Source organism: Gigantopelta aegis, chromosome 7, assembly GCF_016097555.1.
Source record: "Gigantopelta aegis isolate Gae_Host chromosome 7, Gae_host_genome, whole genome shotgun sequence".
NCBI lineage: Eukaryota > Metazoa > Mollusca > Gastropoda > Neomphalida > Peltospiridae > Gigantopelta > Gigantopelta aegis.
In genome coordinates this window covers 19916514-19988602 of record NC_054705.1, presented here as the reverse complement: position 1 = coordinate 19988602, position 72089 = coordinate 19916514, and the positions used below count along the sequence as shown (strand labels likewise).

Genomic DNA, 72089 nt, shown 5'->3' with positions numbered 1-72089 from the left:
TCTACGATTTACTTTGTCAGATGACCGAAGACACTGTCTAAAGAATATTGGTATAATACAGTATTAAAATATTTAAAGTCACACCAATCACATCAAGGTTATACACAGAGCAGAAATGATATTTACCAAAGTCCAAACGGACTAACGTTCCCAGGAAGCTTCCTTTTCCGTTTCTCCTAGATATCTCTAAAAACTAGCTATTTATTATAAATCAGAATTCGCCTGGGGGTACAAGGCGGTACCTCCCCCTATCATCTGATATTTCACCTCTACTAGAGTCGATATATTTCTCTCTGATCGTCAGACTTACTGACGCCTTGGTCGCCAAAATCACGGTCGTCGAAACCGCACTCGCAGAGGTATTACGTAACTACTCGCCACATGGCCTCCACAGCTGGACTAAGTGCATATTGGAATGCCCGATCGCGCGAAGTATTACGTAACAAGTTGCCCATCTGGGCTTAAGTGCAATTAAACTGCACACGGCCCTCTAACACAATTAAAATCGCCACAGTCGAAACAAATTTAAGAGCATGTACCGTCACACCCCCCCACCTCAAAAGGGATATTTCCTCTACTCTAGGAATAGGGAAATATACTACATTAAAACAAAAGGGTGCGTTAACCGACGCATACGGGCATTTATAACACATGTAATAATAAGGTGACTACCAGTAATCACACTGAGTCTCTGAGTCCCTGGTATACAAATAAAATATATGTAAACAAAACAGAATTAAAGAATGTCACCACATTATCATAACGTTCAACTTCGGGACAGGGCATCAGCGATTACATTGGATGTGCCCTTGATATGTTCAGTGGTAATTGGGTATTCTTGCAGAAGAAGACTCCACCTCAAAACTCTCTGGTTGGTGGCTTTCATTCTGTGAATGAAAGTAAGCGGATTATGATCAGTAAAGACCACCACTTGGTGCACTGCCGATTTCACGTAGATCTGAAAATGCTTCAGAGCTTGTACCATGGCCAAAGCTTCCTTCTCTATAGTGGAATAGTTCACCTGGTGTTTGTCAAACCTTTTCGAGAAGAAACTTACAGGATGGTCCAGTCCATTTTCGTCTTCCTGGAACAGCACAGCTCCAGCTCCCACGTCACTTGCATCCACAGCTAGCTTGAACGGCATTCGGTAGTCTGGTGCTGCCATCACGGGAGACGAGGAGAGCATCTGCTTGAGACGTTTAAATGACTTCTCGCATTCATCTGACCACTGGAACTTCGTTTCCTTCTTTAGCAGCGAGGTGATGGGGGCCGCTACCGTCGTACGTTTTCCAGGTTTTCTCCGATAGGCATGCTGTCGAATCGGTGTAGCGTTGGGTTCCGAGCGCACATCTTGGCTTAAGGTATTGGTAACCGTTGGAAGGGTCTGACAAATGGAAACATTGTCTTGTTTCAACGTAGTCAACTTTGCTCGCTGGGGGTTCAAGTCTGCTAGAATCTGGCCGTTGGCCAACTTGACCTCTGCAGTCTTGACGTCATCACAGGAAATTGAGTGTCTCTCAATTTGGACCGGTCTCTCTGGAACTATCGGCAGTCTGTCAAAATAACCTTTTAGCAAATTGATGTGACAATACCTACTTTTCCTAACCCTATCAGGAGTGTTTATCATATACCCTGTCTCATTAACTCGTTTGTGCACAACATAGGGACCGAAATACCTGTTCTGTAATGAACCCTGTTTAATGGGAAGGTACAGCAGCACTTTATCCCCTGGTTTAAATTCCCGACTCCTAGTCTTCCTATCAAACACTGATTTTATTTTGCTCTGAGCATGGCTCAGTTGCTTCCTAGCCTTCCTATCAAACTCTGATTTTATTTTGTTCTGAGCATGGCTCAGTTGCGTCCTAGCTAGTTCGGTCGCCGGCAACCTCCTATCCCTAACTCTTTTATTCATCAATACTCTCTCAGTTAACAATGTAGTGCGAACTGCCAACAATTTTGGATCAGCCCCCTGCTCTAGAATTAACTCTTGTCTATTACAAGGTAAATCCCCTCTATCAAACACAACTGGTTCAATTCCCCTCTGCGGGAGATCAACAGGTTCCACCACATTTAATTCCTCAGTTGACTTATCTACATTTTACTGATAACCTCATCCACTCCAATTTCATGGCTCACACACGTATCAGACAAATCACAAATATCCTCTGCGTCTTGTGCTAACCTACTGGCCATAGCCCTAGTCTTTACACACGCAGGATATTTAATCTCATCAACCTCACACTCTTCTATTGGTAACGTGCTGTCTTTAATTAACAGTTGGTCACATTTCGGCTAACAACACTGACTAGTCAAATCATTTCCCAACAAAACTCCTATGTTTTCAACGGGCAAGTCCTTCACAACCCCCATAATGACTGGTCCCGTCACAAACTTTGAACACAAGAAAACGTTATGTAACCGAACAACCATTTTTTCTCCAGTAACCGAGGTTAAGGCCAAACTACGTCCTATGTCTGAATTTTCAATACCAGCTAAACACTCTTGCGTGATCAAACTCTGACTACACCCGGTATCTCTATAGACTGATATAGCCTTAGGACTCAATTCTTGTTTCACATCACAAACCATACCAGTGGACACATACGGGTTTACTTTCTCTGCCATGGGACTAACCATTAACTCTCTTGCTAACGGAGCTGACCTCACTAAACCGACCACTTGCGCATTATCGCGTTTCCTTTTAAAACAGTCCCCGATAAGATGGTTATCCTTTTTACAGTAACTGCAGTGTGGACGAAAAGTTCGTGCATTGGCTGATAATGCAGGCCTATCCTTACTTTGCCCACCAGGTACATTCCTTGCCTGACTAGCTGACCAACTAGATGACTCTTCCCGATAGTTACTTTCCCGGGAAAAACCTGGCTGAAATTTCTTCTTATCACCCTGTTGTAAAGAGCTACCCTGTACTGCCTGAGCTTTGTGTATTAACACGTAATCATCTGCCACTATGCCTGCCTCCTCTATCATTTTGACATCACGATCCTCTAAATGAATACGTAAGCTAACTGGTAATCCATTTTTAATGTCCTGTAAGATCAACAACTCCCGTAACTCGGTATATGACTCTACCTGATGAGAAATCACCCATTTATCAAACATCCCTGCCTTCTTAGCCACAAACTCACTATAAGACTGACCCTGCGTTTTTCTCAACTCGCTATACCTTAAACGATAATCCTCAGGTCGTAATTCATAAGCCCTCAACACTGCAGCCTTAACTAGGTCGTACTGACTTGCTCGCTCATCACTCATTGAATTATAAGCTATACTAGCCTTCCCCTTAAACTTAGACACGGCTAACAATGTCCACTTAGACTGCGGCCAATTTAGCTGCTTAGCGGCCCGTTCAAAAAGTTGGAAAAACATATCTACCTCCTGGTCATCAAATACAGGCACTGATCTATAAGCCTCAGACGTGTTAAACCCATTTCCGGCTTCTCGTCTGACTTCTTCAGTATTCAACTTTAACTCATGTTCCACTTTTAATTTTTCTAACTGGAATTCTCTATTCCTTTCTTCTTTCTCTCTATCCCTATATTCTCTTTCTCTCTCTCTCTCTCTCTCTCTCTCTCTCTCTCTCTCTCTATCCCTCTCTTCTCTCTCTCTCTCCCTTTCTCTATCTCTCTCTCTATCTCTCTCTCTCTCTTCTCTATCTAATGCACGTTCTTCTCTTTCTCTCTCTTTCTCTTCTCTATCTCTATCTCTATCTCTCTCTTCTCTCTCTCTCTATCTAATGCACGTTCTTCTCTTTCTCTCTCTTTCTCTTCTCTTTCGTACTCAAGCTTTTTAAAAGCTAATTGTTGTTCCACACTTAACTCATTTATCTCTATCTCTGGAACAATCTCACTGTCTTCCATAACAGGCCTATCACCAAAAACTTCCTGGATAATAATTGTCTTTATATCACCTAAGGTTTTAGCTGATGTTAAATCAATTTCTCGCTCACCCGCGATTTCAACTAACTCGGCCTTACGTGCTCGCTTAATCTCCACTACACTGAGCGTAGGCCTATCCAGCAAATTCGTATCCATGTTTAGATATGACGCACTTATTATTAATTAATTTTCTAGTGAACAACGTTGCTACTTCTGGTAATTTGTAAAAATAATTTATAAAGCCCCCATTTACAAACAATACTTTTTTAAATATGCATGTCCCGTTTCATATCCGGGACGAGCGCCCCAATTTTCTACTCCTGTCACGGGGATTCTCTAATTCCCGTAACTGAATAGAACACGATTATGAAAATATCTCTCCTAACTGTATATCTATTAGATCTCTCTGTAACAGGCTGTTAAACCCTAGTATGGCTCGTCTCTAGGTATGATCAGAGATACGATCTTATATAAAGTATATATTATTATAGCACGTTTAGCTCACTAGAAACACAACAAAACACAATACACTTTGGAATCTGTATTATCCTACGCTGACAAATGTACAACCGTAGTAGTTAATTAATAACAGCAATAATAACAACCCAGAACTGATCACTTAATTAGTTAATCTCTAGGTGTCTAGTTACACAATATGCGAATCACTTCACCGTTACACCACACCCACACGTGTGATAATTGAGAAACGCTTCCAGGAGAAGTTAATTAATAAAGGAATTACAACACCATTCCTAACTGGTTAATTCTTAATTAACCCTTACTACTCGTTCAGTAACGTGTAATAATTTAGGAACGCTTCCAGGGGAACTTAATTAATAAAGGAATTACAGCTCTATTCCTAACGGGTTAATTTTTAATTAACCCTAACTACTCATTCAGTAACCATGTGACACAGAATTAATACTGGTACCTATCACAATAAAGACAATAACCTACAGTTTACCTAGGTCGTCTAGGATGACTGGCTAAGCTTTATATTACCAAATACTCGTATAATGTTAGAACAAAAAGTCTACGATTTACTTTGTCAGATGACCGAAGAATATTGGTATAATACAGTATTAAAATATTTAAAGTCACACCAATCACATCAAGGTTATACACTAACGTTCCCAGGAAGCTTCCTTTTCCGTTTCTCCTAGATATCTCTAAAAACTAGCTATTTATTATAAATCAGAATTCGCCTGGGGGTACAAGGCGGTACCTCCCCCTATCATCTGATATTTCACCTCTACTAGAGTCGATATATTTCTCTCTGATCGTCAGACTTACTGACGCCTTGGTCGCCAAAATCACGGTCGTCGAAACCGCACTCGCAGAGGTATTACGTAACTACTCGCCACATGGCCTCCACAGCTGGACTAAGTGCATATTGGAATGCCCGATCGCGCGAAGTATTACGTAACAAGTTGCCCATCTCGGCTTAAGTGCAATTAAACTGCACACGGCCCTCTAACACAATTAAAATCGCCACAGGCGAAACAAATTTAAGAGCATGTACCGTCACAAGTGCTAAAAATCGCACTCCTCAAAATGCTTACGAGGGGAGTGGAAATAACAATCCTCAAAATGCAGAGGAGGGAAAAATCGCACCCCTCAAAATAGTCAGAATTAGAGGCAAGAGACCGAGAGGAATTGCACCCATGAACATTATTGAGTTTGAGAAGTAATGATTTCTAAATTAAATATCTTAAGAGATAATGTTTTGTGTTTTCAAAATAAATATCCTAATGATAGTTATTCTCAAAGATGAAGGAATGGGCCATTGCAGTCTTTCACATGATGGTTGTTCTCAAAGATGAAAGAATGGGCCATTGCAGTCTTTCACATGATGGTTGTTCTCAAAGATGAAGGAATGGGCCATTGCAGTCTTTCACATGATGGTTGTTCTCAAAGATGAAGGAATGGGCCACTGCAGTCTTTCACAAGAAAAAGAAACACCATGAACACAACATTTATCGATCTTTTATATATTATATGCATATTATGTTGCATTAAAATTCTGAATCATGATAATCTGTTGACTATTTATGAAGAAAGAATTGAAATTGATTTGTTTGTGTTTATTCTGTTTTATTTAAAACAAGTACAATAATTTTAATCTTCATCGCAGAATGATATGATTTCTGCATGGACACTAACCTGTGAACTGAATGTGAATTGGCATTGTAACAACTATGGTATTGTTATTAAGAATTCTAACTGTAAAATATCTAATAAAACACTCACAAAAATAATGTCAGTAGGCCTATTTGTAAATCATTTAAACTAAAAAGAAATTAAAAGTGTAACAACCACATGGCACAGGGTTATCACATTTATCATGATATCATAATATACGTCATGCACCTTCAAATTCTCTACTTAAAAATGATAATAACAATAATGTCATAACAGAGATAATATCAACATCTATTGTTTTCTACCCAAATATATCTTACTACAATTTTTATAAATATATATTTTTATAAACAGGATTAACTTTAATTATCGGTGTACTGTAGTTAACACGTCATTTATTATACTACTAACTCGAATCATAGCAACCCATAAAAAAAAACAAAAAACAACAACAACAAACAAACAAATAAACCCCAACATAAACCACCCTAATGTAAATTTAATTTTAAAATATACATGCTTTACACTCGGCAAATTCAAATTACTGACTTGAAATTAAATCGGTGTATGTTTGTTTCAGGGTCCCGTCAACCGATCACATGTACTAGAAATCTGACTCTACCAAGGGCAATGTCCTTTGCTTTAAATCACGTGGCAGGCAGTATCGTGAAACAGAAAGTAGAAATGTCTACGAATACATCGCTGTTATTAACGAAAACAAAACCTGCTTTACTAAATTACGTTTTTGTTTGTGTACGCGTTTACTGTGATATCAACATGTATAAACATTATACATTATACAGTAAACATTATATATATTAGACAACGCGCCTATTATTTTTCCTGTACGTAATCAAAACGACAACAGTATAAATACATTTCGCGATCATTACGTGCATTGTACGAAATTAAACAAACAAAACCGATGAGATCTTAATAAGAAGTGAACTCCTAGCTGATTGGCTCAGTGTAAAGATAACCAACCAATCGTGTTTCAATATGTAAAAAGTATTCTAGGAAGTTCATTGTTAACAGAATGGAAAGATTTGTGGCGTTGTGGATTGGATTCAATAAACAATTAAAATGGCAGAGTTAAAAAACAAACAACACAAGCGTGATTTGTTCAGGCGCGTTATTTCGTGCCCGTCAGATTGAGTTGACGGGGGTTCACGGGCCTGATAGCGCTCGCGCCCGTCAAAAACGAAGGTCTGGGGAAGGGCAAAAACTTTTCCACCTTAGAGGTGTATATCCCTACTTCCAAATTACACTTAATTAACTAATTCAAGAAACAAACCTAGTGTATTATCCGCAAGATGTTTAGAAAATCTATTGAATGTACTTACGATTGCTAAATACATCCATAATTTTCTCTTTCTTTGTTTTTAAATTTATTTATGTCGTAAAAGGTATATTATAGAGTATGTACTTTTATGAGAATTTGGTGTCCGAGACAGTTTTACAATATGTTTCCAAAGAAGTCCCATTATTTCAAATCGTATCAGAGTAGTTTTGTTTACTGCTACAATTGGTAAAAGTCGTGCTGATTATAAATTAATTTTATAATCTTTATTAGAAGTAAAATAGTTTACTGTTTTGTTTTTCTGCTGGGTGCGTTTACTCTTTGACCAACCATCAATACTGGAAGTTTTTCAATTAACAGAAGAACATAATCCATCCCATGCGTGCTTTTCGTCCTGGATAATGTCAAGGACTACTTTATATTTAGCATCGTTGAAGTTTTTATGTTTACTGTAGCTTTAGCCTTTCAGAGTATCATTTTTATTTTAATCCTATTGTAAATTATAGTTTGTAACTCAACGTTCTATCATGATACTGATTTATGATTGGATTAGTTTTAGATTACCGAATATTTTTATCAGCAATGTTTGTGATTGTATCTGTTAGCTTATCATTAAAACTATATATGCTATTAGAAACAATATCATTTACATCAACTTTAAGACAGTCATTATAGAAGCTATTCCAATTTCCCTTTTTAAATACCATCATGGACAGGGAATATGACCTTTTATCATGACCATTTCTCTAAACACTTGCTACATTAAAATAGATTATAACTGAAGAATGATCACCGCCCAGTTTGTTATCAACTTGCCAATAAACAAACAGCCGTTTTATCAGAAACAAAGACAAGACCAGTAGATATGAGAGAGGCATTGTGGAGAACCAAACAAAGATAAGACCAGTAGATATCGGAGAGGTATTGTGGAGAACCATACAAAGATAAGACCAGTAGATATCGGAGAGGTATTGTGGAGAACCATACAAAGATAAGACCAGTAGATATCGGAGAGGTATTGTGTAGAACCAAACAAAGATAAGACCAGTAGATATCGGAGAGGTATTGTGTAGAACCATACAAAGACAAGACCAGTAGATATCGGAGAGGTATTGTGGAGTACCATACAAAGACAAGACCAGTAGATATCGGAGAGGTATTGTGGAGTACCATACAAAGACAAGACCAGTAGATATCGGAGAGGTATTGTGGAGAACCATACAAAGACAAGACCAGTAGATATCGGAGAGGTATTGTGGAGAACCAAACAAAGACAAGACCAGTAGATATCGGAGAGGTATTGTGGAGAACCAAACAAAGACAAGACCAGTAGATATCGGAGAGGTATTGTTGTTAACCAAACAAAGACAAGACCAGTATATATCGGAGAGGTATTGTGGAGAACCAAACAAAGACAAGACCAGTAGATATCGGAGAGGTATTGTGGAGAACCATACAAAGACAAGACCAGTAGATATCGGAGAGGTATTGTGGAGAACCAAACAAAGACAAGACCAGTAGATATCGGAGAGGTATTGTGGAGAACCAAACAAAGACAAGACCAGTAGATATCGGAGAGGTATTGTTGTTAACCAAACAAAGACAAGACCAGTAGATATCGGAGAGGTATTGTGGAGAACCAAACAAAGACAAGACCAGTAGATATCGGAGAGGTATTGTGGAGAACCATACAAAGACAAGACCAGTAGATATCGGAGAGGTATTGTAGAGAACCAAACAAAGACTAGACCAGTAGATATCAGGGAGGTATTGTAGAGAACCATACAAAGACAAGACCAGTAGATATCAGGGAGGTATTGTAGAGAACCATGGTTTTCATAAGTTAATTCTAATGTATCTACGACCTCTTCTAATATCAGTCTCTATTTAAACGTTTCTCTCGAGCGTCATACGTATTCCAACAATTAATGTTTTCATCTATAATAACATGCTTTGGCTAGTAATGTCTCTCTGAAGGGGGCCAGCATATATATATATATATATATATATATATATATATATATATATATATATATATATATATATATATATATATACAGTCAAGCCTGTCTTAAGCGGTCACACAAGGGAGTAGATAAAAGTGGCCGCTAAAGACAGGTGGCCGTTGAGTACAGGTTGCCACATATATAGTATTTAAAAAAGATTTTGTTGCTTCTTGTTTTACCGCCTGTACTGCTAATCAACGGATGTGTGCTTCACAGTTGACTATAAATCAACTTATGACATGTCGTCTCCTTCAGAATAATGCAAATGGAATGTATTAAATTAAACTACAGGCTGGTAGGTACTGGGTTCGGATCCCAGTCGAGGCATGGGATTTTTAATCCAGATACCGACTCCAAACCCTGAGTGAGTGCTCCGCAAGGCTTAATGGGTAGGTGTAAACCACTTGCACCGACCAGTGATCCATAACTGGTTCAACAAAGGCCATGGTTTGTGCTATCCTGCCTGTGGGAAGCGCAAATAAAAGATCCCTTGCTGCCTGTCGAAAAAAGAGTAGCCTATGTGGCGACAGCGGGTTTCCTCTTCAAAACAGTGTCAAAATGACCATATGTTTGACGTCCAATAGCCGATGATAAGATAAAAAATCAATGTGCTCTAGTGGCGTCGTTAAATAAAACAAACTTTACTTTGTATTAAATTAACTGTTCTCAAATGTTAATTCACAAAGGTCAAGCGTAGCCTGCCCAGAGTCATACTTTCCCAATTGATGCACAGTAGAGATGTCGGAACTGAATGGGTAATAGTATTCCTGAAGGTGTGAAGATCGGTTATTTGCTGCATCTTATCGCTGTCGTTAAAATATCCCTTTTATATAATAGTACAACTTTACTGTGGCCGCTTAATACAGGGATTTTAGGTATCCGATCAGGTATCCGATTTAGGTGGCCGCTGGCCGTGTCAGACAGGTTACCACTTATGCATTATAAATCGTTTGTGTGTGTGTGTCTGAGAAGTAACAGAGTCGTGTTTTAGTCTCTTTTTAGAGGGCATTTCACCATTTCAAAGTCACAGACTCATGTTTCACTCAGTTGTAACTTTATCCAAATGCGTCATAGGTCTGTAGATTAACTAAACTTAGTTTTAAGTTTTAACTAGGATCTGTCCCTTTAAAGATGAAGAAACTGTCAAGGTGGTTAGCTGATATTTCAATAATGTCCTTGTGTGGATATCACCAAGGCGGGTCAGTGTATTTGTTATATATCTTATAGTGCATATACTATTATTGAAATATCCTTATACTATTTGTGAAATAGGGGCGTCATTTAGCTCAGTCGGTTGAGCGCTCGCATGAGGTGGTTGCGTCGCAGGATCGAATTACTTCGGTGGATCCACTCAACTGACTGGGGTTTTTTTCTCGTTCAAAACAATGCACCACAACTGGTCAAAGGCCGTTGCAAATATAGTTTCCTCGTGGAACGAGCTTTCAGGAAGTGAGGTGGCGGGACGTAGCCCAGTGGTAAAGTGACCACTTGATGCGCGGCCGGTTTGGGATCGATTCCCGACAGTGGGCCCATTAGGCTATTTTTCGCTCCAGCCAGTGCACCACGACTGGTACATCAAAGGCCGTCTGTGGGATGGTGCATATAAAAGATCTCTTGCTGCTTATCGAAACGAGTAGCCCATGAAGTGGCGACAGCGGGTTTCCTCCCTCATTATCTGTGTGGTCCTTAACCATATGTCCGACGCCATATAACCGTAAATAAAATGTGTTGAGTGCGTGATTAAATAAAACATTTCCTTCCTTCTATCTCCACCGGCCTCGGTGGCGTCGTGGTTAGGCCATCGGTCAACAGGCTGGTAGGTACTGGGTTCGGATCCCAGTCGAGGCATGGGATTTTTAATCCAGATACCGACTCCAAACCCTGAGTGAGTGTTCCGCAAGGCTCAATGGGTAGGTGTAAACCACTTGCACCGACCAGTGATCCATAACTGGTTCAAGAAAGGCCATGGTTTGTGCTAGCCTGCCTATGGGAAGCGCAAATAAAAGATCCCTTGCTGCTAATCAGAAAGAGTAGCCCATGAAGTGGCGATAGCGGGTTTCCTCTCAAAATCTGTGTAGTCAATAACCATATGTCTGACGCCATATAACCGTAAATAAAATGTGTTGAGTGCGTCGTTAAATAAAACATTTCTTTTTTGTTCTATCGCGTTCGAGAAAGTGCACGAAATACATTGCCTCAGTCTTCCCCGACAATTTGCACAGTTAATTTATGACAATCCTAATTTATTGCATGCACCATCAAAAACTAATACAATAAATAAATAAGTCTGATGTACGTCTGACATTGGTGTTGGTTTTGGCTTCATTGTATAACGTCTATTGTGTGTTTGTTTTTTTTGTATTCACAGTGGATATACACATGGATGTTTTTTCACAGTGTTTTATTCTAGACACCCACACTAATAGCCATTAAAATATTTCTCGTGGGGAAGGACTGTAACTGTTTGCTGACTGTTTGGTTTAAAGTGAGGCTTTCATGTCGCCAGACAAAATGCGTGTGTCATGATTTTCATTCATTTGTATTTCTTTAGCACATTGTCGACGTTTTCTTTGTTGCCGTCATTCAGCCATTCATTCATTCGTTTAATAATAGAGTACAAAGAATGAACGATCAATAGCTTTCTATTCAGTCTGTAAACCTTTATTGATAGCCATTTTACAACTGTTGGACCTCATCCAAAGACATTTTATTACGCCTCTCAGTGTTTATAAAACCAGATGAACTGCAAAAGACATACCGACGCGTGCCCGTCTGAAGCAGCGAATAAATCTATTATGGTATGCACACTGACCGTCAAAGTTTGTTTGTGTTTAGCGACATCACTAGAGGACATTAATTTATGAATCATCGGTTATTGGATGAAAAACATAATTTTGACAGTTTTAGAGAGGAAACCCGCTAAATATTTCCATGAGTAGCAAGGGATATTTTATATGCACAATCTCATACCCCTTATGGGCCAGTATTTTATAATTAAATACAAACTTTTGTGTGTGTGTGTGTGTGTGTGTGTGTGTGTGTGTGTGTGTTTGGTGTGTGTGTGTGTGTGTGTGTGTGTAGGCCTCCCTACTACTGGTAATAAATTTGTTACGCGGTTTTTTGACAGGCACGAAGGAAATACATATTTTGGAGGGGCGTACAATCCCGTACGCCCTGTCAAAAACCGCGTAACAAATTTATTACCTTTTAGATCTTTGTTTGATAATTAAACTAAAATTACACTGACAGTCAAACTTTTAAATAAAGTACACACACATTTTGAGTTTGAGTTTAATAACATAACTTAACATAACATGAAATTCCTCAAAACATTTGGATTTTTGTTGTTGTTATTAACAAATAACTATGCAAGGTATTTATAGCTTTTTTGTTAGGTTTTCGGGTATCCCTTCCCGTTCTCCCGTCCCCGGTCAACTCTAAAAATCACCATTTAGTGATTGAGATCTAAGAGTAACGGGTTTGAACTCTTCTAAATAATAATTTTTGGATTATAAGACTCCAAAAGAGGAAGTGATCGCTGTCTGAAAACTGGAAAATTTTCTACCAAGATGCCATGGGGAAAACCCCCCACATTCTTGGGTTATAATACTATGCAAACTAATGCTTAAAATTGTTTTAAAATCATTGTTTAAAAATGGCTAATTTTGCGATTCAGATGACAAGAAAAGGCATTTAAAGCCATGATAGCCATCCAGTTTTTAAGATTTCCCCGACGGAGCATGCCCCCGGACCCCTTACACATCTTGCGCCCTGTTTAACAACGACCCTGATCATTAGCCACCCCATTTAAACAAAATCCCAGAAGCTCCAACGGGCCACACAGCTCATAGTATAATGTAACCTTTATGAATCAGTTAGCGCTACCGAAAACCGCAGCTAGTCATTTAGTGTACACTTCCGTTCGTACTCTGTGATATATACACAACGTATGTAGATTTCGGTGTGAAACATGTCACCAGTGTTTAGCAGTTGCCATGGATACTCTGTTGAGGGCATAATCAATGATGAAGGAAGGAAGGAAGAAAATGGTTTATTTAACGACGCACTCAAGTCATTTTATTGACGCTAATATGACGTCCGGCATATGATTAAGGACCACACAGATATTAAGGGAGAAAATCCACTGTCGCCACTTCATGGGCTACTCTTTTTCGATTAGCAGCCAGGGATCTTTTATATGCACCATCCCATAGAGAGGAGAGCACATACCACGGCCTTTGATGTACCAGCCGACGGCGCACCAAGCGAGCTCTTTACCACTGGGCTACGTCTCGCACTGTATGTATAGATTTTTGTGTGAAACATTATACAAAAATTAACACACGCTTGTTTTCTACGTGTCACCAGTGTTTAGCAGTTGCCATGGATACTAGGTTGAAGCCATCATCAATGATGAATGCCGTCAATACATTAATTTTTACAGTCTTTCTTTCTCTTTCGGTTTTTTTAATTTATTATTAAATTCTTTCTCGGCTAACAGACGTAGCTCAAAATCAATAGTACTTTCCCAACCTGATTCTCGTATATTGATCGACCACCTCAGTAACCAACGATGCGAAATGCTTCCTTTGTCTTTTCCGCCGCATTCTTTCATTTCTTACTTCTTGCTCCAGCCAGTGCACCACGACTGATATATCAAAGGCCGTGGTATGTGCTGTCCTGTCTATGCGTATAACAACAATGTAGAGGATTTCCTCTAACACTTCGAAATTAAAAAAAAATTAAAAATGTCTGACACACAATAACCGATGATTGATAAATCAATGTGCTCTAGAGGTGTCGTTAAACAAAATACACTTTACTTTTCCTTTTTGCTCCTTTTGCCTCGTAGCTCGTTAAATATTCTCTAATTACACTCAGATCACTAGACAGCGATACATTTCATTTCAACTTATCCAATTAAGGTTCAAGCACGCTGTCCAGGACAGTAGGTTAGTTGTTAGTTGGTTAGTGGATAGTGAGAGAGAAGAGGATGTAGTGGCCTTACACCTACCAATTGAGCCTTTAAGAACTCGCTCCAGGCTGCGAACCCTGTACCTACCAGCCTCTAGTCCGATTGGCTTAACCACTGCGCCACCGAGGTCGGTTAGCGATACATGGAGGTGATTTACAAACCTGCAATAATGCACGGGCGTAGGAAGGTGTCAAAAGTGGGGGTGGGGTGGGGTGGGGGGGGGGCACATATACACACAACCATGCCATTGCCCCCCCCCCCCCCCTCCACACACACACACTCCCTCCCCGCTTCCTACACCCGTGAAATGGTAACATAAACTGACAGTTATAGCACAGGCGTGCATACAAATAGACAAAAAGACAGACGTGCTTCAGTGGTCTATCAACATTGAGTATTTTCATTAATGAGATCAACGTTATGCCACTGTTCCACAGCAACAGTGATCACAGACATTTCGGACGTTAAAATCGATCTGAACAAGCTTCGCTTTGCGAACCTGATCGCAAATCTATAGCGACAACAAAGGCGTATTTTGAATATAATTATTTGACATAAACACCTTACACATTTTATTTTACAGTCTGCCAGTATGAGTATGGCACGCCATTTTGATGACGGTTTCTGGAAAGGTAGGTTCCTAATCTTTTTCGTTATTCGGTTTCCTTACGTTTTTGTTTTTCGTTTGGTTTTTGTTTGTCTTTTTATTCGTGCTTAATATATAATTAAAGTTCAAGCACGTTGTCTGGGCACACACAAGCTGTTTGGGTTGTCTGTCTAAGACGAGGGTTAATCAGGCGCCTCGCTCACGCAAATATAATTTTGCGTACCTTGTTGTTCTTTCGAGCACAAAACTAAGGGTATCATTTACGTGGACATAATGTGTTAAGCAAAAAAAAAATATATATAAAAAAAGGGTCTCCTGAATTTATGTTTGCGTAACCGATAAAACGGTTACGCGATTTGTCCATCCTCATAGGCTTGTTAATTTATGTTTGCGTAACCGATAAAACGGTTACGCGATTTGTCCATCCTCATAGGCTTGTTAATTTATGTTTGCGTAACCGATAAAACGGTTACGCGATTTGTCCATCCTCATAGGCTTGTTAATATATTTTAAGTGGATGGTGTAGTAAACCTTTCAATACTTTATCTTCATTTATTTTCGTACGGATAGCCAATTGTAGTTGAAGCACGCTGTCCAGGGTCCACCTGGGTGTATACCACCAAATCAAATCCCATAGACGGCAATAGTATCATATGTGGCTAAAACTCCTACCTGCAGCGTATCAATCGACATAAACAACACGGATACAAATACTACCACCCCTCACCCTTAAAGTGACTCAGAAAAAAATGGTGGGTCAAGCTGCTCATTTCTGTGATAACGGGTAGCGTCTATGACTACCCTAGTTCCGACAAAATTAGAGTACTTTTATTTTACAACCAACACACACACACACCAATAACAGCACTGTTGGTATTAAAGGGACACACCTTAGTTACGGCTAGTTGTTAACCATTACGGCGTTGTTTTTCGCTATTAAAGCCATTTTTTTCACAAATAAAATTGCACTTTACTTACCGTTTAATATTTAGAATATACATTTCCATTCACCTGAAGTGTTTTTTGGTAATCCTGGTAATCCTGGTGTTTGTAATACCACAAAATGCATTTTTTGTATTTCTGAAAAACGGACGCACGTTTGAGAAAAAACCGTTGAGCAGACAAGGTCTAATCTATTTTTAGACGGGATATTTCCATTTCAATGTCACAGACGTTGGTATACCACGTGACCGTTATCATTTTGGTTCGGTTTGTTTTCTCGTGCACGGTTCGCGCAATCAACATCCGATTTGTTGTTGTTCATTTGTGAGATTTTTCTTCCCAGTTCCTGAACATTTTCAGTAACAATAAAGTTCAGACAAGTAGGTATCTCAATACAAAACGTTACAAACCCTTAAAACCAATAATTTTGCTAAGTCCTACGATATCTGGAGAGGGGATACAACCAGGAGAGAACAGTTGGAAAATGTCCAGGAGAGGTGAAAAGAACGCACCCCAAGTCTGTGAAATTTGTCGTGACGTAGGCATTGTTGTGCTTCGAGCGAGATCTACCGGTGACATCAGAATACAAACTTTCAAAATTACTTCAAGCAATTGGGACATGGTGATTCCCATGGTATTTATCGATATAAAACCTGCTTTTTCACTCCATTTGATAAAAATGTGATCTAAGTGTGTTACAGGTTTGTAGATTAACCAAATTATAATTTATTTTCGCTGGATGGAACTAGGGTGTGCGGCTTTAACTGCTCTGTCAAAAGTCGGTAGGACGAGATGTTGCCCAGTGGTAAAGCGCTCGCTTGATTCGCGGTCAGTTTGGGATCGATGACCGGCATCGGTGGCGTCGTGGTTAGGCCATCGGTCAACAGGCTGGTAGGTACTGGGTTCGGATCCCAGTCGAGGCATGGGATTTTTAATCCAGATACCGACTCCAAACCCTGAGTGAGTGCTCCGCAAGACTCAGTGGGTAGGTGTAAACCACTTGCACTGACCAGTGATTCATAACTGGTTCAACAAAGGCCATGGTTTGTGCTATCCTGCCTGTGGGAAGCGCAAATAAAAGATCCCTTGCTGCTAATCGGAAAGAGTAGCCCATGAAGTGGCGACAGCGGGTTTCCTCTCAAAATCTGTGTGGTCCCTAACCATATGTCTGACGCCATATAACCGTAAATAAAATGTGTTGAGTGCGTCGTTAAATAAAACATTTCTTTCTTTCTGTTTGGGATCGATCCCCGTCAGTGGGCTCATTGGGTTATTTATCGCTTCAGGTAGTGCTCCACGACTGGTACATCAAAGGCCGTGGTATGTGATATCCTGTCTATGGGATAGTGCATATAAAATATCCCTTGTTGCTAGTCAAAAAGAGTAGTCCATGAAGTGGCGACAGCGGGTTTCCTCCCTCAGTATCTTTGTGGTCCTTAACCATATGTCCGACGCCATATAACCGTAAATAAAAAATGTGTTGAGTGTGTCGTTTTTGACAACCGCCATGGATGTGGCCATATAAATTGGCTACATTCAGGCAGGCCTACACGGCGGCCGTGTATACAGCCTACGTTAATGAGCATTGACTATCTTAACACATACGTGGCTACATACAGGTAGGCCTACACGGCGGCCGTGTATACAGCCTTGGTTCATGAGCAGTGACTATCTTAACACATACGTGGCTACAAAAAGGCAGGCATACACGGCGGTCGTGTATACAGCCTTCGTTAATGAGCACTGCCTATCTTAACACATAAGTGGTTACATACAGGCAGGCCTACACGGCGGCCGTGTATACAGCCTTCGTTAATGAGCACTGCCTATCTTAACACATAACTGGCTACATACAGGCAGGCCTACACGGCGGCCGTGTATACAGTCTTGGTTAATGAGCAGTGACTATCTTAACACATAAGTGGCTACATACAGGCAGGCCTACACGGCGGTCGTGTATACAGCCTTGGTTAATGAGCAGTGACTATCTTAACACATACGTGGCTACAAAAAGGCAGGCATACACGGCGGTCGTGTATACAGCCTTCGTTAATGAGCACTGCCTATCTTAACACATAAGTGGTTACATACAGGCAGGCCTACACGGCGGCCGTGTATACAGCCTTCGTTAATGAGCACTGCCTATCTTAACACATAAGTGGCTACATACAGGCAGCCCTACACGGCGGCCGTGTATACAGTCTTGGTTAATGAGCAGTGACTATCTTAACACATAAGTGGCTACATACAGGCAGGCCTACACGGCGGTCGTGTATACAGTCTTGGTTAATGAGCAGTGACTATCTTAACACATACGTGGCTACATACAGGCAGGCCTACACGGCGGTCGTGTATACAGTCTTGGTTAATGAGCAGTGACTATCTTAACACATACGTGGCTACATACAGGCAGGCCTACACGGCGGTCGTGTATACAGCCTTCGTTAATGAGCAGTGACTATCTTAACACATACGTGGCTACATACAGGCAGGCCTACACGGCGGTCGTGTATACAGCCTTCGTTAATGAGCAGTGACTATCTTAACACATAAGTGGCTACATACAGGCAGGCCTACACGGCGGTCGTGTATACAGTCTTGGTTGATGAGCAGTGACTATCTTAACACAGAAGTGGCTACATACAGGCAGGCCTACACGGCGGTCGTGTATACAGTCTTGGTTAATGAGCACTGACTATCTTAACACATACGTGGCTACATACAGGCAGGCCTACACGGCGGTCGTGTATACAGCCTTCGTTAATGAGCAGTGACTATCTTAACACATAAGTGGCTACATACAGGCAGGCCTACACGGCGGTCGTGTATACAGTCTTGGTTAATGAGCAGTGACTATCTTAACACATAAGTGGCTACATACAGGCAGGCCTACACGGCGGCCGTGTATACAGCCTTGGTTCATGAGCAGTGACTATCTTGACACATACGTGGCTACAAAAAGGCAGGCATACACGGCGGTCGTGTATACAGCCTTCGTTAATGAGCACTTACTATCTTAACACATAAGTGGCTACATACAGGCAGGCCTACATGGCGGTCGTGTATACAGCCTTGGTTAATGAGCACTGACTATCTTAACACAGAAGTGGCTACATACAGGCAGGCCTACACGGCGGTCGTGTATACAGCCTTGGTTAATGAGCACTGACTATCTACATGGTAGTCGTTTGTTGCTGTTGTTTTTTTGTTTGATTTTTGTAGTTTTTTTGTGTTTTTTTGTTGGGGGTTGGGGAGGATTTTTAATCCAGATACCGACTCCAAACCCTGAGTGAGTGCTCCGCAAGGCTCAGTGGGTAGGTGTAAACCACTTGTACCGACCAGAGATCCATAACTGGTTCAACAAAGGCCATGGTTTGTGCTATCCTGCCTGTGGGAAGCGCAAATAAAAGATCCCTTGCTGCTAATCGGAAATAGTAGCCCATGTAGTGGCGACAGCGGGTTTCCTCTCAAAATCTGTGTGGTCCTTAACCATATGTCTGACGCCATATAACCGTAAATAAAATGTGTTGAGTGCGTCGTTAAATAAAACGTTTCTTTCTGTCTTTTTCCCGTGTGTGCTCAACTGAAAAGACACCGATTAAATACAATAACCAGTCCATTATATTTATGTTTATTCGGAATATTCCAAATACTGGGTGGTATAGGGGTGGATATAGTTTGCTTTCATATTGAGTCTGTTCAAAAAAGCAATAATGTACAAGTTATGATTAAACTACTGTATTGTTCAAAGAGTGACCCTGGTTACACGGTGTTCCACATCTAAGAGGTGACTATGGATATACCACATGAATGCAAATACCTAACCTATACAATCTGTTTGACAAGCGATCGACTTTTTGTCAGGAAGAAAAGCTTAGAAATAAGGCAGCTTGAGATGGTCGAAATATAATTACAGGATATATATATATATATATATATATATATATACATACATACATACATACATACATACATACATACATACAAAGCTTAGAAATAAGGCAGCTTGAGATGGTCGAAATATAATTACAGGATATATATATATATATATATATATATATATATATATATATATATATATATATATATATACATACATACATACATACATACATAAATGCATACATGCATACATACAGACACACATACATACATACATACATACAGACATATATATATATATATATATATATATATATATATATATATATATATATATATATAGTAGTCGTTTTCGGTTGACGGTGTAATTAAATCTACATCTGATGAGTGAGAGCAATTCAACTCTCTCACGAAACAAACCTGTCATGTAGAGATAAACATACACTTTTTAACGATATATATACACACACACACACACACACACACACACACACACACACATATACATATATATATATATATATATATATATATATATATATATATATATATATATATATATATAAATAGTCGAACTTGTATATAAACTGGAATGCATAAAGTATCAACAGTCGTCACAAAAAAATTAAATAGAGAAATGTTATACAAAACAGAAATTTAATACGTTTTTATGAAAGACACTATAACACACTGTATTCTGTTACCTATTAAATTGGTGCACGACACGCACAGGGCTACAGGTAAGAAATCATACTACATTGACAAAAGGGTCAGTTTGTCAATATGTCATGATTGAATAAACACCCTGGCATACTGTCGTAACAGACCTCGGTGGCGCAGTAGTTAAGCCATCGGACTACATGCTGGTAGGTACAGGGTTGGCAACCCGATACCGGCTCCAACCCAGAACGAGTTCTTAAGGGCACGATAGGTAGGTGTAAGGCCACTACACCCTCTTCTCTCTCTCACTAACCACTAACCCACTGTCCTGGACAGACAACCCAGATAGCTGAGATGTGTGCCCAGGACAGCGTGATTGAACCTTAATTTGATATAAGCACGGAAATAAGTTGAAATTAAATGAATACTGTCGTAATTGCCTGCATGACTAGCAGAAATCACACACCTTGCAATACAGTACATGTCAGTGTCGATAGGTCGAATATACATATATAAGTTCAATGCAAGCCTGACTTCAACCAATAAGTACCGGCCTCGGTGTCGTCGTGGTAGGCCATCGGTCTACAGGCTGGTAGGTACTGGGTTCGGATCCCAGTTGAGGCATGGGATTTTTAATCCAGATACCGACTCCAAACCCTGAGTGAGTGCTCCGCAAGGCTCAATGGGTAGGTGTAAACCACTTGCACCGACCAGTGATCCATAACTGTTCAACAAAGGCCATGGTTTGTGCTATCCTGTCTGTGAGAAGCGCAAATAAAAGATCCCTTGCTGCTAATCGGAAGAGTAGCCCATGTAGTGGCGACAGCGGGTTTCCTCTCAAAATCTGTATGGTCCTTAACCATATGTCTGACGCCATATAACCGTAAATAAAATGTGTTGAGTACGTCGTTAAATAAAACATTTCTTTCTTTCTTTCAACCAATAAGTCGTCTTGCAAATTAAATTACCGACCATATCATACAGATATAAGATGCAAATACGATTGTTTTGACTTAAGTAACACAATAACTTTATATTATGACTGGGATAGGTCAGTAGTAGTATATTATTAGGGGCCGGATTGTCATTAATATGCACGATAACTCATTAATATGCAAATGTGTGCACGACGTCACAGGTCAGCCACGTAGAGGAAAGGTCGACGCAGTTTATGCACTAATGCAAGTGCTGATGAGCTCATTCATTAAAGGGACATTCCTGAGTTTGCTGCAATTTTTAAGATGTTATCGACTAACAGAGACTTTTTAACGATTGTAATTGCATATCAAATATATTTTGCTGCATGATATATTAGTGGCTGTATATTAAACGTGTTTCTGATCGTTCTAATATTTGTACTAGGTTAAATTTTATTTTATTTTCTAAAATACATTTTTTTTCGTACGTACGAAATTATCTGAATAAAAATCAAGTTCGGGCTTGTTACAAATATTAAGACGACCAGAAACACATGTAATGTACAGACACTGATATTCTAAACAAGAAAATGTATTTAATATTAAGTTTAATAGTAGAAATGTTTTATTAGTCAGAAACATCTTACAATGTAGCAAACTCAGGAATGTCCCTTTAAGCTAGAACAATGGATAGTAATCAATACCATATACGGCAAACGGCGCGAGTCACGTGGTCGTTGTACGAATGATACGAGCCAGGTGTTCGGGAAAATCAATGCGAACACATCCGAGTGAATGCGAGTGCGAGTGCGAATAATTTTTACATGCTCATATACCACTAGAGTTTCTAGCGTGTCCGTCCCGGGGCCTGTCTCTGGATAGCCAGGGGCTTGTCCCGTGACAGAAAAAAAATTAAGCGGACAATTTAGAAATTTACATCCAAAAATTAAATAGTGGGCGTTTAAAATTTTTGATGCGCATCTCTAATTAATATAATTAATAAAGAAAAAAACCCTAAAAAGCCCGAGGGTTATGATTTTAATTTTTCCCACTTTTAATCAGCCAACTACATTCCTTCATATACGGTCGAGTCTATTATAAATAGAAACAAGGGGTGATGACGGACGAGTCTACCACGGATGAAAGCAATATATTTCTTAATGGCGATTCTGCATCAAAACCCGCCTTTACCAAAAATCAGCGCAAATTTCTTTTGTACCAATTCCAATGGAACGGCGAACACCCGGGTAGACCCCTGTTCAAATATTGCATAGCCAGACAACCGCTTTAAAAGTAATAATCAATTAATTAATAATCAGTCTCTGTTCGAAAAGCATAGCCACGACGTGTTTGTTCAAGTGAATCAATTACAGTGAAGCTTCCATCACTGTGAGATAAAATCTATATTAAAAAATAAAACAGAGCCCCAAACATATTAAAGGGACATTCCTGAGTTTTCTGCAATTTTTAAGATGTTATCGACTAACAGAGACTTTTTAACGATTGTAATTACATATCAATTATATTTTTCTGCATAAAATATTAGTGGCTGTATACTAAACGTGTTTCTGATCGTAAAATTTCATTTTATTTTCTAAAAATAATTTGGGCTTCTTACAAATATTGAGATGACCAGAAACCCATTGAATATACAGAAACTGATATTCTAAACACAAAAATATATGTAATATGTAAGTTTAATCGTAGAAATATTTTATTAGTCGGAAACATCTTACAATGCAGCAAACTCAGGAATGTCCCTTTAAATTAACGCTATAAATGACTAGTTTAAAACCACATCATTCGTGTTTCTTTTAAATAAAACGGTATAGCAAACACGATTTATTAATTTTAATGCATCTATCTATAATGAATTGTCATTAACGAATACAGAACCTGTGATGTCGTGCATACGTTTGCATATTAATGAGTTATCGTGCACATTAATGAGAACCGGATTTCTGACCCTAATAATATACTACTGTCAGTACATGTATATATCTTGTGACCGTTATTTCAAGTTCAACTGTCCATTTTGGACAAAACAAATAGTGGTCATTGTACTTTGTGTCCGTTATAGCTGGTTCAGCCATTCAGTTTCATCAAAACATACTGCCCGCATTGAATAGGTGGCTGTTATATACAGAATATATAGATAGATAGATAGATAGACAGATAGATATCAGAGATGGGGCGATTACTTGACAAAAATAATCGATTACGATTACGATTACTTTAGAATATCACGATTACGATTACGATTACGATTACAAGATAATTGAAAGTAATCGATTACGATTGCGAATACATTGTCTATGATTACATTTCCACAGATCTACACAAATAATGAAATGATGTTACCACCATGAAGTTATGCATTTTATTTTACAACCATACCGATTTCATTCATAGATAATTTTGGATTATTTATTAACTTATGTATACTGCAGGGAGGGAATCAGTTTCCAAAACCAAATTCATTTAGGTATAATTACTTATAACATATACATTTTGTTATATTATTGAAATCAGCCATAATTAGTAATTGCAAACTGTCTGATCACTATTACTTGTTTTTTTTTTTATTGTTTGTAGAACGTATACCATTTAATATCATCCACAAATTAATATATATATATATATATATATATATATATATATATATATATATATAAATGAAGAAATAAAGAACAAAAGAAAAGAACAAACAAGTAAATAAATAATTAAATTGATATCTGCATACATATACATGTGCACAAGCTGCTCACTGCATTTAATTGTTGACAATCTAAAAATGACTATTATTAATGAATCGAGTTGCGGTCATGCTTGCTTTGTGCCATATTATAAGGATTCAATTGTATCGGTGAAAATTACACGTATCTTGGTCTGGGTGTGTTTATTTTGGTATCATTACCACTATCCCAAAGGAATAGTGAATTTCAAAAAACACTATACCGTCCAAAAAATGTACTATCCCTTCAACTATTAATGTACCACTAGTTTTCCTGTACAACATTGCGTAACGAACACTTGTTTATATATCAGTCTATGCATTACAGAGTACTAGCTGGAATTACAAACGAACTCACTCCAAACATTAGTCTCGATCAAAAAGACGTTTATTTTATACCGGTAAGTGCATGAGAAAGGTCTTAGTAGCGCTAGGATTTGTTCTTCAGAAAAACGATTTTCGGTATTCTCGGTATTCCGTTCTTTATTTTATGACGGAATATTGGAAGAATTGTTTTACTATTCCGTTTCGAAATTTACTATTTGCGGAATAACTAAATATTGTAAAATTCGACCCCTGCAAAACGAGATATTGTCAAGCGTTTCTTAGTTGAATTCAGACCCGTGATAACGCTGTATATGCATTCAGAGAAACGCAAGTGGTTTATTATAAAAAACAAATACATACATGTAAATATATATCTATATATATATCTATATATATATATATATATATATATATATATATATATATAATTCATTTTTTACGGCAATGAATTAAGACACAAAAGTGGGGCATGGTGCAGCGCCCTTTTATATACTGCTAGCTAGAACACTGTATTCATTCATGTGGTTTTATGGTAAACGTAAACACGATAGATACCATTATGTGAATGTGTGTCTTCATCCCCTGGGTAACATTCATTTGATAATCCAGACGTTATGATCCCCTATTTCTCAAGACAAATAATAGTTCTACTATGAGAGTAGTAGACAATGGGAGATCAGTTCTACTGACTGACCAGTACTGCTTCTAACTATAGGCACTGTTACTGGAGTTGATGCTAAACACATCTAACTTTAGTAAATAATTATGAGTAATCATGAAAGTAATCGCTGATTACGATTACATTAGCAATGTAATCGATTACGATTGCGATTACATGACATTCTTAAACAATGTAATCGATTATGATTACCCCATCTCTGATATATATATATATATATATATATATATATATATATATATATATACTTAATTGATCTTAAACTGTTGCGAAACATAATTATGATGAATTTCACCTTAACCAATTTATGAACAAAATATGCTTATAACCTATGAAGGCTGCCGTTCGATATTTTAGCAGTTGTAATGTGAATTAATTTAATTTAATTAAAGAGACTGGCGTTCCTAGTAAAGCTACTTTCCAGCGGGGATCGGCTGGCAATCATCTAATATTTTTCTGCTTGTGAGATATTTTGAAGTTTCGAAAGTTCTTGGCTATACCGGTATATCACATTTAAAAATTGAATGGCCGAACATGTTATTAAACTACATGTATGATGTTCATAATTATGGCATATATCCATACGGCAACAAACATGTCATGACTAGACATAGAAGTAGGCAGCACAAAGCCTAGCATGAGTAGCATAGATCTATGTATCTATTGTACTCCATCAACAAAAATGTAACGGCCATATTAAGGATCCTTTGAAGACAATGCCGGATATCCATGTTGGAACATATATGTTTTTCTGGTTTCGCAAGTATCGTTCTCTGATATTTGGACAATAAACCACAACAAGAAAAAATATATGAAGAAAATGTTTTGTTCACAGATAATCTTGCATTGTATTTGTAAAACTCAAACCGAGGGAGGCTGCTTGGACAATCTTGAATCACTTGTTTTCAAAACGAAAGGTCAACATGGAATTGATGTCATCGGAAATAGTCACTGAGTTACTTTCAGAGACACATGCTTGTACACCAGGCAATCAATTGGCCCTCGTTGGAGAGATAATGTTGGATCTGGCCTAGATAACGTTTAAGAATAAATTAAAACGCTCTTCACCTTTCCAGAAGCGCAATTACTATTTTAAATAAACACATTATTGAATGGCACAATTAAACCTAAAACAACAGTCAATGTTTTCTTTTAAAACCTTTGTCAGCACTTGCTCCCTCATGGTTGCTAATATACAACAGTATTAGGAGAAATATTCCTAAACAATCCAGAATAGGAAAGAGAAAGAAATGTTTTATTTAACGGCGCACTCAACACATTTTATTTACGGTTATATGGCGTCAGATATATAGTTACGGACCACACAGAATTTTGAGAGGAAACCCGCTGTCGCCACATAGGCTACTCTTTTACGACAGGCAGCAAGGGATCTTTTATTTGCGCTTCCCACAGGCAGGATAGCACAAACCATGGCCTTTGTTGAACCAGTTATGGATCACTGGTCGGTGCAAGTGGTTTACACCTACCCATTGAGCCTTGCGGAACACTCACTAAGGGTTTGGAGTCGGTATCTGGATTAAAAATCCCATGCCTCGACTGAGATCCGAACCCAGTACCTACCAGCCTGTAGACCGATGGCTAACCACGACGCCACCGAGGCCAGAATAGGAAAGAGAGACAGATACAGAGAGACATAGAGATGGGGGAAGGTGGTAGTGAGACATCCATTTAGAGAATGTAGCCTTGTCCTACCCAAAACAATCCCCCAGAAGGTATCTTTTATTTACACTTTCCCCATCATACATATTATTACAAAATATTGTACGTACAGTTACTCTATGTGGATGCACGTACAACACGTGTCACAGCGAGGCGCTATCGAGGGACGTCATTAATGTAATGCACTCTGGTCTGTAGTGTGAACTGTGTAGTGAGACCTATATAAAATATAATAAAGTATCTACTCCACAGTGACCGTATCAGAATTTCCTCGTTTCATATATATGAGTCATTGCTTATGAAGGTTACGTTCGCTGTATCAAAATTTCATCGTTTGAAATATATGAGTCATTGCTTAAGACGGTTACGTTAGCTGTATTAGAATTTCATCGTTTCAAATATATTAGTCACTGCTTAAGAATGTTACGTTTTCTGTATCAGAATTTTCTCGTTTCATATAATATATGAATTATTGCTTAAGAAGGTTACGTTAAGTGTTTCATATTTTTCTCATTTTATATGTATGGATTATTATTTAAGGTTATGTTTCCTGTATCAGAATTTTCTCGTTTCATATGTATGAGTTATTGCCTATAAAGATTACGTTTGTTGTTTCAGAATTTTCCTACCATTGAATGCGCATCATTCCATCAGGCGATATCGTCAACTCTATCCAATAGTCGGATACATCTCGATGGAACTTTAACTGCGGAGGTTTCGAGAAATATGCTGTGGGATTTCGGATGGAGTTAACAAATAGTCTGTGAATCATTGGCCGTTAGATGTCATGTATTTTACAGAGAAAAACACATAGGAATCTGAATACTCAGAGGGAACAGATATTTCTAATTAATTGTTGGGATTAGTATATAATTAAATCTGTAAATACCATGAGATTTTGGCTTTTCACCAAACGGAAATGTGTTATATTGGTCATCATAGCTCAGATGATACTGTTATCAGTTTTTTACTTACGCACTCACCATGTGTCATTGTGTTTCGATTATCTCAAAAACAGGATCTTGTGCTTTGACCATATTCATTCTAGTACCATTGTAAAACGAGCTGCAGACAATGCTACATACACAAGTGAACGTGTTCCGCCAAGTCGACAGTCCGGCGTTTTGACATCGCCGCTGTATCCAGACAGAGAGTATGACATATCGTGCAGACAGGGAGCAGATAAACTGCGGACGGTTCCGTTGACGCTGAATGAAGCCAAAAGAGTGCTAAAGTGGTATGAAAGCATCGATGATTATTTTTCACCCAACCGAGCAGACCCTATCAACATGCCGGAAGACGACGGAAAGAACCTGTTTGAGAACTATGACTATACGAAGCCTTCATCCCACGTGTTAGAAGACTCAACAGTGGAGTATTTTCATTTTATAGGGAGGAATATATCCTGTTACAAATATGGCACTGTTAATTCGAAGAACAAGACAAGCGGAAATGAGTGTGTGTGTGCTCCGGGTTTTACCGGAAAGTATTGCTCTGTGCCTAAATCCGTGGAAAATTCTATAAAGAAATTAAAAGGAAAATATGTATTCCAACCTCGTCGAGTTCCTCGTAGAATCGTTTTTGCCATGACCTTCAACACAGAACACATCGTGCTTTTTCTTAAAATGATCCAGAACGCTCCGGCGGTGGACCTATTTATTTTCCTGGAAGGAAACGTAACGAACTATGGCGATCCTAAACCGCTTTACCTACTTCCTGCTTTAAAGAGAGGATTCCTACGTCGGTGGCATGGTAAAATTATGCACATGTTTAACAGCGAATTTGTACCTCAGGCGCGAATCAGGGGAAAAGGTTTCGCCCAAGAAGATTACATTCGCACACTATTTGGTCCCGCTATGAAGAAACGCATCACAAACACACGTGACGACGATCTTTTCATGTATTTCGACGCCGACGAAAGTCCCGGCTTGGACGAACTACTTTTTCTCAAACTTCACGACGGGTTTCCGGCTCCAGTGGGTTTTCAAATGCAGTTGTTTCGATACGGGCTATTCTGGTGGGATTCCAAGGTTCCCTGGCCCGCCATCGGAGTCTGCCCAATGAAAATGTTTTACGATGTGTATTCCGGTCATGTGAAGAATCTTCGCGGCCATATAAACAATCGCCGTAACAGTCTTTTCAAGAATTTTGGAAAGAACCCTCTGCAAAATGTATGGCTCATTGGATCGGGAAATAACTTCGCTGGGTGGCATCTGTCTTATTTCGGTACCCCAGGACAAGTGTACACGAAGATTATATCTACCATCAACGCCGACTGGCCGCGATGGGCAGATAACCCTGTTAACAAAAATATTACCTATATTGCGGCATTATTCAGACGAGGTAAATTCTTCGATCTGAGGCACAATTTTGTGGCACAGTGCCCTCTTGAGAACCCGCAGTTCAAAGACTTGAAATACATATTTCAATATCCTAAATATTTTAATTATTTGTTAGAAAATCCAACTATCTTCGTCCCGTCATGACATTAAATTTGGTTAGATCAGCAGAGGCACGGCGGAAGCAAGTAGACATTTGTTGTTGGGTTTTTTTTTTGGGAGGGGGGGGGGGTTGGGGGTGGGGGGGTGGAGGTTGGGGGGTGGAGGTTGGGGGTGGGGGGCTGATTGAGATCGAGGGAGTTTCTAGGGGTTTGGGGTTTGCTCCCCGTAAAGTTTCCAAAACTAGATGTCCTGAAGTGCAATTTTCTGCTTTCTACCAGTAATATTCGACTCTGCCTTAAGATTTACTACCAGTAATATTTTATAATCAGAATTATTGGATGGGCTAGATCCACACACACACACACACACACACACACACACACACACACGCACACACACCCTGCTCCGCCATGCCTGCAGAAATTTAAATTGACTGGTTTATTTTTGTGAAAAGAATATTGTAATCCAAAATGTGTTAAACAAAGAAGAAAAGAAGAAAAGATTGAGTAAAATTGTTCCGGATGGAAAACATTGATTGTCAATTGTAAAAAAGAGAGCCTTTTGTTTTTTGCTAAAAGTGAGAGACCCTAGTTTTCAAACACTACGGCGTTTACATCACCACGACAAAAACATTTCATATTTTAAGAGAGGCACGTACGTGTGAGAAGTGACTGTTATCGAGCCAGGGTCTAGTCTATATTTAGACGGCATTTTCCTGTTTATGCATCATCGATTTTATTTTCACTCTGTTATAACTATCTAGATGTGTAACTGGTTTCTAGAGTTGAGTCCATTTTTAGGAGATGAAACCAGGGTCTGCGCCTTTTGCATTGTGTACATGTTGTTATGCATATGTATATCTAAAATGGTATTACAAATTTTAGGTTGTGTTTTGACACACCGTCCTAAAACAGTTGGAAAAGAAAAGAATCTCTGTATCTTACTTATATGGATTGGTTTGGATGAAAGACGTCTTCAGTTGTGTCAGTCTAAAGCTATAGATTTTTACTTCATGGCCGACTCTTGTTGTAAAAGGCAGATGGAAAAAACGTAAAGTAAATTTTGTTTTATTTAACGACGCCTCTAGAGCACATTGATATTTATCTTATCATCGGCTATTGTACGTCAAACATATGGTCATTCTGACATATTTCTTTAGCGAAACCCCACTGCCTCCACACAGCCTACTCTTTCCGATAAACAGCAATGGGTCTTTTATATGCATTTACCACAGACAGGACATCACATACCGCGGCCTTTGATGAACCAGTTGTGGACCACTGGTTGGAACGAAAAATAGCCCAAACTGCAAATGGGTCTACTGAGAAGGATCGATCCGATGACCGACCGCTTCACAGGCGGACACGCTACTGTTTGAGCTACATCCCGCTCCCAGATGGAAAAGAAAATAACTTTAACAAATAGAACATGCTTTCTGTGTACAAATAAAGAAACTGGTAATGAATTTCATTATATAATGTTGTCCTTTTTTGACAGATGAAAGAAAAAGACTTCTGCCAAAGTGTTGCCAGTCTAGACCAAACGTTTACAAATTTAGAATGTTATTTGACAGTAGAAAAAAAGCTGGTGTTCTCAGAAAGCTAGCAGTTTTCTGTAAACAAATTATGCATATTCATGGCTGAAATCTATGTTTTTACAATTTCCAGGAAGGTCCATTAATCACCGTGGAACATTATTTATATTACATATATATATATATATATATATATATATATATATATACATATATATATGTATATATGTATATATATATATGTATATACATATGTATATATATATGTAAAAGATCGATCCCTTGCTACTAATAAAAAATGTAGCGGGTTTCTTCTGTCAAAATTACCAAATGACAATTTTGTCTTAAGACTGCTATATTTGGAATCAGCTGCTATATTTGGAATCAGCAACACTAGTTAAATGAGATTTTACATACTATTCATATCAAGTACGATACAATTGTATTACTATGTGAAATAACCATTTTGGGCCACACATGGGTTAAATACGGCCACAAATTGGCCACATTGATGAGATTGTTATTCTTTGGCGAGCTCTAGACAACAAAACATTACTATAAAATATTCAGAGGCTTATTAGATATCATAAGTAATGGCGGATCAATCTTGTAACAAATAAATAATTTTGGCCATTGTTGTTAACAAAAAAAAAAAGAGGGCCAAAATAGCTATTTTGTCTTAAATGGAGTGAATAAGACTGCTATTTTTGGAATCGGCACCACTTTTTACATACAGTAGGCTTGTCAAACCTTCCTTACCAAATATTCTGATTAAAGCCATTTACCTATTGGGGTAGAACCTGCGTTGTACTTTTCTTGTGGTGACGTTTAGCAAAGTGTTTGCCCACGCGACACGTTGGTACTGGTTAACAAACATGTACGTTTAATGTGATGAATGGGTTCGAGAGAAACTAAAGCTCTGTGGCATCAGATTTAGGAACAAATGTGTACTTTAGACACAGCAGCTTTCGACCGTTTAGTTGTCACCGATTGCCAAAGTATTATATAGAGTTTTCTCTAGCCTTCCCCTATATATCAATATCAATAATTGTACGGCTGGAGGTGACTCGAGCTATCGTGGATTATACAGTTAGCACATGGAAATCTAGTGTGTTCTGTAAATATGGTAATTCATGAAATAAAGATTTTGATAATCAAACGTGGATTATACAATTGGCATACATTTAAAATATCAAACAGGACAATACTTGAGGATCATTTTATTTTTTATTTACAAAAATAAATCAGTTAGGACATTACATCTTACATAATACAATGACTCTAAATAAGTATGTGTAAAATATTAAAATATTATCCAAAAAAACACACACAAAAACTACTCAACTTAAAATAACTCAAAGCTACAAAAAACCACTCGATGTTCCACTCAATAATATAGGCTTCATCTGGAATAATGAAAGAAATGTAGAGAATAAAATATTTGTTTTATTTAGGAGATAACCATATGGAGTTTTTAGATTTGCGGGTGTTATTGTCTATTTGATCCCGCAAATGTAATTTTTGACTGATTTGTTTTTCAACGGAATTAACTGTATATCTGGTATTTCTTTAAAAAAAATACATGGCTGCAATTTAACTGTAGACCCATAAACTGTCAACTTGGTCTGTTCCAATTGCTGATGGCGTCACTTTCTAATGCCGTCATTGGCTTTCTGGTATTATTTTCATTTGATCCCGGAAAAAAGAATGTAATTAACCAATCACAATACAGAACACACTCGCCATCAGTTTGCAACAGTGTGTAACATGCTGATGTATATATACAAAAGTTTAAAAAATACAACATCTGGCCAAATGGCTTATGAGACACTCCAAATTTTTTAAATTCGAAAATATTAAAAAGCATATTGTGCTAACTTCTAAATAAAATATAATTTATTAAGTGTTTATTATAAAATGCAGTGCAATACAGGTAATAAATTCCAATAGGGTTAATCAGTGAAAGCAATCATAAAAGTGCTACACGTTATGAATGTTTGTCTTCTTGAAAGGGGCAGGCTGGCAATATTTATTCATATTAGCACGAAAGCTATATCAGGATGCAAACGAATCACTACGCATTTGTCGGCCTCTACATGGATTAACACTAATTTAGAGGGTAGAATGATGTAAATACATGGCAAAAAGGTCTAAGGTTAGCACATTTTCCCCGAATATCTGTATATATTTTGCCCGAATTTGAGGTTTTGCTCCAGCACTAAAGGGGCAGTTGACCACCATCACCACCACCACCCTCCCGCCTCCCCCTATCGCGTATGCTTATTAGCATGGTTAAGACAGTAGTGGACGACGGTTTACCTAAGTTGGCAGGACACAAAAGCAGACGAACAACGAGTTAAAGGCATACTGTCACAGATTTAAGGACCTTATTTCTCTAAAAATTGATAATAAATAAAAATTACATTAATTGTTGGAAACCAAATCTAGCTATCGCATCATCTTAACTGAACCATGATGGGGTGAAATCCATGTCATCCCTCTCGGCAATTTTAGTTTTTGAATTATGGACCATTACCATAATTCAATTATTTTTACAAAATATCATTAATAAATGGAGTATGGTGGTTATGAAGATGGCTAAATAAAGTACATTTAGGGACAAATCAAATTATATTTGTTCAGGTAATACTTTGTTAGTCCAGTAAATAGGCCAGTGGTCTGTGACAATATGCCTTTAAAGAAAGACAACTCTGCAGTAGCCCATCACAGTTCAAGCCGAGATAAAAAGTAAGATAAAAGCAACTTGTTAAGAATCACCGCAGGGGTCGAACTAAAATAATGAACAAATTTGAAATATACAAAACGTCTAGGTTGATTACTTATGTTCTAAATACATAAAAAATAACGAAATTTAAATCTATAAGAGTTAATTACGAAAGGCCTTAAAAGTGTATATTGACATAAAACCGTTAGAAATATGAGAGAGGAAAACATGATAAGATATTTCTATCCATTTTATATTGACTTGAACCCAAACAACGAACTAAGTCCACAGTTTAAAGAAACCACATCTAATGTTATTTTAATAACATTGTAAACAAACGTTTAACGACACCACTAGAGCACATTGATTAATTAATCATCGGCTATTGGATGTCAAACATATGGTAATTTTGACAAAGTAATAGAGAGGAAACCCACTACATTTTTCCATTACTAGCAAGGGATCTTTTGTATGCACCATCCCACAGATAGGATAGCACATGCCACTGCCTTTGATATACCATTTGAGGTGCACTGGCTGGAACAAAAAATAGCCCAAATGAGTCCGCCGACGAGGATTGATCCCAGACCAACCACGCATCACGCGAGATCTTTACCACTGGGCTACGCCCCTAATAGTAACATTGGAAAGTACATTTGCTACTAAAACAGACAACCACAACAGAATTACAATCCATTTTAAACTGAAATGAGCCCAAATAACGAATTTTGTCGTTCGTTTTAAGACAGTACATCGAATAGCAAGACAAACAAGACAGTGTGCATAGTTTTGAAAATGACACATCGAATGGTATATTAAATAACTATTAGACTCTATCATTAACAAACAAAAACCCCCAACAAAAATCCCTCACAAAACAACGACGATAGTACAAATAAAATAGTTGATGCATACGCAAAAGACTGAAAGTATTATAGTACATCCAGGAACAGATCTCAACATAATCTGAGCATGTTAGAAATCTTTTTTTTATCCTGGTTTAACCGAACACAGAAGTGCTGGCAAAATTCGAGCTAAATGTCAAGGGACAGCACTCTTGAACCTTTGCAGAAGTTATGGAACCTTAGTAACTTCGTACTTGCTCCGTGTGCCAGCGCCTTCTTGGTTGGAAGCCGATCAGTTTATGCGGGAGACGGTGTATCTATCAGACCATTCGTGACCACTTCCATGGCTGAATTCGTGGTACCGTTGACGATGTGACGCCATCGGCTTTGGCGATGTGCACGTCGGCAAGACAATACAGTTTATTAGCTGATTAAAACAAGTGTAAAACATAGTACATATATGTAAGCAAAACACTACAAAAGTATCAAAGTATATCTCTCATCATAATCTGACAGCTCAGATACCAGATATCAGATATTTGATTCTGATTTAGCCGGATCTACAAGCGCGGGATCAGTTTTAGCTGAGTAGTAAGGGAGAGGATTCTTGGTCGGTTGTGGAAGTGATGGATCCTTAGTAACTTTGTCCTTGCTCTGTGGCAGCACCTTCTTGGTTGGAAAGAGGTCAGTGTAAGCTGGAGGGCCCGCGTCCGTCCTTGCATCTGAGATGACTGCCATGGTGAGAGTACGGTTGGCGCTGCGACGCGAACGGTTCCGGCGATATCGGCAACACAATGCAGTTATCAGTATGACGACGAGGAGAACCAGGACGATGGCACCAATAACTGAACTTATTGTCACAACGTGTCTGACCAGCAGGTCATCTGTGGAAAGAAGTTTGTTTTGTTTAACGACACCACTAGAGCACATTGATTAATTAACCATCGGCTACTGGATGTCAAATAATTGATAATTATGACTCAGTCATCAGAGAAAAAACCCTCTTCATTTTTCTTCTAGCATCAAGGGATCTTTTATATGCACTTCCCTACAGACAGGAAAGCACATACCACGGCCTTTGACCAGTTGTGGTATACCGGCTGAATCGGGAGAAAAAAATCCCAATCAGTTGAATCGATCCACTAAGGTGATTCAATCCTGCGACGCCAGCATCTCAGGCGAGCGCTCAACCGATCAAGCTAAATCCCGCCCGTGTATTGAATAAATATGTGTTTAGTTTTGAAGAAAAAATAAAAGAAATGTTTTATTTAACAACGCACTCAACACATTTTATTTACGGTTATATGGCGTCAGACATATGGTTAAGGACCACACAGATTTTGAGAGGAAACCCGCTGTCGCCACTACATGGGCTACTCTTTCCGATTAGCAGCAAGGGATCTTTTATTTGCGCTTCCCACAGGCAGGATAGCACAAACCATGACCCTTGTTGAACCAGTTATGGATCACTGTTCGGTGCAAGTGGTTTTCACCTACCCATTGAGCCTTGCGGAGTACTCACTCAGGGTTTGGTGTCGGTATCTGGATTAAAAGTCCCATGCCTCGACTGGGATCCGAACCCAGTACCTACCAGCCTGTAGACCGATGGCCTAACCACTACGCCACCGAGGCCGGTGTGTTTAGTTTTGAAGAAAAAATAAAAACAGGGCCGTAACTAAGGGTACCAATTCCAATAATAATAATAATAATAATAATAATAATACATTTTACTAAAAACATAAGTATAAATATTACAAATTATATTATAAGAAATGCTGTTGTTATTTACTTACTTAATCAATTATTTATATTTATTTATTTATTTATTTATTTATTTATTTATTTATTTATTTCTAAACATTTTCCACAAATGGCGTTTGGTTTATATTTGTAACATTGAAGACGTTTTCAAAACATCACGAACTGGCCAATCCTGGTAACAGTCAATAATAAAAAAACCAGAAATATAAAGCTTGTTTTATTTAACGACGCCACTAGAGCACATTGATTTTTTATCTTATCATCGGCTATTGGACGTGAAACATATGGTCATTCAGGAAACCCGCTGTCGCCACATAAGCTACTCTTTTACGACAGGCAGCAAGAGATCTTTTATTTGCACTTCCCACATGCAGGATAGCACACACCATGGCCTTTGTTGAACCAGTTATGGATTACTGGTCGGTGGAAGTGGTTTTCACCTACCCATTGAGCCTTGCGGAGCGCTCACTCAGGGTTTGGAGTCGGTATCTGGATTAAAAATCCCATGCCTCGACTGGGATCCGAAACCAGTATCTACCAGCCTATTAACCGATGGCCTAACCATGACGCCACTGAGGCCGGTAACAGAAATATAGTCAGAACCACATTCCAGTTGTTTTGCCATGTTATTTATTGTACGAGTGTATAGTGCGCAAGAATATCATACCACGAGACCACGTAGCAGTCGAGTTGTATAAATCTTGTTCACTATAAACGAGACTTACTGTCGTGATACTTCTCTTGGTAATACTTCTCTTGGTAATAGATGATGCTGATTTGTGAGGTGGAGAGGACATCGCCGTCGTGGTTGTAGAAGACCGTCATGGTGTCCTCTGTACTCGTGTAGTACTCCGTGCTTCCGTTACAATGCCTCGGAATTATCTGTAAACCTACATATAAAATATATCAGAACATAATTGTAAATAAAGAAGAAAATCAATAACATAAAATAACCCTGACACTATCATAACATATTTCTGGGGCAATAAACTATTTATTAAATAATAATAATAATAATTAAAAAAATTAAAATAAATAAACCAACCAAACAAAAACAAAAACAAAAACAAAGCAAAACAAAATAAAACAAAGTAAATAAGCACACAAATACGTAAAGTCAAATAAAGTAAAATGGTGCAGAATAAAACAGAACAGAACAGAAAGGAAAAGAAAGAAGCCAAAAACAAATAAGCGAATGACAGGTAAAGTCAAATAAAATAAAATAAAATAAAATAAAGTATATAAAATAAATTAATATAAAATGTAAAAAAAAAAACCCAGAATAGAAGAGAAAGATAAAAATAAAATAAAAAACAAAACAAAACAAAACAAAACAAAAACTAACTAAGCAAACTTAACTAAATTAAAGTAGAATCGAACAGAACAATAGAAGAAAAAAAAATCGGAACAAAATAAACAAGATGAACAAATAATTAAGCGAATAAATGCGTAAGGTCACATGAAATAAAGTAAAGATATACAATAGGACGGAACAGAATAGACGAGAAAAATAAGATGATTTTGTTTCGTTTTGTTTAACGACACCACTAGAGCACATTGATTTATTAAGTATTGACTGTTGGATGTCAAACATATGGTCTTTTGACAGTCATAGAGAAAACCCGCAACATTATTCCATTAGTAGCAAGGGATCTTGTATATGCATAATCCAACAGACAGGATAACACATACAACGGCCTTTGATATACCAGTTGTGGTGCATTGGTTGGAACGAGAAAAGAAAGATAAGATGAAAACAATGAACAAACTAAACAAAACCAAGCAAGCAAAACAGAAACAAAACAAGAACTGAAAAAACTAAACTAAAAATAAATATAAAATTTGCAAATCGAAACAAAACTGAAAAAAAAAAATATATATAAAGTAAAGAAAATGATATAAACCAACATATAATGAAATGGGGAAAAAATAAAAAATAATAATAATAATAAAACAAAATAAAATAAAATATAAATGAAAAATAAGACAAGAGAATAAATCAACAAGCAAGAACACACACACACACACACACACACACACACACACACACACACACACACACATATATATATATAATTGATAAAATAAACAGAAATAAATTATAAATATATTTATCCGTTGGTGAGAACATCATGTGCTATTTATGATTACACATACTTCTTAACACGTGCACGTGTGTTAATAATTTCAAGACATACGACTAGCTGCTTCTAGGTGATGACCAGGTCACCAATGCCATACGTCCAATAAAAACCAGCGCGACGGAAATCGATTAGACTGTGATGTATAGTTAACCTGACAACTATGTGTCTGTGACGCGTAAGTCAGCTACAAGTTCAACGGCTGTAAATAACTTTTAGTTGAAAAAGATGTTAAAATTTGCTTCATTCCTGGTTTTTGAGGATATGTACGAAATAGAATAATACATTCGTGTCCATTAGATACCATTTATCTCACAACTCGTCATTCCTTCTCAGGACAGCGAAGGATGCGGTTGTGTTCATCGAACGTCGAGGTTTCTCTCTCTCTCCCCCCCCCCCCCCCCCCCCCCCCCCCCTTGGGGCTGTGTTGCGCGGGCTTGGTCCTTTGGCCAAGTATCGCGTTGAACACAATGGGAGTTCAGCTATTGTTACCAATAGACCGAAGAGAACAAGCAGTAGGAGGAGATGGCGTCCCAAGGCGGCTCATGGGGGAACAAACCCCGGTGGCTCAACCGCCAGGGGCGGTCCCTCCTGCTTCAAAGAAGAAGTCGAGACCGGCAGGGGCGGTTCAGGAGGGGGGGGGGTAAAACCGGCAGCCCAACTGTCGGCGTCGGTCCCTTCTGCTTCACCGCTCCCCAATACTCGGAAACAGCAGACGCCAGGAGCGGCAAGGGGGGGGGGGGCTAAGCTGTCAGCTCAACTGGCAATGCCGGCCCCTCCCCCTGCAGCACCAGCGCCGATGGAGACAGGACATGCCAAAATATCGTCAGCTCCAGCCAGCCCACCGGCGTCTCCACGAGTTGTTGCGACTGCTGGTGCAGAGCGGGACGCCAAGAAGAGGAAAGTGTCGGTTCAGGACCCGTCTGACATCCAACCCACTACTTGGCAGATCGTCTGCGACAAGCTTCCTGGACGGTACCGCGAATGTGTCAAGGGGGAGTTCACTGCTACCTTCCAATTGCCAGGAACCTTCATCCCCAAGAGTTGGAGACCAACAATCTGGTCAGGGGCGGTACCAGTTCCAGTACGTCGAGAACAGTTGCACCTTCTACTTGACGTCTGAGCGGAACGGGGTGTATCGGCAAGGACTGGTGAAATCAGACATGGATAATCCAATCGTCCATCGGATTATCAGGCTGATACTTCCGAAAGATTACCCAGCCTTACTTCGGGGAGAGTGCTACATTGACCTGCCTCATTTCTTCCCGAGGTTCCGGGCCGATCACCCCAACATCTCGCCATGAGTTCCGCCAAACCTCTCCTAGGACAGGAACCTCCTTTTTGGGCCTTAGTTGGACTTTTAACTCTTTTGGCCGTGGTTCTGGTAAGCAGTCCGATACACTTTATTTTGGCAGCCCGTCTAAATTGCTCAAATCACCCTAACAACTTTTTGGTCGAGCTCTCTAATATTAGTTTTGGGATTTTAAATTTTATCGAGACTTGAGTCGACCTAACTACTAAATTCGTATTCCAAATTCCGCTCAGCTTAAACTCACACACCCCCCCCCCCCCCCCCCCCCCCCCAGCCCCGGACCATATAGATCGGACCTCCGTTCAAAATTTTATGTCGAAATTACTTTAAAAAAATAATAATTATTAAACAGTCCGATCCTCTCTTCTTTGTCTTATTTATTTTTGGTCTGTCCTAAAATGCTCCAAATTATATAAATATTCGACCGAACAGTCAATTTTTTATTTTTTTTATTTTTGGCTTGTATCTTTTTATTTAATTCTATTAACTTTTTTTAGTAATTGGTATGTTAAAAATTCTGCCCGTTTTTAATTCTGCCCCCCCCCCCCCCCCCCCCCCGCCATCCCTCCCCATCCCAAGTCAGGTCACTGATCTGATCGGAGGTCGGACTCTGGATGGGCGTGTTCGAAACCATAGTGGTATATGGGCACGTTAAACTAGTTATCTGTCTATCTATCACAACTCGTTGTTTAAAAACGTATCAAACTCGCTTTCGCTCGTCAGATACATTTTAAAACAACTCGTTGTGAGATAAATGGTATTTAACGGCCACTCAAGTATTATTCTGTATATATAGAGAGAGATAGACAGATGGACATACAAATATACAGACACGTAAATAAGGCAGGCAGACAGCCAAGCAGACAGACAGACAGACACAGATGAATTAATAACTAACGAAATAAATAAAAATAAAAGTAAATAAATAAATAAATAAATATCCTACAGCAGTTAAAACAAGACCACTCTCAGACATTTGTTTTTACTGTATTACATTTTATAAAATACATACATACATACACACATACATGCATGCATACACATACACACATACATACATAAATACATACACACATACATACATACATAAATACATACATACATACATACATACATACACATACACACATACATGCATACATACACACATACATACACACATACATAATACATACATACATACATACATACATACATACACATACATACACACATACATACACACATACATACACACACACATCCATCCATCCATCCATCCATCCATCCATACATGCATGCACACACACATACACACATCTATCGATCCCTCCATACATGCATACATATATGCATGCATGCACACACACACACGCATGCACACAAAAGTCGCATACCATCGGCAATAACTAGTTGATCATTGCAGACCATGGTATTCCCAGAAACGGATCGGATCTCAAGATGAATGGGACGATTTGGGTTCGATGCTCGGATGAACCATTGACAATACGACCTGAAATGGAAGATTCAGAAGATACTAGTATTTGTGATTATAGGTCCGGACCCAGGAGGAAGCGGGTGGAAGAAGGAACACATCATACACCCGTGACAGTTGACAACGAAATCGACCCCCCCCCCCCCCCACACGAAAACACTTTTGTTTTGTTTAACGACACCACTATAGCACATTGATTTATTAATCATCGGCTATTGGATGTCAAACATTTGGAAATTTTGACATATAGTCTTAGAGAGAAAACCTGCTACTTTTTTTTTCAATTAGTAGCAAGAGATCTTTTATATGCTCTATCCCACATACAGGATAGCACATACCATGGCTTTTGATATACCATTATTGTTAAAAGTTCAAACAACTATACAATTTTGGAAAATATGTCTGTAAAACTAAGCATATATGTATGATCCCTGCATTTTTGTGATTGCCTCGTTGGCCGAGCAGTTGAGGTAGCGGGCTGTCAAATGTCATGCGATCAAGTTCAGTGGTTTCGAATTCTGCCAACTGACACTTTGTGGGGGTTTTGTTTTCTCTCCCACGCCATATAACCGTAAATACAATGTGTTGAGTGCGTCGTGCTCCTATATTTGTATTTAAATTTTGTGTGTGTACAGACAAGCTGCATAGGACAATGTCAATTAATAACTTTACACACATTTTTTTCAAAACGTGGGGTAGGATGTAATCCAGTGGTGAAGCGTTCACGTAATGCGCGGTCGGTCTATGGTAGGTCTCCGTCTGTGGGCCCATTGAGCTATTTCTCGTTACAGCCAATGCAGCGCGACTTGTATATCAAAGGCCGTGGTATGTGTTATCCTGTCTTGGGTGTGGTGCATATAAAAGATCCCTGGATACTACGAAAAACGTGTAGCGGGTTTCCTCTCTATGACTATGTCAAAATAACCAAATGTTTGACATTCAGTAGCCGATGATTAATAAATCATTGTGCTCTGGTGTTGTCGTTAAACACAACACACTTAGCTTGTTTCAAAAAGCGCAAAATCAGCTGGAACGGGAAAACGTACTTGGCAGTATATGGGTATATATAATTGGCACGGTCTGATGCAACCAACGTTGATATTCCGCACATGGTGACAGTGTCTGATGTCGTTGTAGTCGTGGCTGTAGTCGTAGACCAGGCTGAGGTTGAGGTTCTAGTCCTTGATGCAGCCGTGGTTGTAGTTGTAGGCCAGAATGAGGTTGAGGTTGTCGTCTTTGATGCAGCCGTTGTTGTAGTTGTAGGCCAGAATGAGGTTGAGGTTGTAGCTGAGGCCGTTTTCGTGGTTGTAGGCCTGGCTGTAGTCGTGGTAGTAGGCCTCTTTGTAGTCGTGGCTGTAGCTGCAGTTGTAGTAATTAGCGGATCGTCTGGCAAACAGAAACAACATGTAAATTAATAATTTTATATAGAAATAATAATAATAATGTTTGGAAATAAATAGCAAAAGCGTACCCTGCAATTTTTACCCATCGCTAGATTTTCCCATTTTTGTTCTATATTTGATAGTAATTTTGCATACATTTTTATCACCTTGGCAAAATTTGTATATTTTGCATCATTTTAGATGAAGTGACGGACTTCCACAGCCGTGGTGCCGTAATTATGACGGGTTCATAACTGTTTTGAAGGTGATTCATGTGTGCATGTCATCACAGCTATATTTTTTCTAATGAGGTCTGCCCTGTGATAGGTTTTGTTTAGTAAACTAGTCTGGGAGTGGCAGTCCTCTTTTCAGGGTGCAGAAAGGATGTGTTGTCCGCTAAAGGATCTCCTCGCGAGTGGCTGTTCTCCTGTAGACGAGGAACTAGATAGAGATTCATGGAATCAACCACTATTTTGTCGAATGCCCATTGAACTCTGCACTGTGCAGAGATACGGTCTTGATCGTGGATAACGGTTTTCTCATTTAGATTTATTATAATTATATTTTGCTATATATAATTTAAAAGTAAGTTGTTTTGTATTAATTAAGATAAATTAAATGTTATCTTTATTAGTTACAATAATTCCAATTATTACGTATCAAGATCAAGTTACGTTGATTTTAATTAGGTTATTGCTAGTAGTTTTATGCTTGTTATTTTGTGTCAACATATTTTCTGATAAAGAATTAAATAGCGAAAACTTGATATTGAAAAAAGAATTCTGATTATAAAAGGAGACGTTTGACTATTAATTCATATAGAGATATACAGATATATAGACAGACAGACGGACAGATATATATAGATACTAAAGACTGTCTAAACGTTCGTAGAACTAGGAATATACCAACTGTTTCTACTTTACTTTGCAATATAATCATCATTGACCGTAAAGGGACTGCATTCTAAGATGTTTCCGACTAACAAAATCTTTTTAACGTCTAAAAATACACCTTAAATATATTTTTTGGTTTAAAATATCAGTGTCTGTATATTCAGTATGTTTCTGGTCGTCTTAATATTTGTAAGAAGCTCAAACTGGATTTTGTCTTCAAATAATTTTGTACGAAAAAAAAACATATTTTAGGAAATAAAATGAAATTTAACCTAGTACAAATACCAGAACGATAAACAAAACACGTTTAATATAGAGCCACTAATATGTTATGCAGGAAAATATATTTGATATGTAATTACAGTCGTTAAAAAGGCTCTGCTAGTCGATAACATCTTTAAAATTGCAGCAAACTCAGGACTGTCCGTTTAATGCATTTGGCATATTTATCCTTCAAAATACTGTTGCCAGTAAAATAGAACTCTTCTTTTGCAGCTTTCAACATTTGATCATCTTCAAAAAACGGATACCACAAAAGAAGGCTTTCAAAGTCCGGAACAGATAATAATCACTCGGGACCAGATCTAAGGGTCCTTAAGCTGCTCGAAGCCACACTTGCTGATACCAGCTTTGACTTGTGCAATGGAGCATTGTCACGGAACAACCGAACACCAGCTGCTCGAAGCCACACTTGCTGATACCAGCTTTGACTTGTGCAATGGAGCATTGTCACAGAACAACAGAACACCAGCTGCTCGAAGCCACACTTGCTGATACCAGCTTTGACGTGTGCAATGGAGCATTGCCACGGAACAACAGAACACCAGCTGCTCGAAGCCACACTTGCTGATACCAGCTTTGACTTGTGCAATGGAGCATTGTCACGGAACAACCGAACACCAGCTGCTCGAAGCCACACTTGCTAATATCAGCTTTGACTTGTGCAATGGAGCATTGTCACGGAGCAACAGAACACCAGCTGCTCGAAGCCACACTTGCTAATATCAGCTTTGACTTGTGCAATGGAGCATTGTCACGGAGCAACAGAACACCAGCTGTTAACAAATTCTACTCATCCATTTATTTATTCGGTAATTTTTTTTGCATTTTCATGTTTCTTCCTCTTCGTTTTTTTTCTTCTTCTCTTCTTTGTATTTCTTTGTTTGTTTGTTTATTTCTTTTCTCCTCAGATCAATACTGACTCAGGCACACGAGTAACAAAATATTATCTGTGAAAATATGTTTATGTATGTATATATATATATTAGTGTATGCATATGGAAATATATGTACATGAGTATGTTACAGACACTGTGTAAGACAATGATTCAAGGCTGCCCATATATATATATATATATGTATGTATGTATGTATGTATGTATGTATGTATATATGTATGTATATATATATATATATATATATATATATATATATATATATATATATATATATATATATATATATATATATAGTAGTCGTTTTCGATTTGAAAGACGCAATTCAACTCTCTCACGAAACAAGCCTGTCATGTAGAGATAAACATACACTTTTAACGATATATATATATATATATATATACATATATATATATATATATATATATATATATATATATATATATATATATATATATATATATAACAACCCAAACATCTGTCGTGTTTGTTTCCTTGGCTGCTTGTCTCAGTTGTGTTAATCAAATTAGCACAAAAGGCTCCAGTGATAGTGGTTTTTGAAGGCTTGTTGCCAACTATTACAACTGTTTTGGCATGTCACAAAACATTTGCCAAAATATTGCCATATTGTTTTCCAGACCTTGGATCATCTTTAACGATTTCTCGACGTCCGCGTTTGAATCTAGCAGACCATTTCACAATTGATGAATAATTGGTAGATCCACCATCATATACACCAGCCATACGCTTATGGATTTCAGCAAACATTTCACCTTCCTTGGGGAGATAATTGAAGATCGTTTTGTATTCCAGTCTGGTCAAGTTGATAATTTTAGTAGGGTAGGTAATCGTTAAAGGGACATTCCTGAGTTTGCTGCATTGTAAGATGTTTCCGACTAATACAATATTAATAATACTTGCATATTAAATATATTTTCTTATTTAGAATATCAATGTCTGTATTTTCAATGTGTTTCTGGTCGTCTTAATATTTGTAAAAAGCTCAAACTGGATTTTTTCTTCAAATAAAAAATATATTTTAGGAAATTTAACGTAATACAAATATTAGAACGATCAGAAACACGTTTAATATACAGCCACTAATATTTCATGCAGAAAAAAATATATTTGATACGTAACTACAATCGTTAAAACGTCTCTGTTAGTCGATAACATCTTAAAAATTACAGCAAACTCAGGAATATCCCTTTAAGCAATATTTTATAAATTTACAAGCAAGAAGAGTCGTGCTGTTGATAGGACATTAGTATTGCAAAACAGCCTTTCAGAAGAAGAAAAAAGGACAAACACATATAGAGATTATTATACGAGCTTCTGTGTCGTGCTGATTTTACGAAACGAATGTCGTGATTTTTGTATTGATCGAGCAAGAGCGAGGGTAATACATAATATGAGGTTCGTAAAAATAAGTACGATACACACGCAAGCTTAATAATTTCTTTATTATCCATATTATTATTGTACATTCTTTTATGAATAACAAGGGCCGTCTCAAAATGTTTCAACCATAACTAGAAAGAAACGACAAAATGACGTCAAATATATAAACGGAGAGAGAGAGAGAGAGAGAGAGAGAGAGAGAGAGAGAGAGAGAGAGAGAGGGAGGGAGGGAGAGAGAGAGAGAGAGAGAGAGAGAGAGAGAGAGAGAGAGAGAGAGAGAGAGAGAGAGAGAGAGAGAGAGAGACATACATACAAACAGACAAATAGGCATAAACAGGGCTATAAAACAATTGAATAGTGTCATCCAGAACGTTGCTATTTTGTTCTCTAGATCTGACCGACCAAAACCATATTCCCCAAAATTGTATCTCTCACACGGAAGAGGCGAAAGGACGTTGGGTAGTCGACGTGGCTTCCATAATCCACTATCAGGTGCTAGTTCTTAGGAGGACTGCCACAAAGCTAAAAACATCCATGTCCGCGATCACTGAGGAGTTGGGGAATTAACGTATTGCGCATTACGCAACACGCATGCACGCATATGGAAGCGCTTCAGTTGATTTCTATATAAACTGTTGTTTACGCACTACGAACACTACGCAATTTGTCCAATCCCTACAGCTCCACCTGTAGGAGGACTGCCACTCCGAAGACTAGCGTAGAAAACCCAAACTTACACAGGATAGAGCTCAATGGAATATATACAGCAGTGGTGGCATGCACTGATAAATTGCGTTTAGAGGCATTCAAAGATAAACATTTGGCATTCCACTGCACACCTTAAACAGAGGGGCGGGACGTAGCCTAGTGGTAAAGCGTTCGCTTGATGCGCGGTCGGTCTGGGATCGATCCCCGTCGGTAGACCCATTGGGCTATTTCTCGCTCCAGCCAGTGCACCACGACTGGTACATCAAAGGCCGTGGTATGTGTTATTCAGTATGTGGGATGGTGCATATAAAAGATCCCTTGCTGCTAATCGAAAAGAATAGCCCTTGAAGTGGCGACAGTTGGTTTCCTCTCTAAATATCTATGTGGTCCAACGCCATATAACCGTAAATAAAATATGTTGAGTGCGTCGTTAAATAAAACATTCCCTTACTTCCTTCCCTTAAACAGCTCTTTTCATCAACCACCCACCCACATACACCAGATATTGTTCATACGAGTCTGCAAACATGTAGTGCTATCATTCTGTTGACCGAATCAGACATGACCTACTTCTGTCTTGGTAAAATTTGATCTTGATCGACTTCATGGTAGCTGATGTCTGAATGTTGGACTCCAAAACGACGGTCATGGCACCGCTGTAGCCGGTAAAGTAGAGACGCTTCAATTCAGACTGACGTTCGCAGAAGGTACGTAAAACGGTGTCTCCTTCAAACAAAACAGAAAGGAATATTTGGTTTAAGGGGATTTATCAAAGGTAGCAGTATACAGTTAGCTCCCTTGTGTAGCATGTCGCAACAACAGACCGGCATCGGTGGCTCAGTTGTTAAGCCATCAGACTACAGGCTGATAGGAACAGGGTTCACTGCTCTGTACCGGCTCCAACCAAGAGCGAGTTTTTAAGAGCTCAGTTGGTAGGTGTAAGGCCACTGCACCCTCTTCTCTCTCATTAACCAGTAACCAACTAACAACTAACAACTAACACTCTTCTCTCTCATTAACAAGTAACCAACTAACAACTAACAACTAACCCTCTTCTCTCTCATTAACCAGTAACCAGAAACCAACTAACAACTAACCCTCTTATCTCTCATTAACCAGTAACCAACTAACAACTAACACTCTTCTCTCTCATTAACCAGTAACCAACTAACAACTAACAACTAACCCTCTTCTCTCTCATTAACCAGTAACCAACTAACAACTAACAACTAACCCTCTTCTCTCTCATTAACAAGTAACCAACTAACAACTAACAACTAACTCTCTTCTCTCTCATTAACCAGTAACCAACTAACAACTAACAACTAACCCTCTTCTCTCTCATTAACCAGTAACCAGAAATCAACTAACAACTAACAACTAACCCTCTTCTCTCTCATTAACCAGTAACCAACTAACAACTAACAACTAACCCTCTTCTCTCTCATTAACCAGTAACCAACTAACAACTAACAACTAACCCTCTTCTCTCTCATTAACCAGTAACCAACTAACAACTAACAACTAACCCTCTTCACTCTAATTAACCAGTAACCAACTAACAACTAACCCTCTTCTCTCTCATTAACCAGTAACCAGAAACCAACTAACAACTAACAATTAACCCTCTTCTCTCTCATTAACCAGTGACCAACTAACAACTAACAACTAACAACTAACCCTCTTCTCTCTCATTAACCAGAAACCAACTAACAACTAACCCTCTTCTCTCTCATTAACCAGTAACCAACTAACAACTAACAACTAACCCTCTTCTATCTCATTAACCAGTAACCAACTAACAACTAACAAATAACAACTAACCCTCTTCTCTCTCATTAACCAGAAACCAACTAACAACTAACAACTAACCCTCTTCTCTCTCATTAACCAGAAACCAACTAACAACTAACAACTAACCCACTTATCTCTCATTAACCAAGAGCGAGTTTTTAAGAGCTCAGTTGGTAGGTGTAAGGCCACTGCACCCTCTTCTCTCTCATTAACCAGTAACCAACTAACAACTAACAACTAACACTCTTCTCTCTCATTAACAAGTAACCAACTAACAACTAACAACTAACCCTCTTCTCTCTCATTAACCAGTAACCAGAAACCAACTAACAACTAACCCTCTTATCTCTCATTAACCAGTAACCAACTAACAACTAACACTCTTCTCTCTCATTAACCAGTAACCAACTAACAACTAACAACTAACCCTCTTCTCTCTCATTAACCAGTAACCAACTAACAACTAACAACTAACCCTCTTCTCTCTCATTAACAAGTAACCAACTAACAACTAACAACTAACTCTCTTCTCTCTCATTAGCCAGTAACCAACTAACAACTAACAACTAACCTTCTTCTCTCTCATTAACCAGTAGCCAACTAACAACTAACAAGTAACCCTCTTCTCTCTCATTAACCAGTAACCAACTAACAACTAACAACTAACCCTCTTCTCTCTCATTAACCAGAAACCAACTAACAACTAACCCTCTTCTCTCTCATTAACCATTAACCAGTAACCAACTAACAACTAACAACTAACCCTCTTCTCTCTCATTAACCTGTAACCAACTAACAACTAACAAATAACAACTAACCCTCTACTCTCTCATTAACCAGAAACCAACTAACAACTAACAACTAACCCTCTTCTCTCTCATTAACCAGAAACCAACTAACAACTAACAACTAACCCACTTCTCTCTCATTAACCAGTAACCAACTAACAACTAACAACTAACCCTCTTCTCTCTCATTAACCAGTAACCAGAAATCAACTAACAACTAACAACTAACCCTCTTCTCTCTCATTAACCAGTAACCAACTAACAACTAACAACTAACCCTCTTCTCTCTCATTAACCAGTAACCAACTAACAACTAACAACTAACCCTCTTCTCTCTCATTAACCAGTAACCAACTAACAACTAACAACTAACCCTCTTCACTCTAATTAACCAGTAACCAACTAACAACTAACCCTCTTCTCTCTCATTAACCAGTAACCAGAAACCAACTAACAACTAACAATTAACCCTCTTCTCTCTCATTAACCAGTGACCAACTAACAACTAACAACTAACAACTAACCCTCTTCTCTCTCATTAACCAGAAACCAACTAACAACTAACCCTCTTCTCTCTCATTAACCAGTAACCAACTAACAACTAACAACTAACCCTCTTCTATCTCATTAACCAGTAACCAACTAACAACTAACAAATAACAACTAACCCTCTTCTCTCTCATTAACCAGAAACCAACTAACAACTAACAACTAACCCTCTTCTCTCTCATTAACCAGAAACCAACTAACAACTAACAACTAACCCACTTATCTCTCATTAACCAGTAACCAACTAACAACTAACAACTAACAACTAACCCTCTTCTCTCTCATTAACCAGTAACCAACTAACAACTAACAACTAACCCTCTTCTCTCTCATTAACCAGTAACCAGACACCAACTAACAACTAACAACTAACAACTAACCCTCTTCTCTCTCATTAACCAGTAACCAACTAACAACTAACAACTAACCCACTTCTCTCTCATTAGCCAGTCACCAACTAACAACTAACAACTAACCCTCTTCTCTCTCATTAACCAGTAACCAACTAACAACTAACAACTAACCCTCTTCTCTCTCATTAACCAGTAACCAACTAACAACTAACCCTCTTCTCTCTCATTAACCAGAAACCAACTAACAACTAACAACTAACCCACTTCTCTCTCATTAACCAGTAACCAGCTAACAACTAACAACTAACCCTCTTCTCTCTCATTAACCAGTAACCAACTAACAACTAACAACTAACCCTCTTCTGTCTCATTAACCAGTAACCAACTAACAACTAACAACTAACCCGCTTCTCTCTCATTAACCAGTAACCAACTAACAACTAACTACACCCTCTTCTCTCTCATTAACCAGTAACCAACTAACAACTAACAACTAACCTTCTTCTCTCTCATTAACCAGTAACCAACTAACAACTAACTACACCCTGTTCTCTCTCATTAACCAGTAACCAACTAACAACTAACTACACCCTCTTCTCTCTCATTAACCAGTAACCAACTAACAACTAACAACTAACCCTCTTCTCTGTCATTAACCAGTAACCAACTAACAACTAACAACTAACCCTCTTCTCTCTCATTAACCAGTAACCAACTAACAACTAACCCACTGTCTAGGGCTCCGTTCCACGAAGCGATCTTAGCCCTAAGATTACCTTAAGCGCATAGCTACCCTATGCACTTATGTTGATCTTAGGGCTAAGATCGCTTCGTGGAACGGGGCCCTGGACAGACAGACCAGATAGCTGAGGTGTGTGTCCAGGACATCGTGTTTGAACCTTAATTGAATATAAGCACGAAAATATGTTGAAATTAAATGAAAGAGTTCGCTTGTTGGTTTTGCACAGACCCATGTTTGAAGGCTAATTATTTGGAATATGAAGTCAATTCGTAAGCTTAGTGATAGCCAAGGAGTTATTTAAAAAAATTACAATTGGTTTTTCACCAGGACTGTAAACAGTTCAGCTGAAATGAGGCTTGGTACAAATAGTTATTTTTAGATTTATTAGTTTGTTTTTCAGTTATGTTATTTTACTTAGCCACGTGGTAAAACGCTCGCCAGATGCGCGGTCGGTCTAGGAACGATCCCCACCAGTTATTTCTTGTTCCAGAGTGTGTACCACGACTGGAATATCAAAAGCCGTGGTATGTGTTATCCTGTCTGTGAGATGGTGCATATAAAAGATCCATAGCTATTAATGGAAATATGTAGCCGGTTTCCTCTCAGACTATATGTCCAAATTTCCAAATGTTTGACACTCAATAGCCGATGATTAATAAATCAATGTGCTCTAGTGGTGTGATTTAACATAACAATTTTTAACTTTTAAGTGGATAGGGTAAAAGAATAATTTTTAGATTTGGAGGGAGGATAGTGCCTATGCCCGTGCTTCTTTCCGACTCCATTTGTTCCGACAGGATAGAGAGTACAGTGCATCTTCAGCTGCATGCCCTCCCTCGGGAAATAAAAATGTCTCAAACTCGTGTCATAAATTGCGTATGACTCTCCCGCTCATGTAATAATCTACATATAATGTGTGTATGTATGTATGTATGTATGTGTGTATGTATCATACATACACACATACATACACACATACAGACATAGATATACAGATAGATATACATGTACATATAGTAACTATATGTACATGTATATCTATCTGTATATCTATGTCTGTCTCAATATATATATATATATATATATATATATGTGTGTGTTTGTGTGTGTGTGTGTGTCTCTCGCTCTGTGTGTATGTGTGTGTGTGTGAGAGAGAGAGAGAGAGAGAGAGAGAGAGAGAGAGAGAGAGAGAGAGAGAGAGAGAGAGAGAGAGAGAGAGACAGACAGACAGACAGACACATGCACGCACACGCACGTACGCACACACGCGTATACACATGCATAAAACAATTCCAGGTCCAGCAAGTAAACTCTTTTCTAATGAGTGCGTCTACAACATTAATTTTGTTCTTACCGTCTTTGACAGTTGTTATCAAGCTACAGGTCGCTTCTCGGCTGTGTTTAATGAAGGGTGGTCGAATTTCCAGGTGAATCGGGAGTCGAGGGTTGGTGGCTTTGAAGACCCATTGACAAGAAACTCTAAACATAAAACATATATATATATTTTTTAAAGCAGGCATATTACAAACAATGATAACCCTAGTAATATGAAATTATTATTTGAAAAGTATGGGCACTGTAAGGCCAAACAAAATAAATGTCTGGTCTCTGGTCAGCGTGCGCGTCGATTTTGAACCTCGAGCGTCAATTTTTTTTTTTAATTTCCCGTGGTATGACGTCGATTTTTGTTGGAAATTAAAGGGACATTCCTGAGTTTGCTACATTGTAAGATATTTCCGACTAATAAAATACGTCTACGATTAAACTTACATATTAGATATATTTTTCTTGTTTAGAATATCAGTCTCTGTATATTCAATGTATTTCTGGTCCTCTTAATATTTGTAAGAAGCCCAAACTGGATTTTGTCTTCAAATAATTTCGTAGAATTTGTTGTTTTCTTTTGTTTTATATTTATGTTTTTGTTTTGGTTTTTGTTGTGTTTTTTTTAATTGAGTAGATATACTGGTAAGAAAAATTAGTACAGTTAGCAGACAGACGTTTTACTGAATTTATGTACCTCGTTTTCCTTTGTGACAAAAGCTATATAAAGAACCCAAACTGATTTAACTCTCTGGGTTTTTTTTTATGAAAGGTCACCTTCGTGTAGTTCAGGAAAATAAGTTTTCTCGGGGAAGTATTTCGTCACGCCTGGGTGACTTTTGTCACGTAACAGGTAGCGGGTGATTGTGCGTTAATCGCTACTCTTTGCCGTCACAGAGGAGACGTGTTCAAGTTCTTTATTTGCCTTAAGTTAAAAAATACTTATCAGCATATATACATATATATATATATATATATATATATATATATATATATATATATATATATATATATATATTCAGTGCTCTAGCTAGCAATAAATAGAGGGGCGCAGCGCCCTGCCCGCGTTTTGCGCCGCCCTGTCATATTTGTGTCCGAACCGCCCCTGATTATCGCCGCCCTGCCCTAATTCATTGTCAAATAAAAATACAAAATCTTGTTTCCTGTCAAAGCGTGTACAGTGTTGTTACGAGTCTGAATTCCCAACTGAAAAACGTTTGACAATACATTGTTTGGCCAGTTGTGAAAGCGATAGCAGTAACGTGGTATGTTTTTTCTTCTTCTATTGTTAGTCGATATAACTGCAGACGAGCGGACAGGCAGTCTTACAAAGCTTGGATGTGAAGTAATCCTCACACCGTCACGTACATAACCACACACCACCTAGCAAACACCTAGTTGAAAGTAGGCCATCATGATAAACTTCGACAGAACGTCAAATGCGAAATTTTAAAAGTAATTTTTGCCGTTGCAAATACCCAGACCAAGATACATATAGTTTTAACTGGTGTCAGTAGTCCTTATCAATGACACATTGATTGCATCTTTATAATATGGCACAGAGTAAACTAGCAACACTGGTTATTTGGTCTATGTAGGCATAACTGTGTTTTGTTAAAAGCATGCCTGCTATTTAATGAAATCTATCTAGACCTTGACATGCAATAATAGCCGTTTTTAAATGCAGTGAGCAACTTGTTACAAATATATCCTTATGTCAATGTTTTAAATTTGTTTGTTCTTTTATTTCTTTATTTCTTTTTATTTATTTCTAATCATTCTCTTTTTTTTTTTTTTCTTGATTTCTTTTAATTATTTCATTTATTTATTTTAAATTACATTTGGGCATGATATTAAATGGTATAAATACTATATATAATAGAAAAAAGAATAGGATTTTTTAGGTGATCCAACCTTTTGTAAAACATTTTAATAGTTAAAATTTTATTTTATTTAACGACACCACTAGAGCATTTTAATTTATTAATAATCGGCTATTGGATGTCAAACATTTGGTAATTTTGAAATTTAGTCTTAGAGAAAAAACCGCTACTTTTTTCCTTTAGTAGCAAGGGATCGTTTATATACACCATCCCACAGACAGGATAGCACATACCACGGCACATACCAGTCGTGTTACACTGGCTGGAACGAGATTTTGTTTTAATAGTGTCTATATTTAGTATATTTGTACAATAATATTGCATTCGGCGATGAATATACTGTTTCATCAAACATCCAAATTTAAGAACAATAAATTTGGGTTTAGAAATTGATTGCCCCCCTCCCTCCAAAAACGTTTTGTAAATTAAAACCAGCATAGATATTTCTACATATACATGTATGATATTTATGAATGTAAAATATTCGATCATATCCAGCACTTGCCTCAAAAATAAGATTTTTTGCGTTAAAAATGCCCTACAATTAAATTAGCGCCCTATCAAAATCCTATCTAGTACACTGCATGTATATATATATATATATATATATATATATATATATATATATATATATATAGTGGTGGGATGTACATATATGTGTGCACTTTAAACATTATCGTGGTATAGTAATAAAACGTGAGAACTTACATGAACCAGTCATATATACAAGATGAAAACAACGTCTGCACTGTTTTCTTTCTAATTTAGATATATGCAACTGTATACCCGCATGCGTTCTATGTGTCTAATGCAATAGTACGCATAAACTGCACAGGCATCGAGGGATGACATCACTTTTGTTTTCAGTTGTGGATGCATTATTTCCGATGGATAGGTGGATAAATGCATGAATGGAAGGATAAATAAATGAATGGGTGGATAAATGAATGAATGGGTGGATAAATGAATGAATGGATGGATAAATGAATGAATGGTGGGACAAATGCATGAATGGTGGGACAAATGCATAAATGGTGGGACAAATGCATGAATGGGTGGATAAATGAATGAATGGGTGGACAAATGAATGAATGGATGGACAAATGCATGAATGGATGGACAAATGCATGGATGGTGGGACAAATGCATAAATGGTGGGACAAATGCATGAATGGGTGGAGAAATGAATGAATGGGTGGACAAATGAATGAATGGATGGACAAATGCATGAATGGATGGATAAATGCATGAATGGATGGATAAATGCATGAATGGATGGATAAATGCATGCGTACATTCATGGATGCACTGATGACTGCATGAAATCGCGTATGCATTTCCTATATAATACTATAACTCACTGTTCGGAAGGAGAAACGGAATAACGACCTGACTTTATTTTCTGCACATCGTTGTTCACCCAAAATGTCGCTGCGTCCTCACAAACGGCGCGCATTGATGATACAGACACTAAAAAAAAAGAAAAAAAAAAGAATAGTGTCAACGTCAACAACATCCACAACACCAGAATCTCAGTTTAATATGTCGAGATTTTCGAGATATCGGATATTCGACACAGTCACAAATAAGAACAAAACGAATAGTGTAACATCAGCAACATCCACAGCACCAGAATCTAAGTTTAATATGTCGAGATGTTCGAGATACCGGATGTTCGACACAGTTACTAACAAAAACAAAACGAATTATGTAATATCAGTAATTTCCACAACACCAGAATCTCAGTTTAATATGTCAAGATGTTCGAGATATCGGATGTTCGACACAGTTACCAACAAAAACAAAACGAATTATGTAACATCAGTAATTTCCACAACACCAGAATCTCAGTTTAATATGTCAAAATGTTCGAGATATCGGATGTTCGACACAGTTACTAACAAAAACAAAACAAATAGTGTAACATCAGTAACTTCCACAACACCAGAATCTCAGTTTAATATGTCAAGATGTTCGAGATATCGGATGTTCGACACAGTTACTAAGAAAAACAAAACAAATAGTGTAACACCAGTATTTTCCACAACACCAGAATCTCAGTTAAATAGATTCAAAGTATCGCTTGTTCGATATACCTGATGTTCGACACAGCCACTAACAAAAATAAAAACAAAACTAGTGCCACATCAACAACTTCGATAACGCGAGAAGCTCCGTTATATACATACATACATACAATACATACATACATACATACATACATACATACAGATAATTTTTATTCAAATTTATTTTAAAAGTCTATGGTCATGTAAATATTCTGGAAAAATTTCCTGGGAAGAAATATATCATGACGTTACGTGTTTTCGATAGGATAAGCGAAAGATCTTAACACAAAGAAAAAGATTTGTCAAAAATTAGGAGGAATATACAATAAATAGACCAATTTATGGTGTTTTTTCGAATACGATTTGTATGTTAACTCGTGATATGTGAAAAACGTATTTTCTCTATGTACTACCTGAACACGCCAGTGTAGAAACAATCACTAACAACACTGTTGCTGTAATGGATCCCATAATGGTAAAACAAATATGATGTAGGTTACGTGTTCCCTTCAGTGATCGCCAATTCCAGTCACGGCGTATGTCGGTCGAAATGTTAAAATGAGGTGTGAGGTTAATCTAACACGGAAATATTTCGAAATAGACTGGCAAATCCCTTGACGTCACAAAATCCAGCGGGAGTCGAGTTTATTCTTGTTATTGTAGAGTTAAATTACACTCTGAGGTATGTGAAAACAATATTTTCTCTATGTACTACCTGAACACGCCAGTGTAGAAACAATCACTAACAACACTGATGTTGTAATGGATCCCATAACGGTAAAACAAACACAATGTAGTCGCCAATTTCAGTTTAGTCTCCGTGGGTAGATCAGCCCGTCACGGGGTATGTCGGTTGAAATGAGCCGAGGATACTCTAACACGGAAATAGTTTGTGATATACTGGCAATTACTTCACGTGACAAAGGTCAACGGGAGTGAGGTAAGAGTTAAAGATATAAAGTTTGTTTTGCTTGACTACACAACTAGAGCACATTGGCCACTCTGAGGTAGGCCTAATTGTGGCCTGTTGTATGGAGGAGGAGGGGCGAGATTCGTCGCTAAGGGAGCCAGCGGGTTAACTAATAAATCCGTAATAATAGAGGAAGTAAACTAACTACTGAAACCACGTGTTCATTAAATACATTCAGGATTAATTAAAATGTTCATTATTTTAGTTACAAGTGTCACGTTTGCTATTTTATCTACTTAAAAAGAAAGTACCTATAAATCAGGACCCAGGAACTAAACGTTGTTTGTCCCACCAACCCACCCAAACAATACAGGGTGCCCTCCACTTCACATATTTATTTCCCAAGTTAATTTATCTCACACATATTCTTTGTATAATTGACTGAGGGCGGGACCCTATCGGTTTAGGATCGATCTCTGTCGGTGGACCCGTTAGGCACCACGACTGATATATCGAAGGCCGTGGTATGTGCTATCCTGTTTATGGGATGGTGCATATAAAAGATCCCTTGCTACTAATGGAAAAATGTAGCGGGTTTCCTCTCGAAGACTATTTGTAAACAATTACCAAATGTTTTACATCCAATAGCCGATGATTAATAAATGTGCTCTAGTGGTGTCGTTAAACAACAAAAACTTCTTCTTGTATAATTAACTCTGCGTAAACAATGCCTTCCCCAAGTATTATGTGTAATACCAACAAGTAAACATCCACGTCGCAAATCTAGTAAATCACTGACCAATGAATAGTTATAATATGTTGTGGGTAAGTGAGTTAATATACATGCCTCCACCCCCACCCCCACCCCCATTCTTAGACGTGTGATCAGTTTTCTTATGTAGCCTGAGCGGCATATAGTCCAGTGAAAAAGCGCTCACCTTACGGCAGTCATTTTGGAATCTATCCCCATCGGTGTGCCCACTGGGCTATTTTTCGTTCCAGCCAGTGCTCCACAAGTGGTATAACAAAGGCCGTGGTATGTACTATCCTGTCTGGGGGATGCTACATTAAAAAAAAATGTCCGTGCTTTATTATATGCAAAGGACGAGGATGCCAGGTGGGTGCAGGGAACTACACAGAGACTGCAACCGTGGAGGAAGTTGAGACAGGTAGGCGATGGTGTGGACAGAAGACAGAATCGGAGGAAACTGACAGGGTCGAAACAGATTGAAATCGTGGACTTGTTTTAGTTTTATTACAAACTGTTGTAATTAAATTATAATTATTATGTTGTCCCTGGGGTAGCTTTTTCTCCCATTTTCTTGAGGACAGCTGTCTTGTGTGCCTCACTCTCTTCGTGTAACTGAAAGAAGATGTTAACAAACTGAATCACAATTGACAACATTTAGCAGGCTTTATTTTATTTTATTCATGCAATATACTGATATTGCTGTTACATACTGAGTACTTATTTAATGTTATAATATATAATTTTAAACATTATCAGTGATACTGTGAAACTCAACTTTTAGGCCTTAAACATTATCTTAAGAAAATTATCATTTGCCGCAGGGGGTTAGTAAGTGTGTGTGTGTGGATGGGGGGGGGGGGGGGGGGGGGAAAATGCTCCATCCCCAAACAGGAATTTGTTTGCCTTTATAAATTTGTTTTCTAAAATGTTGGTTGCCCACCCCCACTCCTATCGGATCGCCCACCAGTGCCACCCCCTGCACATATAAACACTGGGGGAAATGGGTGCCCACCCCACATACCCATTAATCCAAATTAATGGCTGCTACAGTGCTTTTGAAGTTATGTAAAACCTATAATTGTGGTTGCTAAATACAGATTACTTATCATAATTTATATTACATACCTTTATACTTTCCATCTTCATTGTGGAACATCCCTTCACAAACATACTGACATTGCCCCATGCACTGTGAACATGGTGCTTTAGATAGTACTAAACCAAATAACTTCCGGCTGGGTCAAAGTGCGAGGTGCACCAAAGTCCTGTGATTGGTGATAAATGTGAGTGTGTTGGTTGTAAAAACAAGTTTCATCTGAGCAAAAAAAAAGTATGCAATTTTATTTCATCTAGTACCACTGTGTTAAGTAGCCTTGTGCTTGGAACCTGTAAAAAAAAAAACTTAAATTTTGTGCGACACTAGGGGTGTTGTAAAAACATCTGGTTATACGAAAAGTAGCCATGAAAGGTACCATTTTCTGCAGTTAATACTTTGAGGTACGGGTTGTAGTACTGATATTTATGGGTGATAGTTTGGTTGATAGGAAAGAGTTCGACACTTACCCGTCTATATCAAAGGCTCTAAAGACTAACGGTGACCCTAACCCTATCCCAGAAACTACCTTAACCATTGAAAGGGGGGTACGGGTCGAACTCATGCCCACTTGGCTAGGCAGTGTAGAAATGGCTTCGTGGAAATTTCCCGTCACTATTTAGCCGTGTCTATTTTCAGTGCCAACCTCACTGCTCAACAAAACTGTTCGCTGACGTGTTGCTGTAAATAGGATTTCGTACGGGAAAGATGGGGGGGGGGGGGGGGGGGGGGGGGGGGTATAGATAGGTATACCATTTTATTTTATAAAATTATATTGTTTGCTTAATAGTTACAGTAATTATTAAACTACTAAACATTTGTATGAAGTGACTCTAAACCAATAATGCTTAAAACAATCATAATGTTACATGTGTTTGTGATACAGACGCGGATTCGGGGCAGATGTTCGGGTTCTCTAGCCCCTTGCTTCCGAAAACACATACACACGCACGCAAGCACGCACGCGCGTCTGTAGACAGATACACAAACACGCACAAACACGCACATACACAAACTTACAAATGCATGCTCATAAAAACACAAACACACGGACATACATAGGCCTACGGACACGCAAACACACTCACAGACGCAAACACTCACACATTCATACATATGCATACTTGATACACACATACACAAACGTACAAATACATACTCATAAAAACACAAACACATGAACATACACACATGCAAACACTAACACATACGACATAAACACACTCACAGACACGCAAACACACTCACAGGCACGCAAACACACTCACAGACACGCAAACCCATTCAGATACACATGCAAACACACATATACGACACAGATGCATTCACTGACACGCAAACACACAAATACACATGTAACACTCACACATATGACAAAAACACTGACAGACACACGCAAACACTCACACATACGACACAAACACACTCACAGACACATGCAAACACACTAACAGACACACGCAAATACACTCACAGACGCACACAAACACACTCACAGACGCACACAAACACACTCACAGACACACACTAACATACTCACAGACACACATTAACACACTCACAGACGCACAAAAACACACTCACAGACACACACTAACACACTCACAGACGCACACAAACACACTCACAGACACACACGAACACACTCACAGACACACACAAACACACTCACAGACACAAACATACACACTGAAACAGGCCCGTAGGACGGATTTCAAAGGGGGGCGGGGGGGGGGGGGGCTCATTTTTATGATTGTATCGTCAGGTTTCCGTATTAGCATTATAAGGCATTTTAAAGTCCCGAAATAAAAACTGGCGAAAAAAGGAGTGGTGATCCCACCTAGCCCCCACCTCCAACCCCCGGCTTCTACGGGCCTGTAACAAACACACAAACACACTGACAGACACAAACAAACACACACAGATACCCTACCACATGCATACGCAATAATGCAAACATACATAGACAAACGTATACACACACAAAAATACACATATTCATACATACAAACACAAAAATGCACACACACACATACATCCATAAAAATACACAAACACATAGACGCATGCACTAAAATGCACAACACACATACATACACAAATATACACAAACACATAGACGCATGCACTAAAATGCACAACACACATAGATACATACAAAAATACACACACGTGCGAGCACACACAAAACACGCACATACACGCAAACACGTGGAACTTTGTTTCGGTACACAACATTTATCAAAGAGGAGGGTTTAGCTGGGGGAGGGGTCGGGGTGGAGGTGGGTGGGTGTCTATTTTTTATTTATTATTATTTTAATTTTATTTATTTATTATTATTATTATTATTATTATTATTATTACTTGCAGTTTTGTTAGCAACTAAAATGCAGGTAAAAGTTTCTATTTAACAATCCTAACGTATATAACGTCATTCATTTGTTTTTGTTTTTATTTGTTTTTTGTTGGGGGTTTTTGTTGGGGGTTTTGTGGGGTTTTGTTAGTAACTAAAATGCAGATTAAAGTTCCTATTTAACAATATTAACATACAAAACGTCTAGTATTTTGTTTTGTTTTTGTGGGGTTTGTTAGTAACTAAAATGCAGGTTAAAGTTCCTGTTTAACAATCCTAACATACAGAACGTCTAGTATTTTGTTTTGTTTTTGTGGGGTTTGTTAGTAACTAAAATGCAGGTTAAAGTTCCTATTTAACAATACTAACATACAAAACGTCTAGTATTTTGTTTTGTTTTTGTGGGGTTTGTTAGTAACTAAATTGCAGGTTAAAGTTCCTATTTAACAATACTAACATACAAAACGTCTAGTATTTTGTTTTGTTTTTGTGGGGTTTGTTAGTAACTAAAATGCAGGTGAATGATCCTATTTAACAATCCTAACGTATAAAATATCGCGTCATTTCTCACTATAACCGCTTCGATATAAATTATAAACGTTAATTACAAAATAGTAATATTTTAAAATATATTCACACGTGGAATAGAAACATCTACAAGTTACACCCATATTGATTTGAATACGTGACTGCGCTGGTGCAATGTTCTTTGACTTATCAATAAAAAAACCCGTAGATTACACTTTATGGTTTTCGCACAGTAAAAGTAAACATATTTCTAGTTTGATATATAGCAGTCCTTTATAATGTCATCTTGTTAAGGTGTTTGCATGTGTGTTGGGGGTCGTGTCTCAATCGGCAGATTTATGAAAGAAATGTTTATATTGAATGCTGTGACATTTATTACATATTAAATATGATTGATTTAAGACCCGCTACATAGTAGTCCATACTGATCCCACCTCTAATGTGAAAACAGGATCTTGAAACCCATAAGACTCACACCCCACAAACCCCCACCCCCACACACCAACCGTATCCGCAACTGCTTCATATGGTATTGGTATAGGGTTGAATCATTGGGGTTTTTTATCGGAAATTTCCAGTCACATGACAAGGAAAAAATAGTAGCTCGAGTTGTGATTATTATTATACTTGTATACAGGTGACTAAGCAAAAAAAGAAACAAGAAACGGTGTCTGTTGTCAAGTAGTTAAGTTGTCGAGTATTTTCACCGGGTATTTGAAGTCAGTTAGCATGGGTTGAAATGAGGACACATGCACAACAGCGGCCCGACGTGTGATTATAAATACACAAATTACGTAACAGACAATCGATCAGGACTGACGTGTTAAATACAAATTGTCTGTCTGTGTTCTAATATGTTATTCATATTAAAATAACCCTACAACGGGTTGTATAGAACACTTCGTAACTAGAAAAGCGTACTTTGACCGGAATTAAATACGAACATGGAAATAAACTAAGATCACCATGACAACTTGTATATTTAAGGTTATTTTATATTGCGTTACAACAAATAGACCACAATAACATTGTGAACTAAATATCTTTTCCCCATAACACACACAATACTCCCACAGACATAGAGAGAGAGAGAGAGAGAGAGAGAGAGAGAGAGAGAGAGAGAGAGAGAGAGAGAGAGAGAGAGAGAGAGAGAGAGAGAGAGAGAGGGGGGGGGTCGACAGACACAGAGATACCAGAGAGAGAGAGGAGGGGAGTCGAGAGAGAGAGAGAGAGAGAGAGAGAGAGAGAGGAGAGAGAGAGAGAAAGAGAGAGAGAGAGAGATAAAGAGAGAGAGAGAGGGGGGGGGGGGGTTGCAAAGTGATGGTATTTTGAGATATATTCATATGTTGCTATCATATTTTATTCCCGATTTTAAAAGTAGTCCAGTGGACACAAGTTTTTCTGGCGGACCCTTCATATACACATACACATGTATATATTGAAAATTCAGCTGTGACGTCACTGACACAGGTTATTCTGGTGGACCCTTCATATACACATACACATGTATATATTGTAAATTCAGCTGTGACGTCACGGACACACGTTATTCTGGTGGACCCTTCATATACACATGCATATATTGTAAATTCAGCTGTGACGTCACTGACACAGGTTATTCTGGTCGACCCTTCGGTCTCACTACACAGTTGAATTCCGGGTGAGAGTTGATCGATGACGATCCACTATAGTTACTAATTGTGACACATATTATGGTTCACATATTCACTTTCAGGAAATGTCGAAGAATTAAACAATATGTATGTTTAATGGCTATATTTTGCCCATGTTATTTTGTAATATTTTGCATTGACCTGTTGGGACATGGGTGTATAGCGCAAGAGAAGGACGGAGCGAATCGGTTAATGAACCAACTGTTCGAACCGTACTACAGCCAGATGCGGTCATATAGCAAAAAACCTGAGACGGAAATGTTCTCAGTTTTGGAGTGAAAGTAAATGCTTATATAATGTATGTTCGCAATGGTGTATGTTGTTAGTGGCAATCGTCATTTGAAGTTGGGCAATTTAACATGGGTTTCAGTGGCAGATGACATCTGTGTAGTGAGACCTAAACTAAATCTGTCTGCGAAACATAGCGTAGCGGAATGCGACGGGTTGTTCCGATTGTAATTAAATGGAAAATAAAGACGGGCGGGCGACACGTGATAAGGTTTTGACTTCCCCGACGCTATTTTCACTCGCCATGGGCGATCGGGCGACCGTAAAGTACACACCCTGATTTCATAGATCTATATGTTAATGTCAAATGTCATCTCATTGCAAACATAATGTTAAAAAATGATATGCAGCAGTTTTGTAATTACAGTCAACTAAAGCAAAAGCCACACACATTTAAAAGCATAATATACAAACCTGATATAAGTATTAAAATATATATCGAATTTTTTTTTCTTCAAGTATATATGTTTCCTAAATTGACATTTTGACAATTTCTGCTGAAATGTACGAAGACCAGTAAACAAGACAATTCTGTCTTCTTTTGTATGTTGCATTTAATGACACACTCAACACATTTTAAATTCCACAGTTATATTGCGTCGGATTGATGGTTACGGACCACTTATATATTGAAAAAGGAAACACGCTGCCGCTACTCCATGGATTTCTCTATTCGATTAGCACTACCTGTTTTTTAATATGTACGATCCAACAGACAATTCATACCACAATCCAAGGTTGCATTGTGGTTAGATGTTGAAATATGTTTTAACACGCTATTTACAGCATTTTTTCACACACAATTTGGAGATGCTTTCTTTGGTTTTTATGGATGCCAAGCTAGTCCAACTATAATAGATTGATAACAAAGGACCGGCCTTGGTGGCGTCGTCGTTACGCCATCGGACTACAGGCTGGTAGGTATAGGGTTCGCAGCCCGGTACCGGCTACAACCCAGAGCGAGTTCTTAAGGGCTCAATGGGTAGGTGTATGGCTACTGCACCCTCTCCTCTCTCACTAAGCACTAACCAACTAACAACTACCCCACTGTCCTGGACAGACAGCCCAGATCGCTGAGATGTGTGGCCAGGACAGCGTGCATGAACCTTAATTGGATATAAGCACGAAAATAAGTTGAAATCAATTAATGATAACAAAGGATTCGATAAACAGATTCTGATCACTTTATTGTAAAGTGCATACCAAGCAAATGTGGCTAACGCTTCTGCATGCAATGTTTACAACGCCCTTAACGATAACTATCACCCCCCCCCCCACACACACACACACACATCCTCCACCCAATACGCCACTGTGTAGTATGTCACAGCGTTCTGTCAATGCATACATTTAACACCACAATAACAACAATAACCGCGACTTCCATTGGCTGTTATGAAGTCAGGTAATGCTAACGTATCACGAAACACTTCCCTGTTGAACGTAGTTTTATTTCAGAAGTTGTTCTACATCTGCACACGGGATGACCTACCCGCGGAGACTAAACTGAAATTGGCGATCTCACAAGGGAACACGTATAAATTTGTTTTACCGTTATGGGATACGTAACGACAGCAGAAAATAACATGAGGTTCTGATGCTAGTTTTAGAAAGCGCGCATAACAACCACATACACCAATTCAAATAATAACGAATTTACTGGCCACATGAAACAACATGTTCTGTCACATATCTCACCTATGACGTGACCATATTCAATACGCTCTTTAAAGTTAGGCACATTTCGAACTTAGATCGGGTGAGATGCTATTTAGCATTTCACTACCTACAACGGCAATAAGCAGGCAAGAAGTCTAGAGGCACATTCAAAACTTGCTGAGGATTTTCTCATATGCCTTAATCGTGTGCAATTGTATTATACTAAAAACACATTTATTGTTTTATTGATTTTAACTTGATTTTCGTGCATATATCCAATTAAGGTTAAAGCATGTTTTCCTGGACACGGTTCGGCTATCCGGTCTGTCTCGAAGGGACAGTGGGTTAATAATTAATTATTAGTGAAAGGACGGTGTAGTGGCCTTACACCCTGTACTGGGCTGTTAACACCCTTGATAGAAACCGTTCCCGGGATACGATCTCTGTATTTACAAGCCTTTACACCGATCCCTCAACCATTACGTATACATCATTATAGCCCGTACTGTAAGGCATATTGCATGTGACATAATGGATACTGAGAATAAAATGGCAAATTTAGCAGATAGGAGGTAGAGTACACGACATATGTTCGCCAAAACACTGCATATTAAAACGGTTTACAATACGTTAGTATCTATGAATTATATATTCACTTTAATTAATGAACACTTTTGAAGTGTTAGATATCTGTTAAATGTACTCTCATAATGTCTAATTGAGTTACCAGTTGAATACAGAATCAAAAATTAAACGTTAGCGTCTCCTAACTTATTTTAACTAGCATATTTTCAACGTTGAATTTTAATTCGTTCCGCTAATTATCTTGTTCTACGTTTTTGATGTTATTTTGTACTACATACAGAGTTGAATACAGTTAAAATTAAAACTTTGCAATTTGTGACGAGTCTTACACTATTTTGCCTGGACTACTATCGCTATCAGGACCGCTGAAGTAGGAGGTTGTGGGTGTAGTCACCGGCGAATTCGGATTTTGCACTACATTATATTACATTACATTACATTATTATATTGTATTGTATTGTATCGTATTGTATTGTATTGTGTTGTATTGTATTGTAGGCATATTGCATTGCATTGTATTGTATTGCATTGTATTGTGTTGTATTGTATTGCATTGTATTGCATTGTATTAATATTGTATTAATATTGTATTAATATTGTATTTATATTATATTATATTATATTAATTTTTCATATAATAGCTGGCATATCCAGTGTAATCAAAGTTTGAGATATTTGTCAGATCACATACTTTCAGAATTTGATAACTTTGCAAAATAGAGTAGTTAATAGTCTAAAACTCCTTAAACGGTTAAGAAGAGAATTTTCGTTAAGTTTCTATTACTCCCCTTGCGCCCCCCCCCCCCCCCCCCCCGCTAGCTACGGCCCTGTGTGTATACAGTTTACAAAAATACGTTGTATTAAGTTTGCGATTATATGATAAAGAGATTCATGTGTTTCGGTATTGTCAGTATCATATATTAGAAATAAAAATAGCCAGGTTCGCATAATATAATCCCCACCCCATATATATGATACTGACAATATCGAAACATACTCTGGTAATAACCTCTATATAGTCTAGTCTATTCTAGTCTAGTCTAGTATATTCTAGTCTATTTAGTCTAGTCTATTCTAAATTTAATTCTAGTGTGATATTTGAGATGTATTGAAAAGTTACGTTGAGGTTTTTATTGTGGGCGAGGGGGTAAAAAACCGGCAAGGGTCTAGTTGTTGCAAAAGAATGTATTAAGAACATAAAAAATTTTATATCTAAAAATTGCCAGCGATGATCTAAGTCAACAGTTCACTGAACACAGGATGTTTATAGTCACTTATTCAAGCAGTGTATTTTGCATAGAAGATTGCGTGCCATCACAATTTTTCTCGAAAATCAAACCTTGATTCTTGAGTGCGGCAGAGGCCCTCCTGCAACAACATATAGAGGGTCAATAGTCAGGGTCCATGGTACGTATGTAAATTAACGTGCATGTTTCAGAAACAATCCTATTTTAGCACACGCCTATCATTGGGCAGATTTCCAGCTCTAATTCGGCTGGATCCCTTATCGTCTAGAAAAGAAAAGGGTTTTAAGGGGTGGGGATGGGAGAGGGGTCGCTTGCGATGGCTAATGTGCAAAAAGAGTGCACAAGAGCCCGGCTAGAGATTCGGCGTGGATATGGGGGGGGGCGCGAGGGGTTTGGTTTTCGTAAAATGGTTATTGAATTTCTGAATGGCCCGTAGGATTGAAGGCAAATAGGAATTGTTGCGTATAGTTTCTTGATGGCTAATTTTGAAACGCGTAATTGGTAGAGCAGATCGGCGAAATTAAAATACATCTAAGGGGTGATTTAATAGTGAGTTGATCGAGAAAGGTATGCTCCTTCTTGGAACCGGATGATCAATGGTACGGGCTGTGGTGTAGGACTCACCATAGTTGCCTTACGTTTTCTGGGGGAATGGCCACTCCCGAGAAGAGAGAGGAGAGAGAGATGAGAGAGATGAGAGAGAGAGAGAGAGAGAGATAAAGAGATAGAGAGAGATGAGAGAGATAGAGAGAGGACGGAGGATACGGAGAGAACGCGAGATACGGAGAGACGGAGGGGAGAGAGAGAGGAGAGAGAGAGAGGAGAGAGAAGAAAGAGAGAGAGAGAAGAGAGAGGAGAGATAGAGAGAGAGAGAGAGTATACAGAGCCAGAGACAGGAGACGGAGGGAGAGCGGGGAGAGAGAGAGAGCGAGAGAGAGAGAGAGAGAGAGAGAGGGAGAGAGAGAGAGAGAGAGAGAGAGAGAGAGACTGAGACTTGACAGTAAGTCGTGGTGATCAACCACAATCTTGATGTATGCATCCTTTTGATGGCTGCTCGAGCAGAGACTACGGATTTTTAAAAGTCATAGCGTTTTATTTGTCGGTATATATACTTAAGATAGCAAATCACAAACCTATCAATATTTTTTTTTTTCAAAAAAAACAAACCTTTTTTGAGAAGACATAATACAATTTGGGCACCAATACCTAAATGCCAGTATCACAGGTTGTGATTAAAATCTCCACTTGAAGAGTTGAAGAAGAAGAAAAAAAAATGTTTTATTTTAACGTACGGACTTCAACACCCCAAAAATTTTTTTAAGGTATATGCGTCCAGACATATGGTTAAGGACGCACACAGATTTGAGATGGGAAACCCGGCTGTCGCCAACTACACTGTTCTTAACTCTCCTGGTTCCAGCAAGGGATCTTTTATGTGCGCCTCCCACAGGGCCGGATGCACAAACCATGGCCTTTGTGGAACCAGCTTATGGATTCACTGGTCGGAGTGCAAGTGGTTTACACCTAACCCCCATTGAGCCTTGCGGAGCAATCACTCGGGGTTTGGAGTCGGTATCTGGAGTAAAAATCCAATGCCTCGACTGGGGAATCCGAACCCCATTAACTACCAGCCTGAAGGACGATTGCCCTACCCACTACGCCACGCGAGGCCGGTTTGAAGATTTGAAGTCTCATACTAAGGGCGTGGTTCCCAAATGGCCCTTGCGCGTGCTGTAACTCACCGTGTGTGTGCATGGGGTTGTAACATCCTCTTTGAGAATGGCCAATACAGCACAAATTTGAAGTTTAGAGTAAAATTCAGTATCCGTTAAATTTCTGTGATAATTTGTACTTTGTTATTTTTGGTCACCAGTTCTTTACCACGTTTTTTCTTTAAAACCCTTGAATTTGTATGTTGAGGTTGATAATCACTTTATTTAAGTTGCATTACAATAAGTTTGACAACCATAGCCCATGTATTTTTCTTGATGGCGGTGTCGTTTTGATGTAAAATTCATTCATTTCACTTCATTCATGGCGTTCCAAATGCGTGGTTCTCCACTGACTGCGCCACATATACACAGAACTAACTCCTGACCGGCCACCGGAGGTGAGGATGGCTGCCCGAGTCGGGTGAATCGGGGGAGACTAGAGGATGAAATGAAGTAAGAAAGATGAATGAAGGAGGAGGGAGAATGGATGATTGACTGGATGATCTGAGTAGAGGATAAGGGATAATTGATATTAAGTAATTGAGTGAGGCACTAAGGAGATCATGATAATTAATGATAAATGATGCGCTGATTTGGACGATGATGATGACATATTTGATGAGATGATGATGATGATAATGATGATGATAATAATAATATACTAATAATAATGATGGACGTTGTCGGCATAGTTGGTGTGTAGTGCTTAAGCCATCGGACATGTGGCAGGGGTTGGTCCATTGGGTTCGACTCCCGGTTAACCGGGCTTACCAATCCTAGACAAGTTTACTGACTCACTGCTGTAAGTCAGTAAACCAATGTCCTCCCTCTAAGGTATGGAAATAGACGTCCCTCAGTGTACATACCTCGCCTGCTGCCAGGGATGTCGACCTGATTCACGGGAAGCCCATTGGGCTTTTTCGGGAAAAAGGTAGCCTCCACATACTGTGTAACAAAGACGGCAGTAATGTACAGGACCCTGTGTCAGATGGAACATGGACATTAAATGATCCTTGACTGCTAGAATCGAGAGAGTCGCCCGTCCGTGTGGTGCACATTAGGCATATTCTCGTTCAAGCTATGTGTGCCTACAACACAGTCCGACGGGGTAACTTGGACTATCGGCTGTTTTGGGTGGGGTACCATACCAAAAAAGTCCCATTTGCTGCTAATTCGAAACGAGTAGCCCATGACGTGGGGCCACACGTTTTACTTTGTCAATATAGCGTTTGGGTCCTTATAACCATATGTCTCCGACCCCTATAACCGAAAATACAAAGTGTTGAGTGCGTCGTTAGCATTTCCTTCCTTCACCATCCCATATACCAAAAGAAATTCAACGACGTGCACTCCCCATCATTCGTGGTGGCATTTTCTGGGCAGATTATAGCGTCGGACATATGGTTAAGGACCACACATATATTGAAAATGGAAACCCGCTGTCGCCACTTCATGGGCTACTCGTTTCGATAGCTGGAGTATGTGCTCAAGACAGCGTGCTTGAACCTTAATTGGATATCTTAATTATGAGCACGAACATATCTAATAGTGAATAAAGGACTGTTAACATTACTCATAGCAAATAACCAGTCGTGGAGTATACAATTAAAAAATACCAAGCAGAACGTGTGGATCATTTTAGTTTTTATTTACAAAAAAATACGTTAGTACGCTACAATTTTCTGAGTAGATTATAATCTTCACATCGCAAAGATATATGTTAATTATGTATGTATTAAACAACAAAATAGTGTTGATAAAATCTACCCAACTTAAAATAATACAAAGTTAAAAACAAAATTCAACGTTCGGCACAATAATACATATAAGCATCTTCCGGAATAATAAAACTAATATAAAAGTAATGTGTTATGGTGTAAAACAGACTATAAACAAGTTCAAGAAAGACAACTCTGCAGTAACACATTACAGTCCAAGTAGAGATAAAAAGTAAGATAAACAGTTTAATGTTTGTTTTGTTTAACGACACCACTAGAGCACATTGATTAATTGATCATCGGCTATTGGATGTCAAACATTTGGTAATTCTGTCATATAGTCATCAGAGGAAACCTGATAAATTTTTCTATTTGCAGAAAAAGATCTTTTATACGCACTTTCCAACAGACAGAGAAGCACATACCACGGTCTTTGACCGGTTGTGGTGCACTGACTTGAACGAGGGAAAAACGAAACAATCAGTTTAAGAGAGACAACTCCGCAGTAAGCCATTACAGGCCAAGACGAGATAAAAAGTAAGATAAAAAAATGGAGTGGAAAAATAATGGAAAACTAAAATAACGGAACATTTTAAAATATTCATATCCTTTTGGTTGTTTACTTATATTTTAAATGCATGTGCAGACAGTTCATTTTAGTTATAATCAAGAATAACGAAAACTGAATTTATTAGAGTATTAATTTTGAAAGACACTGAAAGTTGTAAAAGGTGTATACAGACACACATCTGTTACTAATAGAGAAAACAAAACATAATAATGTAATAAATTAATATGAACCAAATAATAAAAAATAACAAAATCTGAGTCTGTTAGAGTATTAATTCTGAAGGGCATTGAAAGTTGTAAAAGGTACACAACATTTATATACCGACATAAAGCTGTTACTCATAGAGAAAACAAAACATAATAACATAATAAACTCACATGAACCAAATAACCAATTGTGTCCATAGTTTTAAAGCAAATACATCTAATGTTACATTTAATAGCTCTGGGAGGTTATTTGCCACTAAAATAGCCAACTTTTATTGAAATCCATTTTAAACTGAAATGAATCCAAAAAAAATATGTCTATAGATTTATTTTAAAAAAAACATAGGATGGTAAATAAGAAAATACTAGTATATGCATAATTGTAAAAAAGACAATCAAACGGTATATTTAATAACAATGGAGTGTAGTTTGTTACATAAACAGTCAACGTAGTTTTGTAATCCATTTTAAACTGAAATAAACCCAAATAACAAAGTATTTCTATAGATTTATTTAAAAAAAGCATAGGATGGTAAATATAAGTAATTAATAGTAATTACTAGAAAGTCTACATTACAGGAACATTCAGCTATCATTGTAACAAGCGACAAAAGTAGTAAACAAATTAATTTAATACAAACAAAGCAAAAATCCAACAACAAAAAACCGTAAGAAAACAAAACCATATGTGGATATGCAAACGACTATCAAAGTATCAAAGTACTGCCATCAACAGATTTGATCGGACCCGA

General features: G+C 38.3%; 3 protein-coding genes across 4 annotated transcripts in view; 1 reads left to right on the top strand and 2 right to left on the bottom strand.

The window, feature by feature from the left end:
- The first annotated feature begins 14862 nt into the window (after positions 1-14862).
- On the top strand, positions 14863-29293 carry LOC121377575 (beta-1,4-mannosyl-glycoprotein 4-beta-N-acetylglucosaminyltransferase-like). The gene is made up of 2 exons (XM_041505628.1): positions 14863-14951; positions 27366-29293. Exon 2 carries the CDS (start codon positions 27638-27640, stop codon positions 29231-29233), a length of 1596 nt encoding a protein of 531 aa, XP_041361562.1. The 5' UTR covers positions 14863-14951; positions 27366-27637; the 3' UTR covers positions 29234-29293.
- A 4662-nt stretch (positions 29294-33955) lies between these two features.
- LOC121377194 (cell wall integrity and stress response component 3-like) lies at positions 33956-56947 on the bottom strand. 2 transcript variants are annotated; one of them, XM_041505101.1, is made up of 8 exons: positions 56759-56947; positions 55336-55444; positions 52123-52247; positions 47113-47268; positions 42027-42366; positions 40883-40998; positions 36779-36943; positions 33956-35176 (listed from the first exon to the last, which is right to left on the bottom strand). In XM_041505101.1, the coding sequence occupies exons 1-8, from the start codon at positions 56814-56816 to the stop codon at positions 34824-34826; spliced, it is 1422 nt and encodes a 473-aa protein (XP_041361035.1). In that variant the 5' UTR covers positions 56817-56947; the 3' UTR covers positions 33956-34823. The 2 variants fall into 2 exon arrangements, with proteins under 2 accessions (XP_041361035.1, XP_041361036.1); XM_041505102.1 differs by having other exon boundaries at positions 56457-56908.
- Positions 56948-70473: 13526 nt separating this feature from the next.
- Positions 70474-72089, bottom strand: part of LOC121377041 — a 35167-nt gene continuing 33551 nt past the window's right edge. Inside the window, exon 9 of the mRNA XM_041504892.1 lies at positions 70474-72089. This exon is cut by the window's right edge and continues 971 nt beyond it. The gene's annotated coding sequence lies outside the window, so the exon portion shown is untranslated.

Excerpts from the sequence above, each read along its gene's own strand:
- LOC121377575 (XM_041505628.1), top strand. The coding sequence starts at position 27,638 with ATGAGATTTTGGCTTTTCACCAAACGGAAATGTGTTATATTGGTCATC.
- LOC121377194 (XM_041505101.1), bottom strand. The coding sequence starts at position 56,816 with ATGGGATCCATTACAACATCAGTGTTGTTAGTGATTGTTTCTACACTG. Across the intron at positions 55,445-56,758 it reads TTCTACACTGGCGTGTTCAG|TGTCTGTATCATCAATGCGC; the intron begins GTAGTACATAGA and ends CTTTTTTTTTAG. Across the intron at positions 47,269-52,122 it reads GATAACAACTGTCAAAGACG|GAGACACCGTTTTACGTACC; the intron begins GTAAGAACAAAA and ends TTTTGTTTGAAG.